Below are 60,948 nucleotides of genomic sequence, written 5' to 3'. Positions count from 1 at the left end.
CACGAGACCTGGATACTTTAAGGATCAGCATGGTCAGATCATACACTCTGATCACTATTTTCTTGCACTTTCATGTTTCTGGGATTGACACCAGAGGTGAGACACATTTGAGATGGGCTAAATGTTGTGTTGTTTGTCTGCTGACCTTTCTCTTTTGTACACTCATAACGACGATTGCTGCATATTGTTGTTCATTTGTATTTTCATTATTACTCCGACCAAGAGCTTTGTTTGCTCAATAGTGTATACTTAATTCTTTCTCATTTAAAAGGATTGGATCGCAGAAATCTGAATGTGTTTTGGGTGTTGGCATTTAAAAGACCTTGTACTGATAAGTGATAATGAGATTATAAGTGAGTACTTCTCAGTATTTATAGTATCTTACTGAATTTACCTTCCAGATGTTTTCCATGGGCTTTCCAAGTATTCCATTGTAAATCCTCAGGTGATTCACAGATGGTCTAGGAGCATTAACAGTCCACCACATTCAAAAGAGGTGGGTACCTGATACCTGACCAAATCATCTTTTCAGCAGATGGTCTAATATGGAACATTTAACATTTTTTGTATACATTTAGAAATATGGAGATGAGACCTTGTCATATGCAGTCACTATACACAATAAAAAGCACATCCTTCATCTGAAAAAGAACAGGTATGTGCAGAATTAGGCCACACAGATTTTAATGTAAGTTCTTTTTTGTGCATTAGAAGAATTTTTTTTTCTCTTCCATTCAGAGACTTCTTACACTCAAATTTTGTTCAGTATTTGCGTGATGCCACCGGTAACTACGACACATCATATCCAGCAAATCAAGTAAGTTTAAGCTCAAACTCATTTGGAAGGCTGGATCTGAAAACTAGTTCTAAAACCTGTTTTTTTCTTTGCATTTCCCAGGAGCATTGCTATTACCACGGAGAAGTGGAAGGATATAAGAATTCACTTGTAGCAGTTAGCACTTGCTCTGGTCTCAGGTATAAACAACTCTATTTCATCTGGAGTCAGGCTAGTTTCGTACTCCTTCTCCTAATAACTGGAAGTGGCTTTCTAGTTCCTCCTTCAATGTTAGGATCCCTGCGTTTTGGTCCCAGTTTTTTTGCATTTTTTGTAGTTTTCCCATTTCCTGTTTTTATTTATTTATTAACAATCCATAGTTTTGTTTCTTATCTAGTTCTGTTCTGTTTTGCTTATATTGTATCCCTGTCTGTCCCTACAGTTGTGCCCCATGTCTTCCGTTCTAGTCTCGGCTTTTTTCCCCACTTTCTGTCCAGCCTCTGTGTCCTGTCTTCAGAGTGTTTGTGCTCTCATTGTTTGTTCACATTTTCCCTATGTTACTGTAAATTGGAATGTCTGTGGTTTAGTTCCTGTTTTATTTTGACAGTCCCTCACGTTGCATGTTTTATGTTCTGCTTTGCTTCCTGATATGTGCTGGCCATTCAATGTACAGCAGCCCTGCTGAGATAATACATAGGCTACATACCATTGGATATGTAATAATGTATCAATTAAAATATATATATAGAATCACCTCAGATCCAATTCACACAAAAACGTAATTCCCATGTCTTTTCAAACGCTCAAATCACCTTACGATGTATTCATATCATGACTCATTTATCTTTAGTCACGTGATATTCTGAAGAACATTACAGGCCTTGACAGAGACGTCATTTGAACACGCCCCCTTTTCTAGACATAGGCTTCTGGGTTTCAGTGACAGATGTAACATCACTAGTCTAGGTTATTGAAGTGTTGTATTTTTTCTTTGAGCACTGACAATAAATGGTGTTCTGAGTTCAGTCTTGTTTCTGTGTGCACAATTTCGTCCGCACATTGATACATGACGCTCAAGTGATAAATGAAACAAGCCGTGGGTTTTTGTTAACATTTGTGTAGTTTTCTCCAACGTGATGCATAACACAGTCGTTCATATTCACAATTGTTCTGCATACGTTTTTTAACATTTTATTTTATTATGACCAGTTGATCTTCTCATTAAGATGCTAATGTATTTTAGGAAGTATGTTATGTTTATTGTGTTTTTTTGGTCAAACGTTTTGTTGATCTCTGTCTTTCCATTATAAGATAACTTCTGCCTTTGCACTGAATTCAAGCATTTGCTAACTGATTCTGCTTTGTTCGTCTTTTCTGTAGGGGTGTGATCTTCTTTGGAAATGAGACTTTTGGGCTGGAGCCTGTGCCACACTCCACCACCAGTGAACATATTCTGTACCTGTTGGAGGATGTTCAGACTGAGCCCGTCACCTGTGGAGTCGTTACTGAGGCTACTTCAGTGCCGAGCCACGAACCCTTTGAGCCTGGCCAATCCCTGACTTCTCTGCTGCGGGTTAGGATGCTCATTTCTTAATTAAATATATATTTACAGAGGGAATAGTTTTTAAAGTGTAACTCATTGTTAATTTTTGCTTTAACAGAGAAAACGCAGTTTACCACAAACCAGTTATGTGGAACTGGTGCTGGTAGTGGATAATCTCAGGTTGAGTGTGTTTCCAGTGTATTACCCTGAATCCACCAATGTGTAAATAATGATTTGGCCCAACAGGTTTGCTTTCATAGACTAGCTAAAGTACAAGAGCATAATAGTTTTCAGCTTTTTCCCCCCAGAAATGAACATTTCTACTGTAAAATATAGAGCTGAAACCTTTGAGTAGCCTGTCAATAGTAACATCATTACTAATTAATCATATCAGTGATGTGTTAATTGTGTATACAGTATACTTTTGAGAAAAACAATGCAACAGCAGTGAGAGAGGAGATGGTGCAAATGGCTAATCTACCGGACGGGGTGAGATTTTAAGTTGTTTGTAAAAGAAAATGTGCTGAATTAAACTAGATTCTGTACTAAAACACTGGTATGTTTTATTTTCCTCTTTGTTGTGGTACTACAAGCAGCTGAACATCCGAGTTGTCCTGGTGGGCCTGGAGATTTTTAAGGATAGTAATCCTTTTAGTGTGGACGGCAGTGCAGGAGATGTGTTGGGAAATTTTTTAAGTGGAGGAAGACTTTTCTGATACCCAAAATCAGGCATGACATTGGACAACTCATTGTGTAAGTAACGTGTGGTCTTTATCCTTTGGTTTATTTATTTATTCTGAGCAAGATGATGTATCAATACTGCTTAATATCAGAATCTCAACTACTCTCTGACACATTTATCCCTTTTTCCATATTTGTCAGTGGTCGGTCTGGGACATATCCAGGAGGTGTATTAGGTATGGCCTAATACACCTACCTATTAGGTATGGCCCCAACAGTGTCACAATCCAGAGGTGGAAGGAATCTAGTTTCTCCATAAACTGACCACAACCTGATGCTCCCTGCAAGATTTCAGACAGAGGAGGGAAAAGAATTATTAGAAGATTTGTCCAGGAGCAATGGCGCACTTGTGGAGAGCTACAGAAGGACCTGAAATTAGCTGATACAATTTTTTTCAAAGATAACAGTAAGTAATGCATTTAACCACCATGGTCTTTATGCATGTTTACTACACAAGACTCCATTGCTGAAGAAAAAGCATATTGAAGTGAAGTGTTGAAGTTTAAAGTTCAAATTGAACTCTTTGGATGACATAATGAACACCATGTTTGGATGTCAAAAGGCACTGCATTTCAGTCCAAAAGCACCATAGCAACAGTCAAGTTTGAAGGTGGAAGCATTATGGTTTGCTTTTCAGCATACGGCATGGGTATGCTTCATATAATTAAAGGAAGGATGAAAAAATGTCCAGAAACATTCTTGAATAAAAATCGGCTGCCAATCTACCAGGATGATGACGACAAAATGAGGCTGGATGTTTCAGCAAGATAATGATCCAAAATAGTCAGCTAAGGAAAGTCAACTGGTTTCAGAGAAAGAAAACAAAGGTGCTAGAATGGCCCAGCCAGTCACCTGACCTGAATCCAGTTTATGAAAAGAACTAAAGGTCAGAGTTCATGGAAGGTGCACACAGAAAAGCCCTGTGGATCTGAAGACTGTTTGTGTGGAAGAATGGGCCAAAATCACACCTGAGCAATGCATGTGACTAGTTTCCCCATACAGGAGGTGTCTTCAAGCTGTCATCACCAACAAAGGCTTTTGTACAAAGTATTACATTTCAGTAAGCATGTTAAATACTTTTTCCCCTGTGTCATTTCTCATTATTACACGTAATTTATGGACAACTACCGTTTGATTTCTTTGCATGTCTGGACTTTATGAGTTGTTACTGACATCTTTTGAGAATTTCCTGTCAATAGCACCTTTAGAAATATATTTATTTGGTGATGTGTTAGACACTTATTTTACCCACTGTATAGGGATTTCTAAATATACAATATGTTAACTTGTTTTACAGTTTCTTAAAATAATTTGTTAATTTAGAAAACAATAGTGAATTCAAATGGGATGTATTCCAGTCATGATCTTCCTTTCTGTCCTCTGGATAAGTGTAATTAGATGTACAGATGTATTATTTATTAGGCTGACGTATTTTGTTTTCTAAGTAATTATAAAAATGGATTCCATCTTTGAAAGATCCTTTCATGCTCCGTTTATTCTGACTATGCATGAATAAAGATTAATCACATTACTGATTTAAATTTATATTTCCAATTCAAGAGCACACATTTTGGCATAAATGTTATTAAAATGTCACAATTTAAATATACTGGGGTTGTTTTTACAGTTCAGCGACAACAATTTGGCTTTTGTCTCCACTGCGGTGGCCCATGAGATGGGCCATAACCTGGGCATGAATCACGACACTGCGAGCTGCCCCTGTAATAGAACAAGCTGCATCATGTCAGGAAGTGCTAGGTAAGACATTTTCCACAAATAAAAAAGTGTGATTTATTATGTTTTCTACAGGCTTAATTTTTCAGCATTTATTATCCCTTCAAGTGGAATCATGTGAATTATTCAAAAAGGTGTTTGGGGGGGGGGGGGGGGGGGGGGGGTGTTTAATATGAGGCATGTCCAATTGGATATTTCTATTAATGGATTATCCCATTACTTTGTAGTGGTGCCACCAGTTTTAGCCAGTGCAGTGAAGCAAATTTTGAAGCACTGATTTCAAGAGGAGGAGGCGTGTGTCTAACAAATCAGCCCACTGCATCATATGTGACTGAATGTGGCAATGGCCTACTGGAGAATGGGGAGCAGTGTGACTGTGGCAAACCAGAGGTACTACTGTAAGATACGGTCACACACACTGGAAAAAATACCTAATGTTATCATGTGTAGGTTTTTTGGTGCAGTGCAAAATCTAAAATGTGCCGCATTTTATTAACTAGAGTGCACATAAACATGTGCGTCATGAAATATCTTTTTGTCTGTGTAATTGAGAATAACTATTTCCATCTATTATATACAGGAATGCAAGAATAAGTGCTGTGATGCTGCCACATGTAACTTTACTCGCGGGTCCATGTGTGCTCACGGAGCATGTTGTGACAACTGTCAGGTCTGAAATGCACTGAAAATAGCTTCTGCATTACAATTTTTCATTTCTTGTGCATTCCAAAAACATAAAAGTAGGTGTGATTTGAGTTTTGGGTTTTTTTCTTTTTTTTAAGATCATGGCTGCGGGAACACCATGCAGAAAGTCTGCCAACACTTGTGATCTTCCTGAATATTGTGATGGCACAAATGAATTTTGTCCAAATGACTTCTATCATTTTCTACCTGCCCTGTGAAAACAATACTGCGTACTGCTATGAAGGACGCTGTCAGACATATGATCATCAGTGCAGACATCTGTTTGCACCAGGTACATCTAATAATAATTCATTACTTTCTTATGCTTTTAGTATTCAGTAATGTGGTTATGATAACTATGTAAGATAAGAATTCTCAGACTTTTCTTGTTTTTGTTTTTTTATATATATTTCTCACTAATGATGTAATTCATTGTTAATAAATGATCTAATAAATTTACAAATTTTAGATAACATGTGTAACTCTGTTGGAAAAATACTGCAGTAGTCATGCTGAACATTGACTTTGTTTTATAAAGTCGGTCAAATCTGAGAAGAATTCTCACCTTAATCCCATCCCCTCAGACTTTGCTCTTTTTTGTACAATTAGGTATGTCTAGATGTGCATGTGAGCATGAGCTATTGTCCGCCTCAATGGGTTAGCCCTGTGATAGACTGGCACCTTGTCTAGGTGTACAGTGCCAACTAATTACAGCTGGGTTAGACTGTAGCTCAGTTGGATGGACCGACTTTATTAATTTATTTATATTGGACAAAAGCATAGACTCAAGTTCACTGTTCATAAATATAACAGGATTACTTTTAGATACATTTGAAACTCCTGAATCATTTATTGTGAACCCACATCAGCGCTTGCTGAAACTTTTTGTGGCAAGATTAAGCTTTTCAAATAAGCTATACTTTCCGTCCAAGTGAGATGATGTGAGAACTTTCGATAAAAGTGCAATTACAAAGATCCTTTGATTAGATTAAAAAAATGATGGCATTTTTGGCATACCATTTAAAGATTTGTTGATTGTTTCTTTCACTTCCTGATGCAGAAATGCCATGTGTGGAAAGGTGCAGTGCACCAACGTGGATGTGAATAACCCACCTCCTGGTGCCACAGTCAGTATCAAAATAGTTAATGGGAAGACTTGTGTTAATGCAGACTTCAAACTTGGCACCGATGTGGTAGATCCAGCCTATGTTAACCCTGGCAGCCCTTGTGGTAAAGGAAAGGTGAGCAGACTCTCGTTGCTAATGACAACAGAAAGAAATGTGACAAGTAACGCAAATGTGATTTCACTTTTTTCTATGACAATAGCGTCTCTATAAGAAGGAAAATCTTCTTTTTTTTTTTTTTTTTTGTCTGTCCCATTTGGTTCTTTAGCCGTCAGAATTGTTGTCTGAAGACCAACAAGGATACCAAATGGATTTATTTTGCCAAATGGATCATCATGGCATTGCCGTATTGGTCCATTTGATCAACCTTTGTTGTTATTATTTATTTTATTTTCAGTTGTTACAGACGGGACAGACATGACTGGGGGATAGGAAAGAGAGGAAGGAAAAGAAAAACAGAAGGGAAGAGGGACAGTGAGAAAGGGCACTTACAAAGACAAAGAGAAAAAGAAAAAAAAATCTCCTGGATCACCTGTTGAGAGAAAAAGAAGAGAAAACAAGCAAAAAAAAAACGAAGCAACATACTAAACACAACACCATCCCGTTAATCTAGCTAAGTGTGAACAGCAGTAAATACTAAATATTGAATGTTGTTGTGGAGCACACAGGACAGACAGCGCACAATGTGCTTTGAAGTAGCAGCTAAGAAAGGTGTAGTTTATGTCTACGAACAGTGAACACCCGTGTGCACACCTGTGTGGATCAGCGCGCTTGTATACAAAAGGTTTCTCCATGTAACGGTCTGCTAGAGGGTGTGGGGGGCCATAGCCCCGTCCCCCAGGGCATGAAGCAGGCATGGAGGAGATCCAGGCTCCAGACATCCAGAGGCCCCAGAGTGCGAGAGCCCAAGGTGGACCACCGGAGGGGCATCCGTGCCACCCTCCTGGGAAGGGCTGAGGAGATCCCCAGACGAGGGGTCACCCAGTAGCCACGGAGCAGAAGCCAGAGGGGGCTGCACTGGCGTGCCTGCCGGCTCTGCCGGCAGCCAGCTGTGCCAGAGTGAACCGAGCCGCAGACCCCGAGGCCGGAGGCCCGGGGGGTCCCCTTTGCCCCGGAAGAGGCCTGACCGAGCGACAGGCACCAGGCCCCGCCAAGTAGCCACCGGGAGTGAGCTGGTGCATACCTGAGTGCCCAGCCCCGGACACCAAGAACCACCAATGCACCAACCCCTGAGGGCATCAGTCACTGGCAGGGAGTGTGGTGAGGGGAGATAGACCTCCACACTTTGGAGGGCCTGGGTGTTCCCAGAGAGGTGGAGTCTAAGACCCGACCTGACATATAGACACAGACAAACAGGCACACACAGACACAAACATGCATTCCCACCCTCATGCACACATATACAAACACTCAGCACTCACCCAACGTAGTAATAGACATACATGGACATGTACACACAATCACACTCCCCAAACATACTCTATACCCCGGGTCCAGGTACCCTCACCCCCAGAGGGGGAAACGGCACCCAGACCCAAGAGATGTGACCCTTTCCCCCGTGGTGGAGGCAAGCAGACCGCCCCAGGCTCCGCGGCAGCAGGGAGGCCCATCGGAAAATGGAGAAGGAAAATCTTCTAATGACTCATTTTAACTGCAGCAGTAAGTAAATTTTTTTTTTCAGGCCTGTCTGGACTTTCAGTGTGTGGATGCCTCAGCTCTCCTGCCCAACCTGGACTGTGATGCAAATACCACCTGCAATAGCCAAGGGGTAAAACTGCATTTTCTTTCTTCATACAGACACTAGACACTTAGGACACGCCAGACTTTCTCTTTTTAATGTTTATTTCAGGTATGTAATGATCAAGGGCACTGCCACTGTGAAGATAGCTGGGCCCCACCTAATTGTGACAAGTCAGGGCACGGTGGCAGCATAGACAGCGGTCCTGCTGTCTATGCTGAGTTGATGATCATCAACTCAGCATTGATGATCATCAATGCTGAGTTGGGCTAACAAAGTCCTTTGAATTCATCATTAGATACACAGGATTTCAAATTACTGTTGAATAAATTGTTCTGTCCTCCACTGACATGGTTGTGGTAACTTATTCTGATATAGGTAATTTGGGGAAACTGTTTTGTGTAAATTTCCCAGTTTAACTATATGCGTGTTGGATCAGAAATAACATAATTATCAAGTTATGATGTGTGATCATCCATGTTCTATCTAACAGTTGATGCCTGCACAGATAAAAAGCTAAAACTTTATCTGGTTTAAATTTGGTCACAGCCAGTGAACTCTTTGTGCACCTCTGGATGGCCTCTCGCACTGATACTATTTCTTGTTACTATTTATTAAAAGTCACTGATTTTTGGTAATCTGATTTAAAAACATGACAAAACAAAAAGTTATTGATATGCGTTGCTAATGCATTAAATATTTAAGACTTTATCTACCACAGACTGCTCTTTCAGGAACAGCCTCCTGGTCTTCTTCCTCTTGGTGGTTCATCCTCTGGTCTTTCTCATTCTGGTGTCGCTCTACATTTTGAGACACACTGTAAATATCTTAACCATCTCGACAGAGAAAGGAAACACTGCCTTTTTTGTTGTTATTTAAGGAAGAAATTATGCTTTTGCTTAAAATGTAATCAGTGCAGGGGCAAGGGAAGTTGACTAACTTAAAAGTAAACTCATATTTTTAATGTATCTTTAAATAATATCTTTATGTTCACTGATTTCACATCTACCTCAAAGGGAGATACACAAGCTAATCTGCCTAACTGGTTTCACTTGAATTAAATGTCAGTGTTTGGTATGGAGAACTGGAATGTTGGAATGCAGAAAAACTATCAGTTCCGGTGTGGGGCCCTAATCTTCTTAAATGGTTTTAAATTGCAATGTGAAGGTATAGAGTTTATGTGATCAGTGAACATTTTAAAAATATATATATTTATTATTTTAAAATGTAGCCAGTAGCCCTTTTTACTACACAAGCCGTTATTGCGTGTCAATATTGTTGTGCTGCTGCTCTTGTGTACTCTATGCTTTTGTGTCTCTATGCTCTGTTCACTTTCACTTCATCCCATTATGGTTAGTACTAAGTGTACATTCATGTTCTCCTTTGTATTTTTTTCATTAATACTTGTTTAGGAAAGCCATGTATGAGCCAAAGGTTCACTTTGGAAAGAATAGATGGGAAGGGATGTGTGGTTCAGTTTTGTCATGAACCCGTCAGCAGGGGTCACTATTTTTAAAAGCTTTTGTAGACAAATAACACAGGTCAGTGGACTGAGATCAATGATAGAAACAGTTAATAGCTCTGACACAAACAAATTGAACAATTACTTTAATTTTTCTCAATACTTTGAAACATTGACTTCTAATTACTTATCCGTCATTTAGCATCATAGTGTCAGCCATTTTATTTGCTGAAATCCAAATAAACCTCCCTTCTTCTGAAGTTGAGAATAGAGTTTATCAGGTCAGCTTTTTGAACTTGAAATTCTTTGTAAGTAACTATTATTATTTCTGTCATTTTTGTAATGTATATTTTCATGCAGTTCACACAGGATCTTCTTTTGATTTGGCCATTGTAAATCTCAAGTCTGCTTTTGAAAGACATCTCTCAAGAAACATAAGTTTGCTTTTAATTCTGAGAAATAAAAGTGCATGACACCAAAAAGTATTCAGCCAGTGGTGCATAGTAAAACTTTTCATGGTGACGAAACTTGAATGCTTGGTTGTTATAAATAGGTGTAACTTTGGCTGGGTGTTGTCTGGAATGCAGACTCAAAGAAAACTGAAAAGGTACTTTATTAAGGTGAAGCCAAAGATCCAAAAGGCCATTATACAAACAGAATCCAGAAATTCAACCAGGGACAGCTCAAGTAGCCAAAAAAAGTAGTATAATGTAACAAAAATCTAAAGCAAGAAGTGGGCTTAAATACACACAAAGTGATCAATGGAAGTGGACATAGCAGGATAATGAGAAACACCTGATTCTAATCAAAGATAATGAGACAGGAAAAGCAAGTCTAAACACGATGCGGACAAGAGAAGAGAGGCTAACAAAATAAAACAGGAAATAACAAAACTGTGACACCAAACACAAGGATGGCCTTAACCATGGGGAAACAGAAGGGGAAAGCGAATAAACTGAAACTCCAGGAATAAAGTAATAATAATAATTCAAAGAACAGACAACAGTAAACAAAGCTCATGACCGCATGTTTTTTTTTGTTTGTTTGTTTGCGTTCCTTTTTCCCCCCCTTAAGACATCATGGCTGAGACCTACATAGTTTCTCTTTCACTATTTGTGAGATCAGTGCACTTGATTATGATGAGACAGTTGCTTCTAACACCTTGATTGTGTCATTTATAACAGGTGAAGATTTTCTCACTCAGCAATGTGTCTTATATAAAAACGTTAACAAACAATAAATAACTAAGCGGCATGTTATGAGTTTTTTTTCTGTATCTTTTTTTTTTTTTACAAGCCTCTATTGGAAGGAATGTATTTAATTACAGCTCATTTTAGCTGCACTTCTTGTCACACTGAACTTGGTAAGACTGGATTTGACCAGTGAAATGAGCCACCAAAAATAAAATATAAATGATTTAATAAAAATTATGAAGCTAAATTCTGGTTGTGTTAAAAATATATTTTAAAAAATTAAATCCATCAGCAGTTACATGCCTTCTAGTTTGTGAACGTGAATAATGTGCTTTACCATATGTATTTGTCTGCCTACTTGTTTGAAATTAGACTGTAAATGTCTTTTGTACACAGGTAGTTCTTGGGGAAAATAAATCTTGATCTCAGTGATACAACCTGTTTAAATAAAGAACGTAATGATAATTTCTGTCGTGTAGCCTATACTTAGGTTTGGTACCATAAACCATGTCATCACTAGACTAATATACTATAGTTGGTTTATCCATAAGCTCCTCGAATTTATGACTTCCAAATAGCCTCCGAGATCTTAATCCTGACGTAATATATACCGAAAATATCCGCTCAGCAAGCATTGTTAAAAAGATTGCAATCTTTATATTAACAACACAAACAAACGGAGGCGTCTCTAAGTAGAAAAGTTATTTGGGACAAAGTTGTAAGGTAGGACTGAAATATAACCTTTAACACTTAAAACAAAACTTCTCATATAAAAATCCTCTGACAAATCGCTTTGAATTGTCACTGCAACAAAGTCTGGTTTTCTAAGTCGCTCACCTGTCTATAGCCACACCCATCGTTAGCCACCTGACAAGGAGCAGGAAGCAAAGACACAAAGCAGGCACTCCGTGGACTTAACGGGGACGTAATCTACAGACTTCAAAAATGATCATCAAAAATCACATCCTAATAACTGTTTTCGTTTTTTCCTTTATTTCTGGGATCGATAACAAAGGTAAGACTCCTCTGAGCTTGGCTAAATGCGTAGGCTGTCGATGTTAAAGGACATACAACGAAAACTTGGAATTTTTCATTCTTAAAAAAAAGAGTCCAGAAAAAAAGCTGTGCGTGGTTAATCAGGACATATTTAGCTCCTGAAAGCACAGCAAAATAAGCTTAAATGTTGCTCTGGTCATTTTAATTTGGGTGTGTTCTTAAATGTCTCTTTTCCTGAGAACTCGCATTAGGTAATCATGGAGTGACTTCTCTATTTTTATAGTATCTTGTTGAATTTACATTCCAGATGCTTTCCAGGGGTTTACATCAAAGCTTTCCAAGTATTCCATTGTAAATCCTCAAGTGATTCATAGAGGGTCTAGGAGCATCAACAGACAACATCATTTAAAAGATGTGAGTACCTGATACCTGACTGAATTATCTTTTCAGCTGATGGTTTAATATGAACTTTTAAAAAAAAAATGCTCTTTACATATTAAGAAATATGGAGATGAGACAGTGTCATATGCAGTCAACATAAACAACCAAAAGCATGTCATTCATCTGAAAAAGAACAGGTATGTGAATTTGGTTGTAGTGAGATTATAAGCTTATATTAATGCTGCAGACAAAAAAATATATATATGTACATGTTTTCTTTTCTTTTCAGAGACTTCTTACACCCAAATTTTGTTCAATATTCACGTGACGCTGCCGGGAACTACAACACATCATATCCGAAACAACATGTACGTTGAAACACAGCTTAAGTTATAAGGTTGGTCTTGAGCATTAACTCTAAAATCTGTTTTCATTTTGTTGTTTTCCAGGTACATTGTTATTACCACGGGGAGGTGGAAGGCTATAAGGATTCAATGGTAGCGCTGAGCACGTGCTCTGGTCTCAGGTTTGACCATCCCTATTTAAAACAATTTAAATTATTTTCCAATTATTCTATTTATTGGGAAATTTTCTCAATAACTGCCAATGATTTACTTTAACCTTTTTGAGGAATAGTATCTAAGTTTCCTGAGCTCATAGTAACTGCTACAGGATTGCCATGCCAAGCCCCTGAATAGAATTAGAGCATTTGTCACTTAGAATGTCTGGAATGCTTTTCTGTAGGGGTGTGATCTTCTTTGAAAATAAGGCCTTTGGCCTGGAGCCTGTGCCACAGTCCACCACCAATGACCACCTTCTCTACCTTTTGGAGGACGTTCACACGGAGCCCGTCACCTGTGGAGTCATTACTGAGGCTACTTCAGCGCCGAGCCACGAACCCTTTGAGCCTGGCCAATCCCTGACTTCTCTGCTGCGGGTTAGATGCTCATTTGTTACTTCAACATATATTTGCAGTGTTAAAAGGTTATACAACATGAAAATCATTGGGGTTTTTGTTGCTTTAACAGAGAAAACGCAATTTACCACAGACCAGTTATGTGGAGTTGGTGCTGGTTGTGGATAATCTCAGGGTGAGTGTGTAAATATATATGTAGATAGATAGGTATATAGATATATATTTGTCTATGAGCTCACTGATATGGAAATAATGACTAGGCTGCACGGGATTTCCTTTTGTAAACTGGTGCAGTAAATGAACATATTACTCCTGGTGTCACCAGGCATATAATAGTTTTTAAAATTGCTTTTCCCACAAAATCTGGAGTGCTTATATTGTAAAATATAGTGCCAAAGCTTTTGAGCAGCATGTTAATATAAACGCCATTAAATACAAATTAATTTTACTGTTGTTACGTTAACTGTGTATACAGTATACTTTTGAGAAAAACAATGCGACAGCGGTGCGAGAGGAGATGGTGCAAATGGCTAATCTACTGGACGGGGTGAGATTTTAAGTTGTTTGTAAAAGAAAATGTGCTTAATTAAGCTAGATTCTGTACTAAAACACTGGTATGTTTTATTTTCCTCTTTGTTGTAGTACTACAAGCAGCTGAACATCCGAGTTGTCCTGGTGGGCCTGGAGATTTTTAAGGATAGTAATCCTTTTAGTGTGGACGGCAGTGCAGGAGATGTGTTGGGAAATTTTGTTCAGTGGAGGAAGACTTTTCTGATACCCAAAATCAGGCATGACATTGGACAACTCATTGTGTAAGTAACGTGTGGTCTTTGTCCTTTGGTTTATTTATTTATTCTGAGCAAGATGTTGTATCAATAATGCTTAATACCAGAATCTCAACTACTCTCTGACACATTTATCCCCTTTTCCATATTTGCCAGTGGTCAGTCTGGGACATATCCAGGAGGTGTATTAGGTATGGCCTTTGTGGGCACAGTCTGCTCTGCCTCAAGTTCTGGAGGAATCAATGTGGTTAGTTCATCTCTGTTAACTTCTAACACCAGCTGACACACAGAAACTGATACCAATCATACATTATTCATGAAAACTGCAGCTTATTCTCGCAGGCTTTGAATACATTCTACTCTAGTCAAACAGGTTATACCTGAATGCACTCCACCACCGTGACAAGGCATCTTTCTTTGTATTATTACATTTCCTGCATTTTTGTAAACTGCTTTTCTTATCAGTCAAACAACATAATGTATAACATGTATAGATTGCTATTACTATTGCTATTGCAGTTAAAAAAGTGATTAAATCGATAAATTGATTTCTAATATTAATAGAAATCTATCTATATACTATATAATGTTATATTTTTAGTAGATATTTTTGATATATGCTTTTAAGTTCATTTACATTTTTTTCTTCTGGCTATACACAAATAATGATTCATCATATCATTGATTTAAACTCTCATTTCAAATTCAGGAGCTGCAAATTGGGCATAAATGCTGTTAAAATGTCACCATTTAATGTCCTGTGTTTGTTTTTACAGTTCAGCAACAACAATTTGGCTTTTGTCTCCACTGTGGTGGCTCATGAGATGGGTCATAACCTGGGCATGAATCATGACAGTGCGAACTGCGCCTGTAATGGAACAAGCTGCATCATGTCAGGAGGTGCCAGGTAATGTTTCACTAATGTTCAAAAAATGTTTAATTTATTGTTTTTTCCATAGAAGTCTTTTTTTAACCTTCCTTACAATTCCAATTCTGAAAATTTGGGACGATATGTAAAATTTAAGGAAACAATGAATCCAATCACTAGTAAAGGTCATAAATCAAACATGCATACATCAAACATAGAAAACGTATCAAACGTTTGAACTGGGAGGTGTACAGTTTGTATTAGCGTATTTAGAATATGACAACACGACTCAAAAACGTTGGGATGGGGGCCACAAAAGGATGAAAAAGTGATACTAGAAAGAAACATTTTGCAACTAATGAGACAACAGGACAATAATATAATATGATATGGGTACAAAAAGAGAGACAGAATTTCTCAAAAGTAAAAATGGGCAGAGGTTCACCAGCCTTCAAAAAACTGCCCAGGAATTGTCAAGCAATTTCAGAATAATGTTCCTCAGTATAAAAAAAAGACTTTGTATACTTCATCGTCTACAATAAATGATATAATCAAAGATTATGACAATTTGGAGAAGTCTTTAAATTAATATTGCATTCCTGTGATCTTCAAGTCATTGCATGGGTCAGATACACTTCCAGAAATCACTGTCTGTGAACTGCAGTTTAAAGCTCTATTATGCAAAGAGGAAGCTGTATATGAACGTTATCTGGAAACGCTCATTTACAATGAACTGAACCAAAGTGGAAAAACTGTTCTGTGGTTGTACGAATCAAAATCAGAAATTCTTTTTCGGAAACATGGGCGCTGGACTAAAGAGGAGCGGGGCCATCTGACTTGTTAGCACTCAGTACAAAAGCCTACATCTCTGATGGCATGCGGGTGCGTTACTGCCTATGGAAATGGCAGCTTTAACATCTGGAATGGCACCATCTATGCTGAAAGATATATAAAGGTTTTAGATCAGTATAGATATTTAGAATTTGACAGCAGAAACCTTTCACTATAGTACAGTTTTTAAAAAAATCTATATGAGGCCTGTCCAACTGTATATTTCTATAAATGATTTATCCTGTTATTTTGCAGTGGTGCCACACATTTTAGCCAGTGCAGTGAAGCAGATTTTGAAGCACTGATTTTAAGAGGAGGAGGCCTGTGTCTGAGAAATCAGCCCGCTGCATCAAATGTGATTAGCAATCCTGAGTGTGGCAATGGCCTACTGGAACAAGGGGAGCAGTGTGATTGTGGCAAACCACAGGTAGAGTACTACTGTCAAATATAGTACTGTGCAGAAGTCTTGAACCAACCCTCATTTCTTTATATTTTGCTTCCAGGGAGCTGAACTTTCTTGTTGTAAATTGTTTGTTTATTTATTTATTTATTTATTGAGCAATAGTTTTTCAGACTTTCTAAGAGTTCATCTAAAGGTCATTTCTTTTACTATTATTTTATTATTATATTTTTTAAGCTACTTCACTTAAATTTTTTGAATATTCAGGAAATACCAAAAATAGCATAGTTTAGCAATCATAAATTGTATTTTTGCACCATCAAGGTGATTGCCAAAGAGCCATTAGCCAAAAACATGGCATGTTTGGTATGGTGTGCAAATTTTTTGAGGAAACTGGACAGATGGGGGGGGGGGGAAGGGAGACGTGACCAACCTGAAAATCTGTCTGCAGCAAAAAAAACCCCACTGTATTTCCATGTATGTTTGCAAGTTTCAATAAATCACTGCAATTATTTTCCAGTTTCCTTGCAAACTATAATGAAATAAGGGGTGGCTTAAGTCTTTTGCTCAGTACTGTAAACTCAAAGACCCTGGAAATAATACTTACTAACAAGCATTAACAATAGGTAATCATGTAAAGGTTTTTCTTACATGCCTTATAAATTTGAATTAATAGTACCGTCTGTTTAAATTGCAACAAATCTTAAGAGGGAATATTAGATATCATATCATATCAGGATGTCTAAATATGAAAACAGACGTTTACAAATTAAATACAATGTGCAAAGAATTGCAACCTTTTTTTGCAAATTAATTTCACTTATTGCGGCACAATTACCCAATTGCACTTCTGCTTCATGCCTCTGAGAGTGGAAATGCTCTGGCGGTGTTGAACTTTTGTATCTTTTGTTTAAATAATTAATAAATGTCTTTTCTTTCATCTGTTTCATACAGGAATGTACGAATAAGTGCTGCAATGCTGCCACATGTACATTTACCCGCGGATCTGCATGTGCTCACGGAGCATGTTGTGAAAACTGTCAGGTCTGAAATGTGTTGGATTTAGCTTTATTGTTGATTTTTGTGCTTTTTGCACCAAGAAAAACATTTGGAAATGTGGGTGAGTTAACTTTTTTCTCTCTTCTGTTTTTTAGCTGAAAGTTGCAGGAACGCCATGCAGAGATTCTGTCAATACCTGTGATCTTCCTGAATATTGTAATGGAAGAAATGAATCCTGTCCGAATGACTTTTATCTCATGGATGGTCTGCCCTGTCAAAACAATGCTGCGTACTGCTATGAAGGACGCTGTCAGACATATGATTATCAGTGCGGAGATCTGTTTGCACCAGGTACATCTAATAATAATTCATGACTTTTTTCATGCTTTTAGTTTTCAGTAATGTGGTTACGATCACTAGGCAAGATAAGACTTCTCAGACTTTTCTTGTTCTTTTTTCTGGATTATATTTCTCTTTTTGGCAGATAATGCAATAAAAGCAGCAGATATTTGTTTCCAAGATGCAAATATTCAGGGAGATCGGTTTGGTAACTGTGGACTCAACAGCAATGGAGCCTACATCAAATGTACTTTAGCGTAAGTACTGTCTAATGATGTAATTAATTCATCATCTCATGAATTTAAGGATTTTAGATAACATGTGTTGAAAAAGTACTGCGCTAGTCATGTTGAACATCGACTTTGTTTTAAATCTGAGAAGAATTCCCATCTTAATCCCATCCCCTCAGACTTTGCTCTATTTGTACAACGATGTATAGCTATATCTAATGATATCTAATGAAAACATGAAAATTTTTACTCTTATAATTTGGCACTTTCTAAGTCGTCTTATTTTCCATTTTTTGATCCCCTGTTGGAGTTCGCTTTTCAAAGATGTTTGGTTGAAACAAGCACCTTCATAACTATGTTTTGATACGTAATTCTAGCCATGATTTCTTATGGAACAACGTTATTTGTGAACAAACTTATTTCCTTTTACTTGTCAAATGTTAAGTGTGAGACTATATTTACTCATTGAACTAAAAACATGAGAAACCAGAAGTGTAGATTATACTTGTTTATAGAATAAAAGTGTGGTTCTTGGGTTTTAACTTCAACCTATTGCTGATAAGTATGATGTCATGAATCTCCTCTCTTATCATGAGCATGTGAAGCTTTGCTGGTACACTAAATTCAGCATGTATTCAATTAAGCATATGTGAATGTGTTTGAAAAAAAAGTAGCATTACTTTATCTGATGGCAGTAACTGAGTGATAAGATACAATTGTAGTATTTCAGTTAAAGATTAGATTTACCTTTTTTTTCATCCATTGTTTAAGTAATTTGCAACTGTGATTCATTTTCTTAATTTGACTTTGTTACACAGAAATGTGATGTGTGGAAAGGTGCAGTGCACCAACGTGAATGTAAATAACCCTCCTTCCGGTGCCACAGTCAGTATCAAAATAGTTGCTGGGAAGACTTGTGTTAATGCAGACTTCAACCTTGGCACCGATGTGCTCGACCCAGCCTATGTTAACCCTGGCAGCCCCTGTGCTACAGGAAAGGTGAGCAAACTATTTTAATGCCAAAGGAAAGAAATGTAACAACTAATGCAAATATGGTGTCACTTTTTCTACAAAAATACTGTCAACATCATAAGGAAAAACTGCTAATGACTCAATCTAACTGCAGCAGTAAGTAACATTACTTTTCTTTTAGACCTGTGTGAACTTTCAGTGTGTGAACGCCTCTGCTCTCCTGCCCAACTTGACCTGTGATGCAAAAACCACCTGTAATGGCCGAGGGGTAAAATTTCTTCTTTTTTTTGTCTTTCTTTACTCAGATTCCAGCCACTTAGGACATGCTGGATATTTACTCTTTAATGTTTATTTCAGGTTTGTAACAACCTAGGTCACTGCCACTGTGAAAATGGCTGGGGCCCACCCTACTGTGACAGGTCAGGGTGGGGTGGCAGCATAGACAGCGGTCCTGCTCAAATAGGTACGTCTGAATTCACTGGTTATGACTTATGACAAATAAGTCCCCTAATACCACATGTGTGGCAATATGACCGTCTGAATTCATCATTAGATACACAGTCATCTGTTATCCCTTCATTAGGGGAGACATTATTGCCGTAGCATTTGCTGTTGTATCATCTGTATGGGAAAATTTTCATTTTCACCAACTACATGCAGGGTATGTCTGCTGGATTAAAAACAATGTGATAGTTCACTATTAGTTTTCATCTTATAAAAAGCAGAACTTTTAGAAAGTTCCCTCCTGGTGCAATTAAATTTTCACTATTTCACTAATAAAGAACAAACGTCTCTTTTTTGCATAAGACTACTCCCTCAGAAACGGCCTGCTGATCTTCTTCCTCTTGGTGGTTCCTCTTCTGGTTCTTCTCATTTTGGTGCTCCTTTACGTCTTTAGGAGAGAGTCCTTAGAGCCTTGCATCAAAAGGTAAACCTCAACTTAAATTAAGTGTACATACTAATAGTTTTGTTTTTCATATGGTGTTGTACATTTTGATTTTTTTTTCTTTTTCAGGTTACGTAAGACTCAAACCAAAAACACAAATGCAGGCTCAAACAGCAATGCTCAAACGGGTGCCACAACCATACCTCCACCTGAGCGTCCCACCAACCGGGTAAATATATTTATCCTCTTATCTTCATAGTTATGGTAAAAAGAAAGTACACTCTCTGTCAATTCAAGGCTTTTACATCTCAGGGCATGTTACAAATGTCCTTAACAGGTTCTAAAATGATTTAAATACAACCTGATAGGCACAAGAACAAACTGTTTCATTCTCAAATGAACAGAAATTGTGAAAATGCAAAGCAGGAAAGACATCAGAAATGAACTTAAATGATCTGTCTATTAATCTGAAGAGATAGATTCTGAAAAGATTCACAAGTGGAACACATTCAAGACAACTGCTAGTCTTCCCAAATTCATCCCAAGGTCAGACTATGCAATGCTCAGAGAAATGGCAACAATTCCATGACGGCACAAACAGAAACACAAGGTTGGTCAAGGAAGCTGCTTCTCTTTAAAATGAAAACATGGCAGCACAGCCTAGCTGTGCAAAGTTGACCAAACTTTGCAAAGCAAATTTGTAACATTCTGAAAAAGAAAGGAGCCAAGTCAAAGAATGGTCCAGTCAAAGTCCAGACTTAAACCTGTGGCAGGACTTTAAGACAGTTGTGCATGCAAAGCTCAATTAACAGAAGCAACATTGTCCACAGTCACGTGAGACTTATAGAGAAAATGATTACATGAAGTTATTGCTGTTTAAGGTGGTTTTAGATGCTGTTGGATCACAGAGTGTAGTTCATTTTTCACACACTGTTTCTGCATTTTGGCTGACATCATGCAATATGTCATATCCTGATGCATAAAACCTTAAAACTTAAAGAGTGTGTACTTTCTTGTGTGAAGGACGTGAAGTGCAATGTTTGTTTATTTTCTAGTGAAAATGCAAATCCCTAAAGAGGAAAGGTAACTCGGTTACATGTTTAGTGTTTAGTGTCGCTCATTGTTGTGTTTGCCTTGTTCTTATTCTAGCCTGCATTTCCAGCAGCTGCCTCAACTCCAGTTTCTGGGTATGAACTGACTTACTTTTTTAATTAACTAAATTCATACTTCCCTCATAGATAAATGGAAACTGAAGCTGTCAGTACACAAACAAACATGTGTGATTGGTTTCTGACTCACTTTAAACATAATCTGTCAGTTTCAGGTACGGAGAAACGAACTACTGGGATGATGAAAACAGTCATGACCCCCCTCAACAACCACCTCCTGTACAGGGCCCTGGAGTACCCAGACCAATCCCACCAAAACAGCTACCAAGCTAATTGTGTTCATATCATTTAAATTATTTTCTGAAGTTATGAATTTACTACAGATCAACACTGTATGAAGAGACTATTTTAAAACACTGTGATAATTAAAGGTACTCTGTTTGTAAGATTGACTGTTATTATGTGGTGGTGGATGAGGCTGGTAAATGTTTACTGAAATGACTGTTTTATTAGGTCTTTGTTTCTATTTGGGGATACATGCAAATAAAATGTCAAAAAGAGTTTTATATTTTACATCATCATGCTTTTTAAAAAATAAATATTATTGATGTTTCTTGCAGTTAAATGCAATTGTTATAATGTGTGCAATGTAATAATGAAGGGTATCAAAAATGGACTTTGATTGTTTCATTGTAACTGAGTTGTTCAAAGTATCATGCAAATGGGTCTTCAGTGCAGTGTCATTGCTTTAATCCTTCTATTGTCAAAGTTTGCACATTTGTACATGTTTCTAAGTACAGAATAAATAACTTTAACGAAGGCTAACTTCATGGCATTTATTATCTGTGGCTTTTATTAGGCAATTAAATTATGTTATCATTAATGGGAGTTTCTGACAGTCGCCAAAACAAATGTTTACTGCAAAAAATTCTTGTGGCTTTTAAATTATTTCTGCACTAAGAATAGAAACAGAAACACTGTGTGTAGAATCATAGAGAGTCAAAATGGCAAAAAAAATAAAATGTAAAACTAAATAAAGCTTCAGCATCCAGCCCATTTTGGCCACTTAAGATATGTTGATAGAACTGCAATTTATTTATTTAGAAATTTCTGTTGCCCTCAATACTATGCCTCTTTCTTTACTCTCTTTTTTTTTAAATAAATAAAGGGTATATAAAAGTGGCTTTGCCAATAACAACTTCTTGAGCTTCTACCTTGTGACAGGAATGTGACTCAAAACTGACTCGAAATTATTTCATCACATCATAGATATTTTTGACATATTTTGAAAGATTATATATAGATAGATAGATAGAATATTATTTCAAACATGCAAATATAATTGAAATAACAAGAGAGAAAAAACAAAACTTAAAAATCATCAAGTTTTTATGTATATATCTATGTCTACATAATGTGTGTGCTTGAAAAGGAGTAGGATGAAGTTTACACTTTTCCTGTTCCTACCCCCTTATTTCAAATTTCATTGCTTACAAATCCATGTCCAGAATTCAACATTATTTGATCCATATATGTTTAACTATGTACAAGTCTAACACATTGAACATACACAAATAAAACCATTTTCAGCACATAAACCAAAACAACAACAAACTACATTTTTACATAAACTAATCACCCTGTGTTTAACACCTGCTTAATGTGTGAATTTTTGTATTGATTTACTTTTCTTGATTTCATCTGTACAGGTGTTCCACACACTAACTCCTCTGACTGTAATGCTGTGATATTTTACATTTGTCCTTACTACTGGCTTGCTGGTCATGAGTATTTGGTCTTATTTGGAACAAGTTCTGAATGTTGTGGGGCAAAGATTTATTTGCTGCTTTGTACATTGTTTGCGCAGTTCTGAGGTCAACCAAATCTTTAAATTTGAGAATATTTAATTTGATAAAAAGTGGATTTGATGGTTCTCTTGAAGTAGCTTTATTTATTATCCTTATTGCTCTTTATTGCAGAATGTATATTGGATGGGTGTGTGTTTTATACGTGTTTCCCCACACGTCCACACGTCTGTCATGTACGGCACTATGATAGAACAATACAGAGTATATAATGATGTTTGATTTATGAGATCCTTAACCTTGTAGAGAATTGCCAGAGACTTCGATATTTTGCCTTTGATATAAGTAATGTCTGGAATCCAGGATAGTTTGTGATGTATTATCACCCCAAGGAATTTTATTTCAGATACTCTGTCTAATTCAGTGTTATTTATTGTCAGTTTACTATTAATAGAATATGTGCGTTTCCCAAATATTATGAATTTTGTTTTACTCAGGTTCAATATTAATTTATTATGGTCAAACCAGGTCTTCAGATTATTTAATTCATTTTCTAGTTCATTCAGAAGTTGTTCCAAGTTACTTCCACAGCACAGTAAGTTTGTATCATCCGCAAACAATATTATTTTCAAAGATGTTGAAATTGCACATATCTCATTAATGTACAATATGAAAAGCAGCGGCCCCAAAAATGATCCTTGGGGAACCCCACACACAACGGGTTTCAATTCTGACTTTATGGCATTTATTTGGGTAAATTGTTTATGGTTTTTAAGGTAACTGTTAACCCATGATAATGCCACCCCTCTGACCCCATATGTACATAGTTTGTTAAGTAAAAGGTTGCGATCAACTGTATCAAATGCTTTCTTTAAATCTAAAAAAACTCCAACAGCATATTCTTTGTTTTCAATAGCAGTTGCTACTGTATCTATAAACTCCATTAAGGCATGCATTGTGGTCATTTTGGGTCTAAATCCATACTGTTGTTCATATAGTACATTGTTTTTTGTGATAAAGTCATATAATCTATTGTAAAATATTTTTTCCAGTATCTTAGAGAACTGCCGTAGTAGAGAGATGGGCCGATAGTTTGTTATCTCCAGCTTTATACATTGGAGCTAACTTTGCGATTTTCATCTTATCAGAAAATAATCTACTTTGTAATGACAGATTACAAATGTAGGTAAATGGTTTCACAATACATCCAATAATATCTTTAATTAAGTCCATATCAGTGCCATCACGGTCAGTTGATTTCTTGGAGTTAAAGGATGTAACTACATCCATAATTTCCTCTTCATCTACTCCCCTCATAAACATTGAGTTTGCTACATTAATAGTTTTAGGAGGGTGTCCAGATTTTACAATTTCTTTAGCCAAGCTAGGACCAACATCAAGAAAAAAGTCATTAAAACCATTTGCGATTTGTTTTATGTCACTAGTCGTTGTATTTTGTATTTGAAAGTTATTTGGATATTCCAATCCTTTAGTTCCTTCATTTACAATATTATTTAGTACTGTCCAACACGCCCTTACACGTCGTTTACAACAGTCTTTTTTTTTTTTTTTAAATTCTTTTGGAATAACCTTTTAAAATATTATGGGGGAGAGACATAGGAGAGGTGGAGAGTAAACCTAACCTGGGTGTCTGTTGTCTTGTGTAGTCTGGGAGATGATTGAATGTTGGGGTGGGTACAGTTTCCTCTGCGGTGGGGTGGGGTGGGCTTCCCCGGGTCCTGTGGGGCTTGGCGGTGCTGCTACCGTAGGCCCCGGTCTGGATGGGCCTGGGCTCCCTTGCCTTGGTGGGTACCAGAGGACGGGGGTGCCTACTGGGGTCAGCGGGGGAGCTGGCCCTAGGGAGGGGCATCTTGCCCCTCCCTTCTTTTCCTCCCCATCCCCGGCTGCCTCCCTCTTCCCGCTCCACCACACCCACCCACACAGGTAGGGCCTTGGGGTGCGGGTGTGTCACCAGGGTGCAGGGGAGGCATTCCCCCCCCCTCTGTCCCCTTCTGGCCACCTGTGCCTCAATTTTATTCCACAACTTAGACATCCACATTCCTCACACTCTCATAACACACACATATACATAGGGCCTTTAGGGTGACCACGTTAACGGCGTCCAGTGGACGGTCTGTGTATTCAACCTTACCTCTGGCACCGGTGCCCACCTCTCAATTTTAAATCCATGTAGACATTGAGGGTTCTCGAAAGGGGCCGTGCTAACACCTGCTGCTCTCTGGCAGCAGCACCATGCCCTCCCTTGTTTTAAATGCACTTTAGAACAACACGCAGCAACACTACACATGAGCGGGAGGAGGGAGGTATGGGGTCTTCACACACCCCCGTTCTCTACTAGCCATCGGGGCAGGGGGCTGGGAGGAGGTGTTGGCTGTCCGATGGGCCTCCCTGCTGCCGCGGAGCCTGGGGCGGTCTGCTTGCCTCCACCACGGGGGAAAGGGTCACATCTCTTGGGTCTGGGTGCCGTTTCCCCCTCTGGGGGTGAGGGTACCTGGACCCGGGGTATAGAGTATGTTTGGGGAGTGTGATTGTGTGTACATGTCCATGTATGTCTATTACTAAGTTGGGTGAGTGCTGAGTGTTTGTATATGTGTGCATGAGGGTGGGAATGCATGTTTGTGTCTGTGTGTGCCTGTTTGTCTGTGTCTATATGTCAGGTCGGGTCTTAGACTCCACCTCTCTGGGAACACCCAGGCCCTCCAAAGTGTGGAGGCCTATCTCCCCTCACCACACTCCCTGCCAGTGACTGATGCCCTCAGGGGTTGGTGCATTGGTGGTTCTTGGTGTCCGGGGCTGGGCGCTCAGGTATGCACCAGCTCACTCCCGGTGGCTACTTGGCGGGGCCTGGTGCCTGTCGCTCGGTCAGGCCTCTTCCGGGGCAAAGGGGACCCCCCGGGCCTCTGGCCTCGGGGTCTGCGGCTCGGTTCACTCTGGCACAGCTGGCTGCCGGCAGAGCCGGCGGGCACGCCAGTGCAGCCCCCTCTGGCTTCTGCTCCATGGCTACTGGGTGACCCCTCGTCTGGGGATCTCCTCAGCCCTTCCCAGGAGGGTGGCACGGATGCCCCTCCGGTGGTCCACCTTGGGCTCTCGCACTCTGGGGCCTCTGGATGTCTGGAGCCTGGATCTCCTCCATGCCTGCTTCATGCCCTGGGGGACGGGGCTATGGCCCCCCACACCCTCTAGCAGACCGTTACATGGAGAAACCTTTTGTATACAAGCGCGCTGATCCACACAGGTGTGCACACGGATGTTCACTGTTCGTAGACATAAACTACACCTTCCTTAGCTGCTACTTCAAAGCACATTGTGCGCTGTCTGCCCTGTGTGCTGCACAACAACATTCAATATTTAGTATTTACTGCTGTTCACACTTAGCTAGATTAACGGGATGGTGTTGTGTTTAGTATGTTGCTTCGTTTTTTTTTTTGCTTGTTTTCTCTTCTTTTTCTCTCAACAGGTGATCCAGGAGATTTTTTTTTCTTTTTCTCTTTGTCTTTGTAAGTGCCCTTTCTCACTGTCCCTTTTCCCTTCTGTTTTTCTTTTCCTTCCTCTCTTTCCTATCCCCCAGTCATGTCTGTCCCAACTGTAACAACTGAAAATAAAATAAATAATAACAACAAAGGTTGATCAAATGGACCAATACGGCAATGCCATGATGATCCATTTGGCAAAATAAATCCATTTGGTATTCTTGTTGGTCTTCAGACAACAATTCTGACGGCTAAAGAACCAAATGGGACAGACAAAAAAAAATAAATAAAATATTATGTGCTTTTATTTTGAAGGACGTCGGTAGGAAATGACATGCGGAAGAATATGCGGAAGTTAATATCCAACATGGCTGCAAACAGAGTACAAATGTAAGTAGTAGAAGCTGGGTTGTGAAACTGCTCTCTCGTAGCCCATGGCAACAGAGGAGACCGTGAGTGTCAGCAGGGCTTCGGCCTGTCTGTGTGTCCTCTGCGGGCTACCCGCTGCTGGGAAGTCCACCCTGGCCCGCCGGATTCTCAGTACCGCCACACAGCACGGATGGAGAGCCACTGTGGTGCCATACGATGACCTGATCCCAGAGCAAGCTTTTCGGACCAAAGTGGTCGAGGATGGTGTTAACCTGCAAGAAATGGTAAGGACATGATTCAAATGTAATGTGAACCAACCATCCTGCGTAATATTAGCTATAGTAGGGCATTATGACTGTAAGAGAACGCAATCAAAATAGTACAGCTTTACATTAAATAACAAATAGTTTGGTGCTAATTAATAGAAAATGTAAAGAAATAAAAGGTTTAGCTCTTTGACAGCACTAAGTTAGGTCAATTTACCCATCCATGTAAGTACATTTCATGTGTTCAGTGCTTGAAGATTAGAGGTTAGATTTGTTTTGGTTTTTTTGGCTAACTCAGGTAATTCTCACTACACTTTTCCATCCAATGTTTTACCCTTTCCCAGTTTAGGAAAGAGTAAAACATTGACATAGATAAAACATCAGATAGTTTAGGCCATGGTAAATTTTAGCACTTGCATCATAGGATATTTGAGGATAAGTATTTTGTCCAAGGACACTTCATCATATAGAATCCAGGAGCTGGGGATTGACCCAACATTAGTAAGCAACCTGCTGTAAGTCTTGAGCCAACCTAAACAACAAGCTTCTTGATTTCCCTGTAATGTTACCTTCTGCTGCACGATATGTGACTGTATTAAATATTCAAAGTACTTTTATTCTGCAGCACATTGTTTTTTAAATCCATATTGTCTCCATACATCATAAGTAGCTTGAGTATGTCCTACTAATTTTAGAACTGATTCTCCTCTCTAGCACACTGAATGGAAGTCACACAGACAAGCAGTGTTGTACTGTATTGAGCAGTTCTTGCAGAAGTCAGAAATACTGCCAGAGGCACCGAGCAGCTCTGGGATCAGCGTTGCTGCCTGGGAACAGTGCACTCAAGCTCTGATGGGGCCTAAAGGTCTGAAGCCACCTCTCGTCTTTCTGCTGGATGACAACTTCTACTATCCAAGTATGAGATATGAAGTTTGTCAGCTTGCAAGGAAGTGTAAGACCCCTCTTATCAACTGAATATGCCACTTAACGCTATGTGGCTCTTCAAATATTGGGTTAACGTCTTCTGATGTTGCAGATTCGCTGGGTTTCTGCCAGGTCTACCTACAGTGTGATTTAGAATCATGCGTCAGCAGAAACCAGAGCAGATCTCAGCCAGTTCCCACTGAGGTGATACTGGAGATGGTGAAGCGGTTGGAGTCTCCGAATCCTCAGAAGAACTCATGGGAGATTAACAGCATTACACTTAACAGCACAGGAACTGTGTCCAAATCTGACATGTAAGGCAGCAGAAAGAGCAGTCATAAAGATTAATTACCAAAGTCAATTCATAAGTCAGGCTTTAATTTGTTGCCTCTGTGTTCTCCTATGTGGCTTATCCTCAGCCAGAGGGTGATGGAGTTGATCTCCTCTGCACTAAATAACCCACTAAGCCTGGGAGAAGACAACAAAGAACAAAAGGTGCGTCACTGTAGAGTAAACTTGAGACAAATGCTAGTGATGTAGCTACAGAAGCAGATCATTTTTATCATTTCTAAAGGTTTAACATATGAAATAACGCATAGTCAAGAGTCCTCAAATCAACAGTACCTAATCAGAGGGGGCCAACCTCAAGCATGACCCCCCTTTAAAACAGCCCTCAGACCCTAAGGAGTGAGACTGTTTATAAGTGGGTTGTCAGTTGAGTAAAATAGATTTTTGTCTATCTCAGTGGTAAAGAAAGTGACCCAGAGCCTCTTCCATGCAACTCTTAAAGTTTTAACGGTCAGCTATATTGGAACATCATTACACCAAGCTACTGTTAAGGGGATGGATGAGGGATGGGAAAGGAGACAGAGAAGGGAAAAAAACGAAGGGGAGGGGTTAAGATATAACGATTATTACATCATCAACAACATGCAATAATAATAACAATGATTCATTATTAACACATACTGTTTAAAAAAAATACTCACTTATGATCATAAACAACATTACAGCAGGTAGTCTTGTCTTGATACTACAGTAGTAATAACAGGTCCCTTAATACTACATATTATAAGTGGAAAATTAGAAATATATTAAAAGGACAGTTTTGCACTGAGATAAGAATGCATCATCAGTAGTGGAAATACAAGAAGCCAGAGAAATGCCATCATGCATAACTGAATTCTTTTTATCTATGTTGCTGTTTTCATATATACATAGGTATTGGCTTAAGACATACACCTGCACATATATCATCATCTATTTTGCAGGATGCTGATCGTCTGAAATGTGCCAATAGTGTTGTCCACCAGGCTGACCAGGCCTGTCGACACCTCATCTCTGAAGCTATGAAGACTGCCAGAGGTCAGCCTTGGAAAATATTTATTATTTCAAGTTTAACAGAGCATGCTGCCACTTGAAGCCTAGCTAAATGATCAACTCGTCTTTCCCTAATTTTAGAGAACAAAGTACCTCCTGAACGCATGAGGTCTTTGGCTGCTCAGCTGAGTGAATCCAAAGCAACGTTTCTTCATAACCTGCGGAAACATTTCCTCCATGAAGTGCCATTTATCCAAGAAGAGGAAATCAACGTAGAGCATGCAGCGAAGAGAGCAGCTGAAATTTTTAATGATGACTTGAAAGAAATCTTGTCTAGAATCATGAATGACAAATAAGCTTGACTGAATAGCCAATGTACTGTATTTTATTAAATGTAATAATTAAAAATGCTTTTTTTAAAATTATTTTTCTGCTACTAAGTGAAACACTTGTAAATGGTTGTAATTTAATAACTTGGTTATTACAACTGTGAATGAAATGTTTATTTTTAAAAATAAATTCTCCTCAACTGATTTCAGACGTCTATGTGACTTCTCTCCTGATATGGTACAATGTGGTAATTTAGAGTATCATTATTATCTCACTGACATTTTCTGCCCATACTAACATTATCATGTACAAACAAGTTAATGTGTCCAAGATTTGCACAAAATGAAAAGCCACTAACATTAGTTCACATTACATGTAACATAATGAGGGTTATATGGGATCTAAGGAGCTTGGAAAGAAAAGCATCTGGACTTCTTTAAGTTTCTTGAAGATGTTTCACCTCTCATCCTAGAAGCTTCTTCAGTTCTAGGGTCAAACTGTAAAGAGTCCCAGATTTAATCCCTGTGGGAGTGTCCCTCCAAGAGGGACAATGGACCCCCTATTGATCCTCTACCTAATCACATGAGCTAAGATGTGAAAATGGGTCACAATCAGCCATGGTTTCGGGTGAGCTCATTGTGAAACCTAGCCCCACCCTATCATGTGATTTCCTGAGGTCAGATGGCCCAGGATGTGAATGGGCGTTACGGCGTCTGGGAAGGTATCTCAAAACTGGATTATAGTTGGCGGACAGCTGGTGTCGTAAACCATCCCTGGTTATATGGGATCTTTAATATGGCTCAGCATTGGCTAATATACAGACAGTAAGTGGCTACAATTAATTTTAAAGTTGTATGTACACAAAGTTACTTGAGACAGTATATAAATATTAATTTTTAAAAAGGGATGTAACACAACTGTAAAAACAAAAAAAAACTACTAATTGTAGTTTCTGAGGTTAGATATAAATAAATATTAGAACTACAACTTCCACTGAGGAATGTGTCTGGCTAATTTAACCATGATTGAGACTTTGGTGTATAATTATTAGGCATACAAGCAATTTACAAACGGTGGTGAGAATGGCACTTCGATGGCTCCGCTGTGAATACAAAGCTGGTTGAGCTTAAAATGTTTGGTGCTTAATACTGTTTTGGTGTTGTATTTAAAAAAAAGGAAAAAAAAGCCCCACACCCAACAGCCACAACATTAAAACCACCCTCACAATATTGAATTGGGCCCCACCTTCCTGCTGGAAAACAGAGATCTAAGCATTCATGGTTTGGACACAGCACCTTTGGGATGTTGGCAGCAGGGTGATGCACTGTGGGGCTTGTTCTGGGTGTGCTAGTGTGTGCCACGTGAGTGCCACACATTGTGCCACACGCAAAATCTTCCCATCTGAACACTGGCAAATGAACTGGTACTTGTATAGCTGCAAGACTTCATTCACCCAATCACACATACACATTCACACGGCACTTTGTAACATTCTCACATACACTCCAATTATACTTTGGGGGTAATTTGAGGGTTCAGTAGCTTACCCAAGGATACTTTGGGGATCAACCAACCAACCTTCCAGTTAGTAGACGGGCCACAGAAGCCCATTTCATTGCACTGTAACGGATAATCACTGTTATTCATTTTGCCTGTCAGTGGTTTCAATGTTCTGGCTGATCAGTGTATATAGCTGCCTTTATAAATGTGATTTACTCAACAGGCTGAATGAAATCCTAATGACTCACTCCATAGCGATGAAACACTGCAAATCCCAGTCTAATGCCAAACCCAATAAGTTGCATGAGCAAAGGAGTACAGATATCACAAGGCGTTAACTAACTCTCACAACAAACTATGATGTGTTGTAAAGTGTCATTTGTGGTTTTGTACGTTCACAACTAATACGAGAAGCCCAAAGTTGGGATCAAGGTAGAAAAGCAGTAAGGCAAGAGTATAGTGCAGATGTAGAAGTGTAAAGTAAAAAAAAGAAAACAACTTAAAACATGAAATGTAAAACAGTCTCACTATGTTCAGTTGCTAAATATAACCAATATAACAAAAACAAGGGCTCCATATAAGTCTGTGCTGCCAGGAATCAGTTTTTATGTTGGCCACGGGCAAAATGGCAGGCAAAATCGTATTTGTCTGCGCATTTATGCCCACAGCTGTTGCACTGGAATGGATGTTCATAGCCATGGCAGCCCATGTGAATAGTGTAGAGGATATTGTCAGAAAAGTGAATATCACAATGTTGGCATTTATACATGACCTGCTGGTCCGGTATAGTCAGGCCAGGGGCGGGTGTGCCCGACTGGCTGTTGCTAACACACGCAGTCAGAGCGTTCATGTTGTTCTCAAAGCCAAGGCTCAGAGCAGGACTACAGTTCTCATGGCGTGAGGTGGGAGATTCTTTTTTAAGTGATGATATCTGCAATCCATTTGAGCATATTGCAACCTGTTCACTGGAGACATTATGTATTAGGATGGGCTTCTCATCTTTTAGTGACTCCCTGTCTGGGGACACGGGAGTCTGAGACTCAGGGTGGAGCTCAGCCAACTGACCGGCTAGTGTAGACACCTGGTCGAGTGGGTTTTTAAAAGTCAAACCATTAGCACTCCTGTTGCGACTTTCCTTCTCATCCACCCTGGGAGCGTTCTTATACTCGCTGCTGTTTAAATGGTGGATTTTGTGAGACAAGTCAGTCAGAAAATCCGATTTTGGCATCACCACGGAGGGCGGGTTGAGATTGATGAGGAGGCGCCGTCCAAACCCCAGCGAGGCCGTCCTCTTCTGCAAAGCACTCAGCATTCTCTTGTTGGAGAAAGGAGAGCGTGCCACCCTGGTGGGCAAAAGCTTGTGGCGGCGGCGCCGATGGTGCGACAGGTTGCTGCGGTCACTGCATCGGAAGGCGCAGAGGTCACACTTGTAGGGCTTCTCTCCTGTGTGTGAGCGCATGTGGGCTTCCAAGTGACGCTCGTACGCAGATGCAAATGGGCACAGCTGGCAGCGGTGAGGCTTTTCTCCTGGGCAAGGAAATAACTGCAGTTATAACTCTGATATTAACCAGCATATTTTACTGTGATGGTGTGCACAGAGGTAAAGAAGTGTCTATTACACAAGGTTTAGACAAGGTGAAGCTTTTCAGTATTTCATTTTATCAGCTGTATATCGGGGATATTTACATGGTGGGAACTCTGACCTGTGTGGATGCGGATATGCTCTATTAAGCGAGCCATGCCCTTGTTTGCATAGCTGCAGTAGCTGCATTTATACTTTCCATCGCAGGTCCTCTCCAGGCCATCCATCTGCACATCTGACCCATCCTCCACAGACAGTCTCACCTCCACAGACGGGGGGTCCAGACCATTTTGCTCACACCTTGGGGCAACTACAAACAAACACAGCATGACTTCAACATATGATTTTGCTTAGTAAACACGTAAATCACTTGTTTGTATATTAGTGTGCTTCCTTCTCACCGGCTTGAAACGACTCCGCTGTCTCTTTTTCACCACACACGGAGCCTGAAATCATGTTGACATGCTGGGTTTGCTGGGTCAGGTATTCTTGAAATTCTTTTACAAAATCCACGGGCTCGGTCTTTATCTCCTCCATGTTCCTTCTCATGTGCTGAGCCTGAAGAAAAAGATTAAAAGGTGATGGCGATGTACTACAAGTCTGCTTTGGTATTCTGACAGCAGCTAACCTACTGCTGCTAGCGTTCTTAATGACTAGCCTACTGCTTATAGCAGCAGCACTAACATTACCTAGATTTAAGCTCTTGTATTTTAAATTTTAACACCCAAATTAAGCACAATCGTTAGTGTGGTCCATATTTTGCCGTAACAACTCTAACAAACGGTTTTTCTTCGAGCTAACAGGAGAGTTTAATGGGACAGTTTATCATCTCATGCTGTTACCTGGCGAACATGCGATCGCTTCCGTTTTTTCTGATATGTTAGCAGCCACCCAAACGCAACTGTTGCCTTCTCTATTATCGGAAAAATATAACCTATGTTTATTTTCGTATGGGGCTGTCGTTCTCTTTCGCCCTCTCTCTCTCTATCTATAATATATAACTGGTTGTCATTAATATATATTAATATATATATTTATATATTTATTATATTTTTTATATGTATAAATCTGACTATGCGTGAACCACACGGATCAGAATAAACACACAGAGATCTGAATACGCGCACATGGGTTTCAGTACGCACAAACAGATGGAAACACAGGCTCATTCTCACAAGTCTACAACAATGGCCCTATATTTTTGCACATGACACACATATGACACTGGCATAAGTTTGTCTCTTTCGTTTGATTTCTTAATTTAATAAGTACATACAAAAAGTTAAAAATTCACAACAGTAACAGGACAGACAGTGAAGCACTTGCCATTTATGTTTTTTTCTCCACTCCTGCTCATAAAGATAATCCCACAAGGACATGTTAATGATTAATGTATTGCCGTTATAGTCTCCTACATAGTGTAACTTGTTGTGTCTGACTCTTACAGGAGGCCACTGAAGGCAGCAATGAGCCCTCTGGTGGACGTACGCTGCTAAACATTTCATAACAAACATCATGGCTGCCCCGTTGGTCAGGATTTTCTCAAAGGTTATACAGAATATTTAGGTCATTATTATTTGCATTTGAAGAGTTTCTGCGCTCATTTGAATATCTTTTCTACGGTATAACCCTTTTTTATCATTGAATTTTGTAACCTGTCTGGCTCTTGCCTATGTGACGTTTTTAGCTAACTGATGCTAATATTTGCTAAAGCTCAAAACTAAGTAGTTTCATCCCAAAATAGTTTCAACACTCAATCCTCAAACAGTGGTCAACCGTGCCCGACATTACTGCGTAATGCTCAGTCACACTGTGTGTTCATTACTAATTATTTACTAAGCGATGTTACATATTTCTACTGCTGTTTGTTTTTCAGTCTTTCAAACAACTCTCTCGTCCATGGGGGGCATGCCAGGTAGGGTGGAGGAGCACTTCTTCCAGATCTGCCCCAGATGTGGCTTCACACCAGCCCGCCGAGGTGGTCTCCTCCTTCCCTCCACTTCAGACATACACAGAGGAGGAAGGCATGATGAGGGAAGCAGGTAAGCAGGACCTCTTGTTTCATGTTGTAGTGAACAGCTGGAGCTAGGATTTCTTAAAATGCTAAATATCTGCATTGCTGTTTGACAGTGAAAAAATATGCACAGGAGCGCATCGCCCCACTTGTGTCAAAAATGGATGAGAATTCGCAGATGGATAAGGAAGTGATCAAATCCCTCTTTGAACAAGGTGTACGTAACTAATTTAATCGTGAATTAACGTAAATGTCATTAAAAATACGCCAGTGTCAGTTTTTTTCCCCCTTCTAGTGACTCATTTGATTTTTGCAGCTCATGGGCATTGAGATCGACCCCGAATATGGCGGGACTGGCTCCTCGTTTTTCTCCTCTATTCTGGTCATCGAGGAGCTGGCGAAGGTGGATCCCTCTGTGGCTGTACTGTGTGACATCCAGAACACTCTGATCAACACGCTGTTTGTCAAACTCGGTACCCCAGCTCAGAAAGAGAAGTACCTCAATCGACTGTCAACGGACATGGTAAGCAGCTTGATAATCTGGAAGAAATAAAACAGTGTACATCAATTCAACGTTAATGTTGTCAAGTGCAACTGATTAATGTTTTCTGATCATGCTTTCAATTCTGTTTAGTTTTATTTATTTATTTATTTAGTGCTCACAGCAGCAGTTGAGTCAAAGCAATAGTTAACTAATGGCTGTCCAGCCATCGGAGGATGGGTACACTGTGATTATAAAGGAGTGGACATGGTCAGCAACAAGACTGTTTAATTGAAGTGTTTAAATGATGCTTAGTTGCTACTAAGGGGTCTAAAGGGTAATACGAAAATATCTCAGGCAATGATTTTACATTTTAATATTGCCCAGTTTATGTGAGCCCTTATAAATTGTGGTCTCAGTTTTCTGTTCTTAGTTTATACAAGAGAAACCTGGTGTGGTCTTCTGCTGCTCCAGCTCATCTGCTTCAAGAGCACTGAAAGATGCCCTTCTCCAGAACTTGGTCATAACCAATAGTTATTTGATTCATTGCCTTTCTATCATGAAATAAGCATGGCCTTCACTGAATAAGACACCTTTGATATGCATTAATGTGTCCCTTTACTGTAATGAATTCTGGCTTTTGAGCTTGTGCACTGTTAATAAGTTGAATGGTCTTTCTCCTCATTAGTCTAAAGATTTGCTATTTGTGATTCCAAAAATTCTTTGTTTTATCATTCATCATGTGATTTGTTTTCTTTGTACTGGTTTACTCTGCTGTTAAGTAAAAGAGATTTATTTACATATATACATATATATGTCGTTCTTTTTTGGAAACCGTATGTGCAAATTTCTCTATATTTGTTCCTTGTTTATTTGTATTTTATATTAGTACTTTTGTATTATTTGTCCCAGATTGGAAGCTTCTGTCTCTCTGAAGCAGAGTCGGGAAGCGATGCTTTTGCTCTGAAGACGCGTGCTGAAAAGCACAAGGACTATTATGTAATCAATGGATCCAAGATGTGGATCAGTAATGCAGAGCATGCTGGTGTTTTCCTGGTAATGGCCAATGTGGATCCCTCTGCTGTGAGTAACTGCTGATGTTTCTATTCTCAGAGTGTGCAGTATTTCTTTTTGAGCCTAGATTTTTAAGGCCCCTCTCAACAGTCGCTTCTGAGCTTATAATCTAATAACAATATATTGATTGCTTTTATTTTTTTTATCTTGGAAACTACCAAGACGTGCTGGATTTTTTTTTAACAAATTCATTAAACAAAAACATCAAGTAAAACTATACTTTATAATACCCACCCTCTATAGGTTGTATTGATGCTTTATGGTGATTAAATTAACAGAAAGGTAAATATAAAGTCACCTTTGTTTGGCAGGGATACAGAGGCATCACCTGCTTCATCGTGGACCGGGACACCGAGGGGCTAGAAATCGGCAAGAAGGAGAACAAGCTTGGACTGCGGGCCTCCTCCACCTGCTCGCTCAACTTTGACAATATCAAGGTGCAACCATACATCGTGTACGTTACCAGAGAAATGCCTGGCAAGTGCGTTAGATAGATTTTTTTAAACTCTGCTCTCTGTTCTAGGTGCCAGAGAAGAACATTTTAGGAGAGGTCGGTCATGGCTATAAGTATGCCATCGGGATGTTGAACGAGGGTAGGATTGGAATAGCAGCACAGGTAAACTAAAACACAAAATCTGCTCTGTTAAAATGTCAAATTCAGCAGGGCGGTGCTCTAACTCTGTGTGTGTTTCAGATGCTTGGACTGGCACAGGGTTGCTTTGATCACACTGTTCCTTACACCCGACAGAGGGTGCAGTTTGGAAAACGTATCTTTGACTTCCAGGTCACGATCCATATTTGGACTCTGATTTTTTACAACACCTTGTGGTGATAAGGCTTGGTTCAATAAATTCTGATGCTGCTTTTGGTGCTTCTTATATTCTAGGGGATGCAGCACCAAATTGCCCATGTAGCAACACAGATTGAAGCTGCTCGGCTGTTGACGTACAACGCTGCTCGTCTGAGAGAAGCCGGAAGAACTTTCATTAAAGAGGCCTGCATGGCTAAATACTTCAGCGCAGAGGTGAGCATCCTGTTTTGGTGATAGTACACTGTAGGACAGAACAAGGATATTTTTGGACCTGTTTAGGTATGTTGTCATGAAGTTATTTGTGTCATGATTTCATACAACCAATGGTAGAAGAAGTAAAAGTTGTTGCTGAGACTCTCCTGAAGCCATGGCAGTTTTTAGGTTCTGTTACATCCTATAATTTCTGTGATATCTCTGCTGCCGTCTCAGCTAGTAATTATTTTTACAAGTTCAACTCAAAAAGTCTTTTTATTTTCTCTGTCTCTTTATATAATTTACTTTCTTCAGGTTGCCACCCTTACCACATCAAAGTGCATCGAGTGGATGGGAGGAGTAGGCTTCACTAAAGACTACCCTATTGAAAAATACTACAGAGACTGTAAAATTGGTGAGCCTAACTCGACAAATGTGCTTGGACTCTGGACCACTCTGCAAATATTGGCTTGTGTTTGTATGCTGTTAGTGAGATTGCTTCTTAAATAAGGTGTACTTAGTGTGACTGTGGCTGGAGTCCTACTGTGAAAAGAACGAAACTTGTGAGTGCTACAGTAGGGTCAGGTGTAGATGTTCGTGATTGGACCAGAGTGGGGCGGAGAGAGAAGGCCCGATAGCAGTGGCTGTAATCGGACTCTGCTGGAATTCCCCAGTCTGACCCCTCAGAGTGCCATTATACCAGCACACAGCCAAGGAAGCTGCCATTTCAAAATGTTACTTTTCCTTTCATCACTGCCACTTTGGCTGCTGAGCTCTCCGGCTGGAGCACCGACAGACCTAGCTGCACGCTAAGCCCCCTTGTCTCCTGCTAGTGAAAGCGGCGGATTCATGTAGTGTGCAGAGCAGTTTGACAAAACGGACTTTGTTGTGTATGGCAGGAATCTGTGCTAATGCTTTGTTTTCTCTCTTTGTGCAGGTACCATTTATGAGGGCACGACAAATATCCAGCTGTCCACTATGGCCAAGTTCATTGATAAGGAGTACAATGTTTGAAACTCTATGAGCAAAGCCTAAACGATTGTACTCTGCGATGTTGCACTCCGCATTTTCCCCCCCCAGTGATTATAATGGGATTGATCCAGACCATGTTACTATAGATTAGTTCTCATTTAGCAGCTCATAGTTACTGATGTTTTGGTTACATTTCTTCAGGTTTAGAGATAAAGCTGCTCTGGTTTAATGATGTTTATTTTCCTTTTTGTATTCAGTGAGCTTTCCATCGGTTCAAATACAACGAGTAACAAACTGTATATCATTTTAAGACCTTTACAACCTTCATCCCACATTTCTTCTAGGATTATTATTAATGTAACAGTAACATAAATGATCCACACATTTGCAATGTGGGAGTTAGTTGTTGAAAGCTGATGATTAGGATTATGTTTTGGTGCCTTCGGAAGATTTGCGATTACTGAGATCAGTGATGTAAAGGTGTGTGTTCTCTCTGTACAGCAAGTGATTCTACATCCTTTTAGGAAATCATCTGTAAAGAATGATCTGTCAGTACTATTAAATGTGAAGTATGCTGTAGTGCAATGTACCGTTGTTTGTATTTGCTGAGGAGTCCAGGTTAATACCAAGTTCTCTCACTAGATGGCAGCATTTTCCCGAGTGACAGCCGCTCACAGAAGGGGCAGTCAATTATCATGTCTTTTAACAGCTTGTCACCTCTAATGATATTTTATATCAATTTAATTATGCCGGTGCTTCAGATGAAAAGAGCTCGCCTTGCATAATTGACTCATTGATAATTTTGTGGGTGTGACTGATTAAATTTGCACAGGCTACATGTGCTGTGCAAAATAAGGTCTATTGTTTAAACAGCTTTTAAACTTTTAGCCAAGACTTCTTACAAATAATTATGTGGTGCTATTTTTTATTACTGTTAAATAAGTGGAGAGGGAAAAATTAAAACAGACATGGATACTATTTGATGATTTTTATTAGTCACACCGTTTCCTGGCTGTAATACAGAAACTTAATGTTTTTGTAGCAGATAATTTTATATTAAGATTTGCTTTTGCTTCTTACTTCATGTATTTGTATAATACATTTGAAGAGTGAAAGGGACTGAAATGTCTTTGCCCTCATAAAAAATTTAGGATTATGTGTGTGTTTCTAAACGATCAGTATAATTCTTGACACCACCACTGTATCTGTAACAAAAGCTTTGAATTTAAAGATGAATTGAGTGTTATTTACTGCTGGGGCTTTGCTGATAGAAGTTAGACTCAAACGTGCTAGGCTGCAGTGTAATTGCATACAAACACCTGTTCTTTAAACCTAAATTTCTCTTAGAATAATGTTTAAGTAAAAGATTTTTTTTTTAATCACATAAAAATAGAACAGAAAATCAAGCCTGTATTTGCATCACTGATTGAGTGTACTTTGTTTGCCCCTCTGATCCACTCTGACTCGTGGCCCCTCCCCCCTCTCTTTAATGAACATAATCTGATGAAAACACAGCTATTTGCTTTTCACTTTGCTTCGGCAAAATGCTGCTCAGCTAGCCTCTTTCTCCGCCCCCATCTTTAACACAGCTATGAGACCTCTAATTATGCAAGGATTCAAGTAGCTTTTCACAAAACACAGTGTTGTCCTCTAGAGCTCGAGAGCGCTCCACGAGCTAAAAGGACAGGCTGCATATTTGCAGGTTGAGCAAATTCAATTTGTTTGATTAGTTCTCTGCATTTGCTTCAACTTTGGTTTAAATGGTGCATCTTAAATGTTTTTTAGTGTCTCATTTTTTCTTTGAGTATGCCTATACCAAATACACAGACACGCAAAATGTTGATATCTCTTCCACTTTTGGAGATATATGCCCTTAGTCTAAATAGAGATCAGAAAAGCAGTGTGCTTATAAATTCATTTTCTTTCCTGGTCTTTCTTTCGTTCATCATACGCACAAATAAAATATGACCGAACAGCTCTTATTCATGTCTCTTCGGGTACACAATTGAAATTTGCTTAATTCAAGTACTAGCACTGTTGTGTGTGTGACAGAAACAGGCCTATTGTCATCCTCGCGCATTAGATCACCTGCTGCCCCTGTGGGTTTGTCTGCTTTGGTACTAAGCTGATGTGAAAAGACTTTATCACGATGGTTAAGCATTCAATTTGATGTCTGCCTGTAGCGCTTCCTGGCTAATAAAATTACACCGAAGTCAATGCGCTCCGGTGCAGGTGAAATGGACAGCTTTCCTGCCTAACACACGCGCGTCAGGACGCAACAGAAGAGTGGCACGCCGAAATCGTGCGTCATAGTGTTCAACGTCTGCGTTTAATGACAAAAATCATTAAATTACTAAATACTGAACAATTTTCTGAATCTTTTTGTGCGCTAAGAATAATACTTCGCCGTTTTGTTATTGTATGTCGTAGCTTACATTCGTGCGTAAAACCTATGCGTAATTTGTTTAATAAGGCTAAGTTGCTTGATTTCGCTGGACCATTTAATCAATGGACCATTTATTCAATTTACTGACAGGTAATTGTGGCTCGCGCACGCCCCTCATAACCCTGATACATTTTCCTCTTTTATCTAATTGGTTGATAAGTGGGTGCGTACTGCTGAGCCCGAAGCCAAAACTCTCGCGCGGCCTTTTTCTTTGGAGTCCATTCTTGTCAGACCCCCACGCGGTTTCATCTCAAATCCCATTTGCTATTGTACCTGTCCAATAGCAGCGACCGAGCACGCTTTAACTCGGATGGCATTTTTATTTTATCACTACCATCCGGAGCAAGTCTGACGCAGTGATCTCTGCGCTCTCACGCTGATCATTCTCGTGGGGGGGGAAGCTGGGCGCACTTTACGCGACTTTCTGAGTTTTCCCTCCCATCTTATGCGAACTATTTTAGCTCGGACTTTAACGCCAGAGAATCCTTTAGATCTGTTTAATATCTTTTTTCAGCTTTTGATGGTGATCCCTGTCGGACAGTAAACGGTGATGGCAGACTCTGATACTCAAGAGGCTAACCAACCTGCAAAAGACTCGCCGTTCTCCATAAAGAACCTGCTGAATATTGAAGACAAACCCACGAAGCCAAAAAGCATCCTCGGCTCGCACAAGGGGGTTTTGGAAGGCAGTTTCTTTTCTCGGCTCGGTGATTTGTCTGTTCCTCGATTTGAGCTGCCAGCACAGAGAATTGGAATATCCGCGCAATATCTGGAAAGAGCATCTACCTGGTGGTACCCCTACACGCTTGGAGCACATTTTAGGACTGGAGGTAAATTATTGTCTTGCTTTAGACGAGGGACTCATAGTGTTTTAATATTAATTCACGTTCTTCTATCAGGAAAAGCTGTGGTGTATTTAACATCGTGAATGGATACGTAAATCGTAATAAAATCTTTTAAATAATTAAAACTAAATTCAACTTAATGTATCCCAACAATAAACCTATTACATAAAGGGGAAAAAATAGAATGCAGGTAGGATAGCTTTCACGGCAGAATTTTATGTCGTTGAAGAGTAGGTTTTAACAAAATAAAATATTTTTTCTCCAGGGTCTGAGAAGGTCAGCTTAAGAGAAGCATCACAGGCACCGGACAGGCGCTCTCCGGATCTCCAGAAAAGTGATCAAGATACCAAAGATGAAAGCGCCGACGACGACATCGCCCTGGATGAAAGTGACTCGGAGGAGCCAAAGAAAGAAACAGACCAGGAGGACGACTGGAGGAGAAAAAACGACGAGCTGGACTCCGAGAAGAAGCCCTGTCGGAAGAAGAAGACGCGCACCGTGTTTTCCAGAAGTCAGGTCTTTCAGCTGGAGTCCACTTTCGACATTAAGCGCTACCTGAGCAGCTCAGAGAGGGCAGGCCTAGCCGCGTCCCTGCACTTAACCGAGACGCAGGTGAAAATCTGGTTCCAGAACCGGAGGAATAAGTGGAAAAGGCAGCTGGCCGCCGAGCTGGAGGCGGCCAACCTGAGCCATGCGGCGGCACAGAGGATTGTGCGGGTTCCCATACTCTACCACGAGAATGGAGCCCCAGAAACGAGCGGGGGCCCTGCTACAAACTCACCGGGCGGCCAGGCACTCCTGGCTTTCCCCCACCACATGTACTATTCTCACCCAGTCCCACTGCTGAGACCCGTTTAACATTTGTGTCATAAAGCATTGTACATATGTTTTTAAATGAGAGTGATTAACTGGAAAAAAAATTGTTTTGTATATTTTGTAGATTGAACGGACACAGTTATTATTATTATTATTATTATTATTATTATTATTATTATTATTATTATTATTATTATTATTATATGTAATCATGCTTTCTTCTACTAAAGTGTCCTTGAGCAAGACAGGGTCCCTTTTACAGCTCCCACGCGTGTGGGGAACAAAAGTAATGGATTTTCTGGTTATTTTCTTTTTCTTTTTAATTATTATGAACGATTTCGAAATGGGTGCATATATTTGAACGTATTCAGTTGAACAGGGTTGGCTGTCTATATGTAATTTACAGAGATTTGTGTCAGTGTTTGAATGTGGAATTAAATATTTTAATATTTTTCAATATTGTGCAATACTGTTGGCTTTAAATTAGGCTGCCAGCCTTTGTCTCCCATAGGCCTATAGCTCACTTTGTAATAGTCAGGACAATCATGTCATTCTTAAAAGACCCCCCACCCCCACCCCACCCCACCACCAAAAAAACAACTGCAGATGATACAGGCATTTGTCTTTTTGACGCAGTGGTTGGCGTAATTTTAAAGCCATGAAAAAGCCAAAAAAGCCTCTGTTTTTTGTGTATGGTTTTCTTCTGATGTTGTTATTGAAATTCTGTATATTATATGGTCTCGCACTCAGTAAAAATTAATTCAAGCAAGAAATGTTTCCTTTTATATAGCCTTGGTGTGTGCAACACGAATGTTTATTCAAGTCATGTCGTTTCTTGGTTTCAAACATTTGTGAGGGGTCTGTTCTTAAGGGTTCTTAAGTTTGTTCTAATGCTGATTTCGAGCCTATCGAAAATAAAACACGGATCAGCATTAGAGTGGCAACAATATTTATACCGATCACTTAGAAAATAAACAACTGCCTTCTAAATTACAGGAACGTTGGATGAACCAAATGTTGGGTTTCTGTGAAGCATTAAGGCCTCAACGTCTGCTCTTTTAAATCTCATCATCTTATATAATTTTTGCTTTATATAATTAAGAAAAAGTATTGCGGAAAACATGTCCTATAATTAGAAGAAAAAAACTGTCACATATCCACACAAATTAGAATGTACTAGCCTAAATTACAAAATGAATCTGAAAGATTGAGAGCCGGCCTTCTTAATTTTTCATAAATTCATCACGTTACTATATGCTTTATCTTATTATTCTTTTTTATTATTTTCCTTATTGAATAGCGCTTGAGAGCAGCTTAAACTAAAATATACCATTACATGTGCCTCAATATGGTTGATTTATGGTGGTTAATTTATGTGGTAAATTCCTCGTCAAACTTCAAAAACCAAAACCAAAAAGCCAAAAACAAAACAATGGACAACAAAAAATGCGCATTGTGCAGGTGCCTGTTTCAAAATGTGCTCACTTTTTTCTCAGCTTTTCTGCTACCTGTTTATTTAACATATGAGCTTTACAACTTCATGATTTTAGAGTAAAACCACAGATAAATGCTTGCATAGATAGATAGATAGATAGATAGATAGATAGATAGATAGATAGATAGATAGATAGATAGGTATCAGGCCTATTCATCTTAGAAAGTAGGCTCTAGGAAGAAATACGGCGTAAGACAGAAAAGGGACCCATGTCACGTGTTCTGTATTGAGACAACGGAAATAACCATAGAAGTCAGCTCAGCCAATGAAATCGCAGGCGCGAACTTGAACATTTCTTTCAACCAATCAGCGCCTTGTGGACCATCGGTAGCGAGCTAGCCTCACGCAGCCACATTGTGTTCTCGTATATTCAATATATATTTTTATATTTTATAGTTAACTAAAAGGTATAATAATCGCTCTTGACAAATAAACCAACTGGTCACGTCCGAACGACATCTGACTGAAGCGGTAAGTGAAGTGAAACTACTAACATTTGTGCTCGTTGCTTTTACCCTTTCGAGCTAGCATTAGCTAACACCAGTGGCAAGAGTAGTAGTGGGCTTGGTGTAATTCCTGGATTTAACTGAACAATTACTCCAGTCAGTGTGGAACAAAAAGTAATGCGGTTATAAAGCCACAAGTAACGCAGTTATTCAACTGACAGAAAGGCATACAAACATGTATTTCAGTTTATATGGTTGCTAGCTACTATTTGGGGCGGGTATTCTTTCGGTGGACTGCATTAAAAACAAGCAACAAAGCCTTTAATCTACTGCTGGTAGGGCTGTGGTTGCGACCAGGGAATTTATGTAGCTTTCTAATGTGTATGAAATTGCATGTTTGGTTTTCACTGAAGCCACTAATAACTAAACTAAAGTAATAATAACCCTTTATAAGGGAGTCATTGAAAGACGTGGAAATTCAAAATTTCAAATCTGAAGTGTCATTGGAGCACGTTGTAGGACGTTATTCAACAATTTTCAGTTTTATGTTGCAAATCACGATCAGTATAGTGGCTCCTTCCTATCTTAGGTAAACATGTTTCCAGAAAGTGTGTATATAAAATAAAGTACTGGAAAAACTTAGAGATTTTAGGGAAACATTTTTATCTTAAATAATACTGGCATTTTTCACAACGATAACAGCAGTCCTGTTCAGTCACAGACCTTATGATACTTGGTGAAGCTTCTGTAAGGTGACATAATTTCCAATAAGACATTGTAACTAAATATTCATAATTTTCAGCAACACTTTAAGCTCTTTCGCTGCATGTGTATCCACCCGGATATAGGGTTTATTTTTGTGGCATGGTACTTAAAAAAAGTTTCAACTAGACAGTTGCAAAATAAAAGAGAGAACATAAATATCCAGCCAACTTTGAAAGCGAGCACTAACAGTGAAGCTTTAATCTAAAACAAAAAATGGTGATGCAGAAATTGTAAATGTATATACCACTTATTTTCTCTTACATGTAATTCAGTCAAAAATAAATAAATCACATATATTGAAATACTAAGTCAATTTTAGTTGTAACAAGACTCATGGTAAAAAATAAATGGATATATGCTTATAAAATGAACTAAATATAGCATCTGTGGTTCTATTTATAGCCTGAAAATATCAAGTAGAATACATTTGTTGCTGAATCACTTTATATTATTACACAAACTTGTGGCAAGATTCAATATACCACTGATATCTCCTGTCCTACATTTATAACAGTTTTTTATTTTGTTTGTTTTTCATAACACAAGTATGGCTTGCTAGATACATCAGTTGTGTGTCTAAAATGGACTTGACATCCCTTGTACCAGTTTCAGGTGAACAGGTCATATGATCAAATATGTTGCTACCGTTTTTATGCCACAGATGTCTCAAATTTCTAGAAATCCTAAACCAGCAACACCTATCTCAACTTCTATCACAACTATACAACTGGAACTATATCATGCATAGCTTTCCTCACCCTACCAGTGTTATTTTTAATTTTATGACGAATGGTATGGGAGTAGATAAGGGTCAAAATCACAATTTCCCAATTCGTGAAAGAATACTGAAGTGTAGGTCACTGCTCATTGGTCAGATGCAATAGTATCACTGTTTGACATATATGTATATATATACATACATACATATATACATAAAATCTGATCTTTGCTGACTCACTGGGAGGAATCCATGGCTCTGCAATCTCAATATGAAGCATTGGGGTGATAATTTTGGCTATTAAGTTACCAAATATAGCTCCTTGCCCAGTAAAGTGTTAAAAATTTCTGTACAGACATTTTTTTCCAAATGAATGAGGAAATGAATAAAATATGTGTTTTGACAGTGTCATAGATGTTCATAGTGGAGCAGTATTTAAAACTGTGCAGTTAGATTGAAATTAACAGCCCAGCTTATAATGTTTGACCTCTGTTGTGTCCTGTTGTGACTCCAGTCTGAATGTCAGTTAGGTTGCATTTAAACACCTTGGAGGGTTACTTACTATTAAAGTTTAAATCGCCTTCTCATTTTTCTCTGCTGCAGATGACAGGCTCAAACGAGTACAAGCTCAATCAGGGACCAGAGGATGGCATCTCTGCTGTCAAGTTCAGTCCCAGCACAGCCCAGTTTCTCCTGGTTTCCTCTTGGGACTGCACTGTCCGTCTCTATGACGTGGGAGGCAACACCATGCGAATGAAGTACCAGCACACGGCTCCAGTTCTGGATTGTGCATTTTATGTAGGTCACATATTTTGTGCTTAGGTTTCTTCTTGTTATGTTATAGCCTTGAAGTCTGGTGTGCTCAAATGATAAAACTTTTAACTTTCAGGATCCAACACATTCTTGGAGTGGAGGTTTAGATGCACAGTTAAAAATGCATGATTTGAACACAGACCAAGGTATGTTACTAATCTGGTAGGTGGATTAAAAACTTCCAGTAGTAAAACATATATGTTGGAATGCTTTCATCTATATTCTGCTGGTTTCTTCTCTTTAAACAGACACAATTGTTGGAACACATGATGCTGCCATTCGTTGTGTAGAGTACTGCCCAGAAGTTAATGTCATGGTAACAGGTAGCTGGGATAGATCAGTTCGACTGTGGGACCCACGAACGCCCTGCAACGCTGGCACCTTTACTCAGCCAGACAAGGTAAAGCAGTAGAGCCACCACTGAGCTTAACCATATTGTTTGTAAGATTGTTATATACATGTTTTCAGATCTAAATCACTAGAATTGCTATTATAGTTTAAAAAGAAAACATGACATTTTTGGAGATTCATGCTTTTTCAAAGCAACAAAGTATTTTGGATTCTCGGGAGGGCATTAAAGGTTCAGCAGTTGTTATTGAGAATGAGTTGACAAGACTGTTAATGAAAACAGGAACATTTTTTGATGGATTTTATTTACATTTTATTTTGGCTTTACTCCTAATACTGGTACACGGTGATGTAGCTATTAAGATATTTTCTAGAAAGCTCCCTACATTAGACATTGTAATTGTATTCATTTACTTTCCCATAATGGTTAACACAGAAAAAGATGTTAAGTTTAATATGTTTGCATGTGGTTAAGTAATGTTGTATGCATATGCATATACATTTCATATGATTTTTGGCACTGCTAGTGATGTCGCCATCTTGTCTCATAACTTGTCTTTGTCAAAGGTGTATACCCTCTCTGTGGCTGGAGATAGGCTGATTGTTGGCACAGCAGGACGACGAGTACTGGTGTGGGATTTGAGAAACATGGGATATGTGCAGCAAAGAAGAGAGTCCAGTCTGAAGTATCAGACGCGCTGCATTAGAGCCTTCCCCAACAAACAGGTAGACTTTATAAAATATAAAGACTGTGTTAAAACCTGGCTGATAATTTGTTCTTAATAGAACCTGATAATATAGAGTCAAATTTTAACCTCATATTTTCTGTCTTGGCTCCAGGGGTATGTCTTGAGTTCAATTGAGGGACGTGTAGCTGTGGAGTACCTGGACCCAAGCCAGGAAGTTCAGAAGAAGAAATACGCTTTCAAGTGCCACAGGCTGAAGGAAGAAGGAATCGAGCATGTTTATCCTGTCAATGCCATCTCATTTCACAGTGTTCATAACACCTTTGCCACAGGTAAGATTGGCTAGTTAGTACTTGACAAAAGCAGGTATTTGTTTCTTCTTAGATCTTTCTTAGCTTATATATGTATATACAAAAAGAGTCACAGTTACAGAAAATAAATCAGATTTTTCTCTGACCTTCACCTCTTAACTGCCAAGGTTGCATCCAGAACTCTTGTTAATATAGATCCATATCTCAGCAATAACAAGGCCTAAAACTTTTTGAGGTTGACCTTGAACCTCTCCTTTTACCAGGTGGCTCAGATGGCTTTGTGAACATCTGGGATCCATTCAACAAGAAGCGCTTGTGTCAGTTCCATCGGTATCCAACCAGTATTGCATCACTGGCCTTTAATAATGATGGCACCATGCTTGCAATCGCCGCCTCCTACATGTTTGAGAAAGGAGACATCAGCCATCCAGAGGATGCCATCTTTATCCGCCAGGTCACAGATGCTGAGACAAAGCCCAAGTGAGTCTTCCTCTTGTCTGCTGTGCAAAATACTGCTCAGAATGGCAGTTTCATACCTCTGAATCTCTGAGCAGTGCTGTTTACAATGTGCACGTCGAGCTGCAGCATATGCTGATCTTTATCTCTGTCCATCCACTTTTCAATATCCGAGAGTGAAAGATAGATGAGAACTTGAAGTCCTCCTTTCACTTTGTACATCTATGGCTGTTATAAATATACACCCAGTGACCAAATAAACATAAACCTTCTATATAGCATGAGGCAGTCCATTAAAGTGGGCCTGTTATAAATACTACCCCTGTTCTGTCAAAGTCAAAAGAATTGAGGTGTTCTTTTGACTTGTTTTTCAATCCAGACCTAAAGTATTTTAAAAGGAATTCTTAATATTTCCCTCTATATCTAATTTGAAATAAATCATAGATTTTATTAGAGTTCATTTTCAGCTTTATTTGAGTAAGCTGAATAGGTACTGGCAGGTAAACATCCATAATAGTCTATAAACATCACAACATACTTTTCAAATACCAGATTTGACCTGGCATTTTGAGGCTTATCTTTGTGGTGTATATCATAGCCATGACTATACTGGGACTCTGGCCAAAAATCCAAATCTCTTTAAGGTTATCTTTTCCTTCACCTCAGGATGCCTTAAATGTGCTTTTTTCATTGCAGCTTTTAGATGTAGAAATATTGATTGTAATCTCAATAAGCAGATGTTAAAAGTAATTTTAAAGTACCGACTTAATTTAAAGGCGAGTGGCTTTTGTCGAGAACTTCGAAACGAAGCAATGATACAAAACTGTAGTTACCAAATGGGATATGACTTGTCTCCATGTATCAATTCAGTGATTGCTCAAGTTAATTGAATCTCTTCTTGTGTTTTTTGGTTTACAGGTCAACCTAAGTGCACAGAGGAAGAGTTCCCTCTGCCTTTGAAGCCTTTATCACATTGGATTTATCTGCTGGCATCCAGTGTACCATTACTATATCGTTTCCTGTCATTTCTTTCCATTCCCAAACAGCATTTGTAATTTAAGTAACAGTTGTTACATTTTCTTCTCGTTTCTGGTCTGTGTTAAATATTTCATTCTTTTATGTATTTGTCTTGTTCTTTCTTGACTAAAATCATTTTTGTATATACTGTACCTTTTTGACTTTTCTTTCCCCTTGGTCATTTTGGTATTTTGACATTTTAACAAGGCACAGTTGCAGCTGTTCTTGGATCAGTCTTTCAGTGCTCACAGTTTCATACTTGGAATTTAATAAATGTTCAAATATGACCATCATGAAGTTCATTTATACTTTGTCACATGCTACCTGCATGAACAACAGCTGGAGAAATGCTAGGAATGTGTCAAGGCAATAAGGATTGTTCTCTTGATGATGTGTTGAGGGAAAGTGATGATCCACTCATCTTGCTGTGGGCTCCACTTGCCCCCAGACAGTGACCTCTGCTGATAGACATCAGAGGTCTTTGGCCTAAACAAGATCCAGGTTTATTACTGGGGAAAATTGGGAGAAAAAAACAACTACACTTGATGACCCAGCCTATTTAATCATCCTTTTTTTCATCATCTGTTTTTAAGTGTGTGTGTGTGTGTGTGTGTGTGTGTGTATACATCTCTCTCCCTCTCTCTCTCCCTCTCTGTCTCTCTCTCCAGATATAGATATATAGATATATCCCTTAGTAGTGGATTTATGGTAACTTCCAACCTGTAAACAATGAGCTAATTCTGCTGTTTTAGCAGATGACAGCAGTGATGTTTCAGAGGGCTAAAACTTTTTAAAAGTGTATTATTATCACTGAATTTATAGACTGTGCCAGTTGTTACACTGGTGACAGAATTAGATGCAACACAGGCTTTTGTAATGCAGTATTTGGTAATATACGACTGGCACAGAGCAGCTCTGGAAAAATATAAGCGATGTCTTTTTCCCGCAGATTTTCAATGGCATCTAATGCAGTTTCTGAAACCTTTCAGCCTAAGCATGAGAGAAGATATAGATGTCAGTTATTCTATTTAAGAGATCCTATTTTTTTCCAAATGGTTTTATCTGCTTCTGCAGTATCCTGGAAATGATTAGTCCACTTTGGTGAAATGATGTAACTAATTCCCGTGATTGTCGATAATGAGTCTGTCTTTGACGTTGGATTAGGACTGCAGCTTAATATGAAATGGCATTCATGGAAATAGAGGGAGAATGGGCAGGGGTTTGTTATTGTGGCTGTAGTGAATTACCTTGTTTCCTGCCATTTTTGGCTTCTACTAAATTGCAAAATTTAGTGAGTGTTCATTAAACCCATATTGGATAGGTGTTACACAGGAAAAAGTAATTTAACAGTCTATTTGAAAGGTGCATTAAGGCAGTTAGTATTTTTCCAACCCTTTTATTAAAAGATTTATTAAGCTCTGTAATTTAACAAATTGTTGCAGATAGCTGGATTATCTATCAGCATGTTCTTCCAAATGTCTTTTTTATTTCCTCTAGCAAATGTTCAGATAACCACATCTGTGGTTGTGTGGCTGGGCTCTGATTTCCAACCACTGAAGTGTTGCAGACACTTTGGCTCTACATGAAACCGTTACATGACAATTAAAATGGGTGATTGTCCTCCAACAGCCTGTCAGGTGCATTTAACCCAACCACAAAGGGCTCTTATGTTCACTCAAGAGGGCGCAGATGACCTTCAGCAGACACCTTATCTCTCAAGACTGGTTTCTAATATTATATCAAGCTGATGATAGCCCTGCGTCCTTCGTGAGCTGGGGAAAAATGGGGAAATCACATGATGCATCAGGAAAATATTGACCACATTCTGGTTTGTCTTACGTTTCATTGTTACTTACTGTAGACCACAAAGACACACAGTGACACCATGCTATAATGCAGTTTCTTCAAGCTTTTAATTGTAAAATCACAATTTTAAATGATAAAAATTAAACTATGGTAATCTTTAATGAGCACAAATTATATTTCATGCTGGAAGAAAACTGATTACAAGATTTCATAACCATATCAGCACACCTAATATGGTTCAGTGTTCGAGGTTTTACTGTTTTGTTTTGTTTTTGTTTGGGGTTTTTTTTTTTTTTGGGGGGGGGGGGGGGGGGGGGGGGTAAATGCAGAGCAGAATATTGTGACAAAACCTCCTTTAATACTTTACAGTGCTATGAAAAAATGTTTGCCCTCTTCCTGGTTTTCATTCAGTTATTTTTGCATATTTGTTACACAAATTATCAAACAAATTTTAAAATTACAATAATTAACCCGAGTATATACAAATAATGATTTCTTTTATTAAGAGAAACAAGCTTTCCAAACCTGTATATCCCTGTGTGAGAAAAGGTAAATATACCCTTTGTTAAATTAAAAAATTAAATGTTATTAACTGCATTTTTTGGAAAGGTGAGTTTAGTTTCAATGAAATTGAACTTGTCAACAAAGTGAAGGAGGCTAAAAGATCTTGTGAAGCAACCCCCCCAATAAAAATTGGGAAAATATTCTGTGGACTGATGAGACAAAATTGAACTCTTTGTAAGGTTTGAGTCCCAGTATTCCATTACATATAACTGTAAATCCGTCATAAAATAACACTGTATTTCATAATACAAATTTCATACCAACAGTGAAACATGGCGGTAGTGTGATAGTCTGGAGCTGCTTTGATCCTGAAGGAGAATATCTGGTCATCAGTTTGTGCCCTAAAGTGCAAGCACACCTGGGTTTATGCAGCAGGACAAAGATCCAAAACACACTGGTAAACTCACCTCTGCTAAAAAAAACAAAATAAAGGTTTTGGAGTGGCCTAGTCAAAGTCTAGCCCTAAATGTGGGATGCTTCGGTATGACCTTAAACAGAAGGTTCATGCTCAAAAACCCTGAATCTGAATCAAAAAAATTGTCAGTAAGTCAAAATTCTTCCACAGCGATGTGAAAGGCTCATGTGAAACATGTGAAAAACGTGCAAAAAAAAAAAAAAAAATGGATGGGGGAAAGTACTTTTTCATAGCACTATGCCACCAGTGAGGTTAAAAAGTATTTTATTTTGTATTTTTTTGTAAAATATCATTCATACATTTAATTTAATAAAGAAATGTAATCCAACTTTATAATTTTAGAGACCTTTACTATATTTTTAAATGATTTAAATAAAGATTTGGACTGCACTGTATTTAACTTAATCTCCAGCGCAAAGCTTATGAGCCAAAATGGAAAGTCAAACCAAATATCTGTGACCCCCCTTATCATGCCCAGAGATTTTTAATTTACTACAGTCCAGCTCCCAGTGGAGTGCCCCTGTCCCCTGTCAGCCCTGTAAAAGAGATGGATAGCTGTGAGTGTGACACCTAGCAGTGGGTTACATGGCCTTAAGCTTTATCGCCTAATTACGCTCTAATGTAACTACAATGCTCTTGAGAAGATGTTGTCTCGCCCACCAAAGCTCCTTTAAAAGCCTCCCTGGGGCAGGGGCAGATAGGAGCGAGGTGCTGAGGCAGGCCGCAGCCATGTCCGAGTGAAAGGGTTGGGTTTCTTTCCCCCAGTTTGGATGAAGTCGACACAGCATGCTAAATCTGGGGAGGACAAGACCATGATCTTTACTTTGGAGACTGTAGAAACGGAAAGAAATTATATCAGTGTAACAACCTTGTATAAAAACTAAATTGATGCTGTTTTAAATTACACAGCCACTGTTGTGTTATTCACACTACCACATCTTATTAGGTTTTACATTTAGACTAACTTCACTATAAAGGGCATCACATAATAAATGTATTTCTGTGTTTTACACAAACAGCGTAAACAAACTTAAGCATTAATACGTGGAACGTTCGGCTACCAGGTTATCAGTTACACTCGTGTGTATCTTTCACCAATGTAAACTGTCCAAGGCCTCATAAATGGACCATTTGACCACTTATTCTTTAGAAGAGTGGTTAGCAGATGCAGATGGCACATTCAGTGGCAGAAAGTAGCTGTGACTTTTTCATAAAGTAATAAAATGCAGATTTTTTTATACTTACCTTTGTCAAATATCAACATTTATTTGAGGATTTAAAACATTTAAGTGTGAGAAATATGGAAAAAAACTAAGAAATCATGAAAGGGACAAATACTTTATCAAATGTCAAACATAAATCTGGTTTGTCCGGCATCTGGTTTTGAACAAACACATTTACGTTTGGTGCTAATTAGCAAACATTAGCACGCAATCAATCTAAATTGGGGTACTGTTGTGTGCATAATAGCATTCGTGGTAATGTTTTATCACTAGCATGGTTTTGTATTTTGTCTGGTGTGTTTTTAGCAATCTATGCCTAAATGAAAGTTCAATCTAAATAATTAAGGTTGGTGATTCAGTGGCAATGCTTTATTGCTCCTGCTCATAAAGAACACCTTTTCCATGTACAGGGTGTCATATGTTACCATGACTGGGTTGTTACCCTCCAGGGCGTGAAACCACAAGCACTTAGACATAACTGATCTGTGTCCTGTAGAGAGACACCCAAGTTCTCTGTATCACACAACAGACTCCAGAACCTGTTGCATTGTACAGATGATTTGCGGTCAGTTCTGGAGTGACAAGCAGTCTTACTTTAAATACAGGGAGGGCACATCCCTGGGGAACCTTTGAAAAACAGTAAGTAGGTATCCCCATTTAAACTGAAATCAGATTGCAGGTCTTTTCAGGCAAGCCTCTTTGTGCACTCTCCATACCTATGAACTCTCTGTGCTGTTTAATGGGTTCATGGCCACAGGGCAGGGGTTACAGTTTGTCCTTCCTGCAATTAGCATTCACGGTTAGCTTAGCAGAACTAATGCACCAAATCTTTGAGGCTCAAGTTTCCTCTGTGCCTCTGGGTGAGTGTGGCCAAGATTTAACTTACTCCTTGTATCCATTTCAACCTGCTTTATTAGAGGTTATTGGCAAAATCCCTTGCAGAATACAATTTCAAGACACCCATTATCAGACAATTAAGTGTTAGTGTCAAATAGAAGAAGGCACAGCTAAACCTGGGCTTACCATGCAATCATATACAGCATAGCTTAAGGTTAAATACTTGCATTTATATTAACACTCGGGTCACAATGGGTGAAAGGCAAAGCCACAGTAGCCAGTGGCCTTCATTTTTAGTTCAAATCAATATAGCCCATTTCCTTTTCACTATCAATCTATATTTGCTTCTCATTTATTTGTCTAAATCCTGCATTATAAGAAAATGAAAACTCTTAGGACTATTATTACTTTTTGTGTTTGTATATGCCCTGTGACATTTGGGTCAAGACACTGATCACAGGAACATGTATACCAATGCTATTGTCATTGTGGGCCATGAGGATCTCATGGGTCTAGAGTAACATAACTACTTAAATGAAGCTGCTTGGAGCTGTTTTCTGGTATTAGCTTTCTTTGTATTCAGTAATATTGACTAGTTTATACAAGGACCTGTGGACGTTTATGTAGGTTGACCATAGTATTGTTTAAAAACTACAAGTTGTACTACGATATTTGGCATCAATTACTGGTGCTAAATAGTATAATACTAATAATATGCACTCAACTGCCACTTTGTTAGTTACACCTTTTCAATTGTTCAACTACTCATTATTCCAAAAATCTAATCAGCCAATCCCATGGCAGTGACTCAGTGCATTAGGCATGTGAACATGGCCAAACAACCTGCTGAAGTTGAAAACAAGCATCATTAGGGAAAAACAATGATTTAAGAAACTTTGAACATGGCATGGTTGTTGGTGCCAGATGGCCTGGTCTGAGTATTTCAGAAACAGTTGATCTACTGAGATTTTTCCCCTACAACCATCTCTAGGGAATGCCTTGTTGATGCCAGAGGTTAGAGGTATGAAGTATGAAGAAGTATGCATCTCTGAACCCACAGCATGTTATACCTTGAAGCAGCAGAAGACACAACTAAATGGAAACCGAGGCTAAAATACACACAGGTTCACCAAATTGGACAACAGAACATTAGAAAAAAGTTCTGGTTGAATCATCTCAGAGTTATTTCTTAAACATGAATATTAGTTTACTCTAGTGCACTGTATCCAACAGAGCACCACCGGGATGTGGTGGAACAAAAGATTCGCATCACAGATGTGCAGCCAACAAACCTGCAGCAACTGTTGATGTGATCATACTGCAACATCCCAGATCCCAAGCAGTTCAGTGACAAAAACTGAAGGGAATTTGAACTGTTACTACAACATCTTTGTTTAAACACAACAACCTATTTTAAACATGTTCTTTGTTCAAAGTTAGTGTCGGTAATTGTTATGCGGAAATACATTTGATTGCCCCTCTGTTTAAGCTCCAACCTGTTACCTAAGCAAGGGGGGAAAAAATCGATGTTATTGAATATAAAATACATTTGTCATTTTCTAAGTGCATTTTGTCTGAGTGATTAGTGATTGCGGTGCATTATGCTGCCTAATCAATGAGACAAAAAGGAGATGCTTTCATAAACAGCTTTTGATTATTGGACATGATAAACTTTTCTGAATTCGGTGAAGTGAAACAGTATGTTGTCCCATCGACTCAAATACAGATTAAGCAAACTAATGTGAATACAGAGATCAATTCATTCATCCAATAATGTTTCTGTGTGTAGAACAGCAATGCACTGAGAAGTCTGGCTCTAATTCATCATTGTCCACACATTATATTATTATTGATGGCTCTTGCCGTGGGCAAGTGCATTTGTTTTTCAGATTTGTGACAGGCGGCAGAATGCTGGATGAAGGTTTATTCTGCAGCCGGGCCAGAAACATCGCACGGGTCTCTCTTATTTCTGTATTGATCGTCATTCCTCCCCATAATCTGGCACCTGACACATTTCACAACATTATGTGGAAGGGGTCAGAGGACAGTGCTAATGAAACTGCATGATGGATGCTGTTATCCGCAGCATTAACCCAGCATTTACTCACACATAACTGTGACTCTGAAGAGCCTGCTGGAATTGTCATAAATAATAAAGAGCTGAGGTGGTCCAGAGGTATGATTGCGACAAAATAAATAAATAAAATAAAGCATATTCAGCATAATAAAACATATCAGTGTCGAAGCAGTTTACTTGTTTAGGTTACAGTTTTTCAGCAACATTTAAATGTCCGTGTTTTAATGAAGTAGACTGACTTCCAAGACTAAAATCTCTTTTGTACCCAAGTGTTTAAGATAAAAGAGCACAGTGAGCAGATTTGTGTGGAAGTCTTAGGAAGCAGAAAAAGACTTGGTAAAAATCACATCGTGTGCGAGCACTGTGAGTGAAATCATAAGAGAGATCTGTAATACCGGGCGTGAAGTGAGCTGTATGACTGCGAACTCTCTGCTCTGCTCCTCTCCACCACATCCATCCTGCCAGGCTAATGTATCCCTCTCAATAGCCGGGGATAAGGGGAGAAAAGACTGCTTGTGTGAAGCACAAAAAGCCCCACCGTGGCCGCATTCGCAACAGTAATTGGCAAGGAAGCTTTATTTTATTCACTCCTGTATGTCTTTTGTTGTCCTGTAGGTTCGTTCAAGTGTGGTGCTTTTGAAAGTTGTTTCAAAACCGGCTAATTTCTGCAGCCTCCTGTCTCTTCCTGCCTGCGTGGCCATTTATTTATTTATTCATAAATACACAACTGTTTGATTCTTTCCTCTTTTCTTTTCTTTTTTTTGGACACTGAAATGTGTTAAAAACTAAACATTTAATTGAACATTTAATAGAATTTCGATGACACTTAATTTCGAACATCCGCAAGAGGCGGGAAAATATTTAATCTCTTACGAGTCCTGCTGCTTTCACACTCTGAAAGCTTTATTGCTGTTCAGCAAAGTAGTGGTGACAGAATAGGGGTTGGTGGGCATTAGAGGGGCGGCTCGTCTCCTTTTATCATCACATTGTAGTAGTTGTATAAAAGCCTGTAAAATGTAGCTTGCAGTTGTATTTTCACCAAAATTACACTTTATGCTGCAGTAAAATGCATTCAAAGATTTTTCGCTGTGTTACACCAGTACATTATTCTCTTAAGCACTCTTAACCCTCTCATACATCAGTTTTATAAAAATACAGATGCCAAGAAAGTTCTCAGGGGGGATATCTACTATTTGCTTTTGCTGATATTTTTCAGGATTATTCCCAGCTTATGATTTTTTGATTTCCTCATGGATACTGTGCTATACGTGAGTATTTTAAGCATTTACTATTCACACTTGCAATAAAATTACATCACAACACTTTAAAGCATAGCAGTGGTTTGCTTGTAAGCCTTTTTCAACCCTCTTGTCACCCACATCTCTGAGCTGTCAGTTCAATCAATGATTCATAACTGATTTACCTCTTTCGATTGTTTCTTTTTTAGTTTTGGGAAGCAGAATTTTGTTCCTTATTCATATTTCTACATCTTCACAAATCCTGGCCCCATTATTTCTTTAGTATAAGGAGTGAAATATGTTTACTGGAGAGTAAAATATGTATCCATTGATTTTTAGCTGCGCTTGTTGTGTGAGTTTATGGATGGATTTAAGCTTTTTGGTCTGTAAGATCCATGACCGTAAAATCTGGAATAGCTGTTGGTACCAAAAACATACAACATAAATTATAGAAACTGGTAACCTTCAACCAGTCATGGCGAATGGTTGGCCATCTCTGAGCCTGGTTCTGCGGAAGGTTTCTTCCTGTTAAAAGTGAGTTTTTCCTTCCTACTTTCACTTTTAAGTACTTCATCATAGAGCGCTGTCTAATGGTTTCTTTCTAATTTTGGAGGGTCTTTCAATGTGCGACTGTTGTCACAACTTGGCGCTACACAAATAAAATTTAACTGAACTGGTACAGGGTTTTACTTATCTACTATGATATCTTAGTATTAGCACACAGTATTCTGTAATGTTTGTCCATTTCACATATTGGTAATGCTTTTGCAATAATTCGATTAATATTTGTAGGGTTTCTGATATGTTTTGTTTTTGTGAAATTTCTCAAAATATATGGATTTATTCCCCCACCCCACCCATTTTCATAACACCTTTCCATGAATAGATTGAATTAGCTTTTACACTAATTACACTGAATTTAGCCAAATCCCATGTGGCTGATAACTCAAAAATGGACACATACCAGATTTAAGTAAGAAAAACAGCATTTTCAAATTTGGGTGACCTGACCTGTTTTGGTGATTGTGTAAGATTTTGCCAGTTTTTTTGAGTTCAGGATACATTAAACTAAAGTGTCAAAACTGAGACCAAAATTGCCACTGTAATTACAGGTATAGATAAGAGATGCAGAGTAAAGTCGAGAATTGTTAACTGCTGAATACAAATTCCCTGGCAATTTCAGGCATTTTGATGTTCAGAGTGTTTATGTTAGGGCACAACCAGAGCCAGGAGTTATTCCTACCCATTTCCCCACTTACAGTAAACCACAGGGTTATCACGTAGGGTTAGGCTCTGAGTACAACACAATTTCATCTCTAGGGCCCTCTACAGATGAAACAGGCTTGCATCTCAGAAAATATTACAGTTAAAAAGAGTGCATTGACCTGGGTCTGATCAGAACCTTTGAGCTAGTCGAGCTGAAGCAGCAACATCACAGAAGATGTGCCGCTCACATAATGGGGTCAAACTGTTTGTTGGATTTGCGCAGTGCTGACATTCTAGTGGGAAACTGCAGGTGAAAGAGAGTGCAGCAAACATTTTGGAGAGGAAAAACAGTTAAGTCCTCAAGTACTGACTGACCTATGTGAATACAGTTACTGTGGTGTAGAAACACAATGGTTGAGGCTGAGACAGTGGCTCGTTCGCTGTTATTTGAGAGGGATTAGTCCTTCATCTCTAAGTTGCAAGAGTTCCATGTCTTGTACAAAGAAAAGGTCAAACCAGCTACCTGACCTGGCCACCCTTGGGACCATATTGAATGACGAGAGGTCAAAGTTGGACACCTGTAGGTTCAAACGATAGGTTCAATTCATGAATGTTCTGGTTCAATGAGATGTTCAGAACACCCATCCGCAGGTTACCAGACATATTTGTACAGCTACAGCAAGGGACAGCTGTAAATTTACAGCTGATTATGTACTCCCAGATTCACCTAAACTCGATATCCTGGAGAATTTCCATTTTAACAGAACCCTCATTGATTCAGTTTTTTAGAGGAATTACAGCCTGGATCAGTTTACCTTGTTACATTGTCACACTATGTTCTGGTCTGATCTCCATGTCCATTTCCGCTCAGCCTCCCCTCCCAGTCACCACAGCGCTGTCCAACAGACTTTTCTTTGTCCCTGTGGCCAGCCATCCATTCCTAATCTCCAGTCTTTTACTGTGCTGGAGACATGCTGCATGCTTTCAAAGAGCAGGGTAAGCTGTTGATGGATGCCCTCCATCTCACTAATAAGGCTTTGAAGAAACCTTGTGGCCGAGTAGTGACAAATGACTTTGTATATGGGGTTCACTATTACGGATACCTTATAGCTTTAGGGAAGCAATTAGGTACAATATTAAGTATAAGTAAAAACATCTACCTAAAAACCATATTTTTGATCCAAGTCTTTCAGCAAACCTCACTTTTACTTCTTAAATATTTTTCAAATCATTTATGTCATGAGTCCATCAAAGCAAAGTAACAGCAATGGTGAAAGTGACCAACAATCATGAAATAGGTTTAGACGACTGACTCATCCTCACATTTGTCTTCCTATCTTAATCCTGCCTATGACACCCATTTATCACACAATTATATACAGACAGTGAAACATATTGTCGTTAAAGGAAACAGAAAATGAATATAATATGAACAAAAATATAAAAATCCAAATTTTCACCATACAAATGTGTTCCTAAACTTTGATATTAAAAAACACTGTGTTTTTTATGTTTATCCGAGTCCTGATCAAATGTCACACCTCAAAGTTATCTTGAGCCCACAAAGGTCTGAACAAGCTATGATTCTAAATTCAGACATAATTGAAGTAATTGTATCTGGAGCATTTGGTTTAAGAGATCTGGTAACTGTCATCTGAGAACAGTGAATTCATCATCATCTTCAAGAAACCACTTTGAATTGTTTTGAGCTTTGTGATATGGTGCATTAATCTTCTGGAAGCAACAATTAGAAGATGGGTACACTGTGGTTATAAATGCATGGACACATGGTCAGCAACAATAGTCAGGTAAGTAGGCCGTGGCATTTAAACAATGCACAATTTGTACTAAAGGAGCCAAAGTGGGCCAAGAAGACTTCATCTAACCATTATACCATGAGCAGCATAACTTCGATACAAGGCAGGATGGATCCATGAGCCATCCGTGTTGTTTATGCCAAAGCAAAAATTCAATTTTGGTGAGCAATTGTGATTTGTAGCTTCGGTTTCCTGTTTTTAGCTGACAAAAGTAGCACCTGGTGTGCTCCTGTAGCTCATCTGCTACAAAGTTCAGTGTGTTTTGTGTTCAGAGTTCCTCCTCTGCACGCCTTGTTGTTGTAATGAGTGGTTATTTGAGTTGACTGTTGCCTTCCTATTAGCTCGAAGTAGTCCATTCTCTGACGTCTGGCATGAACAGAACTTTTTCCAATGCTCAATTGAACTTCAGCAGGTTGTCCTACTTACATGAATAGAGTGGTTGCCATGTGATTGGCTTATTAGATTTGGCACCTTGCTTCTCAGTATACTCAAAGCACTTTCCACTAAAAATTCATGCAGGAGTTGTACCTATATGTAGGTGCGTTCTAGCATTCACACGCACTTACAGTGAATAAATACACTGGGGGCAACTTGGGGTTCAGTATCTTGCCCAAGGACACTTTGGCATGCAGACTAGAGGTGACAGTGATTGATACACTGACATTCAAATTGGTGGACAACTTTTAGCCACAAAGTTGATCAGATACCCCCCCAAAAGTGGCTGGGGAGTGTATAATTGTTATGAGACACTAATATGCATTTGTTA

The 60,948-nt window shown here is 39.0% G+C and overlaps 6 protein-coding genes and 1 pseudogene across 10 annotated transcripts; 6 read left to right on the top strand and 1 right to left on the bottom strand.

Moving 5' to 3' along the window:
* Positions 1-397: 397 nt before the first annotated feature.
* LOC134633494 (disintegrin and metalloproteinase domain-containing protein 9-like) lies at positions 398-9,218 on the top strand (annotated as a pseudogene).
* Positions 9,219-11,939: 2,721 nt separating this feature from the next.
* adam9b (ADAM metallopeptidase domain 9b) lies at positions 11,940-21,039 on the top strand. Its single transcript, XM_063482236.1, has 22 exons — positions 11,940-12,009; positions 12,298-12,404; positions 12,492-12,568; positions 12,661-12,739; positions 12,821-12,897; positions 13,116-13,308; positions 13,400-13,462; positions 13,763-13,834; positions 13,930-14,099; positions 14,229-14,319; positions 14,849-14,979; positions 16,027-16,198; positions 17,126-17,215; positions 17,326-17,521; positions 17,655-17,766; positions 18,558-18,738; positions 18,893-18,979; positions 19,069-19,174; positions 19,519-19,639; positions 19,727-19,826; positions 20,747-20,784; positions 20,916-21,039. The coding sequence occupies exons 1-22, from the start codon at positions 11,940-11,942 to the stop codon at positions 21,037-21,039; spliced, it is 2,457 nt and encodes an 818-aa protein (XP_063338306.1).
* Positions 21,040-26,344: 5,305 nt separating this feature from the next.
* LOC134633796 (L-seryl-tRNA(Sec) kinase) lies at positions 26,345-29,512 on the top strand. 2 transcript variants are annotated; one of them, XM_063482854.1, is made up of 6 exons: positions 26,345-26,655; positions 27,352-27,553; positions 27,674-27,875; positions 27,981-28,056; positions 28,833-28,926; positions 29,023-29,512. In XM_063482854.1, the coding sequence occupies exons 1-6, from the start codon at positions 26,437-26,439 to the stop codon at positions 29,235-29,237; spliced, it is 1,008 nt and encodes a 335-aa protein (XP_063338924.1). In that variant the 5' UTR covers positions 26,345-26,436; the 3' UTR covers positions 29,238-29,512. The 2 variants fall into 2 exon arrangements, with proteins under 2 accessions (XP_063338924.1, XP_063338923.1); XM_063482853.1 differs by having other exon boundaries at positions 27,352-27,589.
* Positions 29,513-29,627: 115 nt separating this feature from the next.
* On the top strand, positions 29,628-38,793 carry acadsb (acyl-CoA dehydrogenase short/branched chain). 2 transcript variants are annotated; one of them, XM_063482849.1, is made up of 12 exons: positions 29,628-30,035; positions 33,741-33,841; positions 34,170-34,335; positions 34,424-34,524; positions 34,624-34,830; positions 35,701-35,871; positions 36,174-36,299; positions 36,386-36,478; positions 36,557-36,646; positions 36,749-36,886; positions 37,181-37,280; positions 37,803-38,792. In XM_063482849.1, the coding sequence occupies exons 2-12, from the start codon at positions 33,809-33,811 to the stop codon at positions 37,877-37,879; spliced, it is 1,302 nt and encodes a 433-aa protein (XP_063338919.1). In that variant the 5' UTR covers positions 29,628-30,035; positions 33,741-33,808; the 3' UTR covers positions 37,880-38,792. The 2 variants fall into 2 exon arrangements, with proteins under 2 accessions (XP_063338919.1, XP_063338920.1); XM_063482850.1 differs by lacking the exon at positions 29,628-30,035 and having other exon boundaries at positions 33,814-33,915; positions 37,803-38,793.
* LOC134633794 (zinc finger protein Pegasus-like) lies at positions 30,034-33,157 on the bottom strand. 2 transcript variants are annotated; one of them, XM_063482852.1, is made up of 4 exons: positions 33,136-33,157; positions 32,695-32,851; positions 32,415-32,603; positions 30,034-32,238 (listed from the first exon to the last, which is right to left on the bottom strand). In XM_063482852.1, the coding sequence occupies exons 2-4, from the start codon at positions 32,840-32,842 to the stop codon at positions 31,310-31,312; spliced, it is 1,266 nt and encodes a 421-aa protein (XP_063338922.1). In that variant the 5' UTR covers positions 32,843-32,851; positions 33,136-33,157; the 3' UTR covers positions 30,034-31,309. The 2 variants fall into 2 exon arrangements, with proteins under 2 accessions (XP_063338922.1, XP_063338921.1); XM_063482851.1 differs by lacking the exon at positions 33,136-33,157 and adding an exon at positions 32,983-33,124.
* A 1,745-nt stretch (positions 38,794-40,538) lies between the features above and the next one.
* Positions 40,539-42,074, top strand: hmx3b (H6 family homeobox 3b). Its single transcript, XM_063481963.1, has 2 exons — positions 40,539-41,113; positions 41,394-42,074. The coding sequence occupies exons 1-2, from the start codon at positions 40,834-40,836 to the stop codon at positions 41,984-41,986; spliced, it is 873 nt and encodes a 290-aa protein (XP_063338033.1). The 5' UTR covers positions 40,539-40,833; the 3' UTR covers positions 41,987-42,074.
* A 1,692-nt stretch (positions 42,075-43,766) lies between these two features.
* bub3 (BUB3 mitotic checkpoint protein) lies at positions 43,767-49,286 on the top strand. Of its 2 annotated transcripts, XM_063481961.1 has the most exons (8): positions 43,767-43,910; positions 45,972-46,166; positions 46,258-46,327; positions 46,430-46,581; positions 47,097-47,255; positions 47,370-47,547; positions 47,790-48,006; positions 48,901-49,286. In XM_063481961.1, exons 2-8 carry the CDS (start codon positions 45,972-45,974, stop codon positions 48,908-48,910), a joined length of 981 nt encoding a protein of 326 aa, XP_063338031.1. In that variant the 5' UTR covers positions 43,767-43,910; the 3' UTR covers positions 48,911-49,286. The 2 variants fall into 2 exon arrangements, with proteins under 2 accessions (XP_063338031.1, XP_063338032.1); XM_063481962.1 differs by lacking the exon at positions 48,901-49,286 and having other exon boundaries at positions 47,790-48,010.
* Positions 49,287-60,948: the final 11,662 nt, after the last annotated feature.

The sequence above is a fragment of the Pelmatolapia mariae genome, linkage group LG8 (genome assembly GCF_036321145.2).
Source record: "Pelmatolapia mariae isolate MD_Pm_ZW linkage group LG8, Pm_UMD_F_2, whole genome shotgun sequence".
NCBI classification, from domain to species: domain Eukaryota; kingdom Metazoa; phylum Chordata; class Actinopteri; order Cichliformes; family Cichlidae; genus Pelmatolapia; species Pelmatolapia mariae.
Note: the sequence above shows the minus strand (reverse complement) of the source record. Positions and strands in the feature narration are given on the sequence as shown.

What these genes read in the sequence shown, in the direction of transcription:
- LOC134633794 (XM_063482852.1), bottom strand. Translation starts at nt 32,842, where the DNA reads ATGAGAAGGAACATGGAGGAGATAAAGACCGAGCCCGTGGATTTTGTA. An exon ending in AGCGGAGTCGTTTCAAGCCG is followed by an intron (nt 32,604 to 32,694) that starts GTGAGAAGGAAG and finishes GTTTGTTTGTAG; the next exon opens with TTGCCCCAAGGTGTGAGCAA. An exon ending in GCATATCCGCATCCACACAG is followed by an intron (nt 32,239 to 32,414) that starts GTCAGAGTTCCC and finishes TTCCTTGCCCAG; the next exon opens with GAGAAAAGCCTCACCGCTGC.
- adam9b (XM_063482236.1), top strand. Translation starts at nt 11,940, where the DNA reads ATGATCATCAAAAATCACATCCTAATAACTGTTTTCGTTTTTTCCTTT. An exon ending in GCCCCTGTGCTACAGGAAAG is followed by an intron (nt 18,739 to 18,892) that starts GTGAGCAAACTA and finishes CTTTTCTTTTAG; the next exon opens with ACCTGTGTGAACTTTCAGTG. An exon ending in TTAGAGCCTTGCATCAAAAG is followed by an intron (nt 19,640 to 19,726) that starts GTAAACCTCAAC and finishes TTTCTTTTTCAG; the next exon opens with GTTACGTAAGACTCAAACCA.
- hmx3b (XM_063481963.1), top strand. Translation starts at nt 40,834, where the DNA reads ATGGCAGACTCTGATACTCAAGAGGCTAACCAACCTGCAAAAGACTCG. An exon ending in AGCACATTTTAGGACTGGAG is followed by an intron (nt 41,114 to 41,393) that starts GTAAATTATTGT and finishes TTTTTTCTCCAG; the next exon opens with GGTCTGAGAAGGTCAGCTTA.
- acadsb (XM_063482849.1), top strand. Translation starts at nt 33,809, where the DNA reads ATGGCTGCCCCGTTGGTCAGGATTTTCTCAAAG. An exon ending in AGGCATGATGAGGGAAGCAG is followed by an intron (nt 34,336 to 34,423) that starts GTAAGCAGGACC and finishes GCTGTTTGACAG; the next exon opens with TGAAAAAATATGCACAGGAG. An exon ending in CTACAGAGACTGTAAAATTG is followed by an intron (nt 37,281 to 37,802) that starts GTGAGCCTAACT and finishes CTCTTTGTGCAG; the next exon opens with GTACCATTTATGAGGGCACG.
- LOC134633796 (XM_063482853.1), top strand. Translation starts at nt 26,437, where the DNA reads ATGGCAACAGAGGAGACCGTGAGTGTCAGCAGGGCTTCGGCCTGTCTG. An exon ending in GTGTTAACCTGCAAGAAATG is followed by an intron (nt 26,656 to 27,351) that starts GTAAGGACATGA and finishes TCTCCTCTCTAG; the next exon opens with CACACTGAATGGAAGTCACA. An exon ending in ACTGTGTCCAAATCTGACAT is followed by an intron (nt 27,876 to 27,980) that starts GTAAGGCAGCAG and finishes GCTTATCCTCAG; the next exon opens with CCAGAGGGTGATGGAGTTGA.
- bub3 (XM_063481961.1), top strand. Translation starts at nt 45,972, where the DNA reads ATGACAGGCTCAAACGAGTACAAGCTCAATCAGGGACCAGAGGATGGC. An exon ending in CCTTTACTCAGCCAGACAAG is followed by an intron (nt 46,582 to 47,096) that starts GTAAAGCAGTAG and finishes TCTTTGTCAAAG; the next exon opens with GTGTATACCCTCTCTGTGGC. An exon ending in TCATAACACCTTTGCCACAG is followed by an intron (nt 47,548 to 47,789) that starts GTAAGATTGGCT and finishes TCCTTTTACCAG; the next exon opens with GTGGCTCAGATGGCTTTGTG.